General features: G+C 44.2%; 3 protein-coding genes and 1 long non-coding RNA gene across 6 annotated transcripts; 2 read left to right on the top strand and 2 right to left on the bottom strand.

Annotated features, from left to right (window-relative positions):
- Nucleotides 1–947: 947 nt before the first annotated feature.
- Nucleotides 948–13398, bottom strand: LOC116967385. The gene is made up of 3 exons (XR_004410211.1): nt 13297–13398; nt 2554–2559; nt 948–957 (listed from the first exon to the last, which is right to left on the bottom strand). It is a non-coding gene; the product is annotated as an uncharacterized LOC116967385 (long non-coding RNA).
- sftpb (surfactant protein B) lies at nt 13334–31231 on the top strand. Its single transcript, XM_033013894.1, has 11 exons — nt 13334–13504; nt 17943–18073; nt 19187–19261; nt 19987–20112; nt 21288–21428; nt 23127–23207; nt 23572–23746; nt 26568–26704; nt 29005–29079; nt 29399–29509; nt 31110–31231. Exons 1-11 carry the CDS (start codon nt 13462–13464, stop codon nt 31143–31145), a joined length of 1131 nt encoding a protein of 376 aa, XP_032869785.1. The 5' UTR covers nt 13334–13461; the 3' UTR covers nt 31146–31231.
- Nucleotides 31232–33336: 2105 nt separating this feature from the next.
- usp39 (ubiquitin specific peptidase 39) lies at nt 33337–51810 on the bottom strand. Of its 3 annotated transcripts, none has more exons than XM_033013890.1 (13): nt 51680–51810; nt 49918–50002; nt 49399–49493; nt 46452–46588; nt 45155–45307; nt 44304–44529; nt 43960–44034; nt 42951–43018; nt 40752–40940; nt 39378–39520; nt 37901–38036; nt 35230–35316; nt 33337–34290 (listed from the first exon to the last, which is right to left on the bottom strand). In XM_033013890.1, the coding sequence occupies exons 1-13, from the start codon at nt 51753–51755 to the stop codon at nt 34234–34236; spliced, it is 1527 nt and encodes a 508-aa protein (XP_032869781.1). In that variant the 5' UTR covers nt 51756–51810; the 3' UTR covers nt 33337–34233. The 3 variants fall into 3 exon arrangements, with proteins under 3 accessions (XP_032869781.1, XP_032869782.1, XP_032869783.1); XM_033013891.1 differs by having other exon boundaries at nt 51686–51810; XM_033013892.1 differs by having other exon boundaries at nt 51692–51810.
- Nucleotides 51811–52709: 899 nt separating this feature from the next.
- Nucleotides 52710–61657, top strand: c39h2orf68 (chromosome 39 C2orf68 homolog). Its single transcript, XM_033013895.1, has 4 exons — nt 52710–52868; nt 58150–58265; nt 58727–58890; nt 59526–61657. Exons 1-4 carry the CDS (start codon nt 52756–52758, stop codon nt 59646–59648), a joined length of 516 nt encoding a protein of 171 aa, XP_032869786.1. The 5' UTR covers nt 52710–52755; the 3' UTR covers nt 59649–61657.
- The last annotated feature ends 6466 nt before the right edge of the window (nt 61658–68123 follow it).

The raw sequence follows: 68123 nt of genomic DNA, 5'->3' as shown, positions 1-68123 counted from the left end.
ACATGTCAACTTAAAACAACATTGAAACTAATATTATTCTGTGGGCAACTCGATGAATCACTTGATGTGTTGTCTGAGTTTAACCCTCTCCTTACAAAAAAAGCTCAATGTAACTCTGCCCACCTCGACACTGAAAGGTTCGGATTCTAGAAACCTAGTGAAACTCAAAAAACCATCAGGTCATCAGATGCAGGGTAGAACTGTGGATGCTGGTTTAAACCGAAGATAGACTGGAGTAAAAAGCTGACCCGCTGAGTTGCTCCAGCTTTTTGTGTCTATCTTATAAGGATGTAAGAGTTAGTATACTTTGTCTCGAGTCTACCCTAATGCAACATGATCATGGCTGAACTGTCCCAGACCTCATCTCCTCTCCTGTGCCAGTTCACCAAAGCCCTCAATTCCCTGATCTTTTCAGAGATGTATCTACTTCCTCTTTAAACACTCCCCAATGATCCAGCATCCATAACCTTCTGGGATAGAGAATTCCAGAGACCGGGAGCCAGTTTCAGATGAGTGCATGGCAATGTGGGAGGGAGCTAAGACAATGTCCGGGTATATGAGGATTAGGTACACTAACAACGTTCTCAATGCTGCTGAGATCAGCTGGTCTGGTGGGTATTATACAAACCATGTCAGTCTGTGGTCAATAAAAAAACAAGGGTAAATATCTATATTTTCCAGTTTTGTCTCCCTGTCACCATAGACACACCCTAGCATACAAACACACAAACACAGACAGTTGTTCAAAATTTCACTCACATGGGCACTCAGGTGAGGATATTGTTTCCTTGAACACAAACTCATTCTCAATTCCTGTGCCCAAGGAGGAGGCAGAGTGGGAATAAAAACACGGTATCCTGGTTAATTTTCCAGGAATCAGAATAGCCTGCTGTCCCAGCAGAGAGTGCGTATCTCAGGATACAGTGGGGATGAGGCTCTGTTCAATGAATCAGTGGTCTTGCACGTAGATCTTCACAAATTGAACCATCAGGAAACTCCGTTTAAAATGACAAAACTAAACCTCCTTTACTATGTGGTGAAATCTGCTGATTCTCTGATTCATTTTCAACTGAAAGTTCAAAGCAGAGAGTTGCCATCATCAACTGGTCTGATGAAGGATCCTGACGAAAAAAGCCACCTATCCATGTTCTCCACAGATGCTGCCTGACCCGCTGAGTTACTCCAGCACTCTGTGAAACGTCACCAATCCATGTTCTCCACAGATGCTGCCTGACCCGCTGAGTTACTCCAGCACTCTGTGAAACGTCACCTATCCATGTTCTCCACAGATGCTGCCTGACCCGCTGAGTTATGGTGCAGCAGCATCTATGGAGCGAAGGAAATAGGCAACGTTTCGGGCCAAAATCCTTCTGGAAATAGGCAACGTTTCGGGCCGAAACCCTTCCGGGTTTCGGCCCGAAACGTTGCCTATTTCCTTAGCTCCATAGATGCTGCCTGACCCGCTGAGTTACTCCAGCACTCTGTGAAACGTCACCTATCCATGTTCTCCACAGATGCTGCCTGACCCGTTGAGTTACTCCAGCACTCTGTGAAACGTCACCTATCCATGTTCTCCACAGATGCTGCCTGACCCACTGAGTTACTCCAGCACTCTGTGAAACGTCACCTATCCATGTTCTCCACAGATGCTGCCTGACCCGCTGAGTTACTCCAGCACTCTGTGAAACGTCACCTATCCATGTTCTCCACAGATGCTGCCTGACCCGCTGAGTTACTCCAGCACTCTGTGAAACGTCACCTATCCATGTTCTCCACAGATGCTGCCTGACCCGCTGAGTTACTCCAGCACTCTGTGAAACGTCACCTATCCATGTTCTCCACAGATGCTGCCTGACCCGCTGAGTTACTCCAGCACTCTGTGAAACGTCACCTATCCATGTTCTCCACAGATGCTGCCTGACCCGCTGAGTTACTCCAGCTTTTTGTGTCTGTCTATGGAATTATAAATTGGCCGGAAGTGAAATGAGAACAAGGCGTGCAATGGAACGAGAGCAAGATGGAATAATGAAGTGGACAAAAGGTGGTGATGAAAGTGGAAAGATAGAGATGGAATTGGAAAAAGTGGCATCAAATTGGCCAGGAATGTAAGAAGTGTTGACTACAGCCAGAACAATACAGTGGATGTGTAGTACAGGGCACAGGCTAAACACGAATAAAGCATATGGACTGGTTATAGGTGAGATTGCAACATTAAAATGAACCTTATGAATGTGAAAGGGATTCTACGTGGTAAGGTGAGGTTTATAGATCACTTGCCCAAGGCCAGCTTACCTGGAAGAAGTGTTTAATAATGTCACCTATAACAGAACTGTGAAACTCCAGTCTACTGCTGGTGATTAGAATGAAAGGGCCATTGTGGAAACATGACACAGCTGCTAAACGAACATAAAAGCCACAACTCTCCAGAAACATTGCAGATGTTTGTGCTCCAATAACAAGCTCATTCTTGCCACCATGTGGCTAAAGAGCAACGTTCAATAGACTGCAGGCTGGTCATGTCACAAACTCACTCCTCACCGACACCTTCTGGACATCAACCTTACATGTAGGTCGCCACCAAGTGGTGCAATGGGATATTGCAAGAGCATCACCTGGAGTGTCACCTACACAACTGGTCACCTAGTGAGTGTGAATCAGCGGACCATTGCACAATGCCCCAGTCAGTCCCAATTCCCTGTTCAATCATGTGTAGGAAGGAACTGCAGATGCTGGTTTAAAACAAAGATAGACACAAAAAGCTGGAGTAACTCAGCGGGACAGTCAGCGAGTGTTTAAGAAGGAACTGCAGATGCTGGAAAATCGAAGGTAGACAAAAATGCTGGAGAAACTCAGCGGGTGCAGCAGCATCTATGGAGCGAAGGAAATAGGCAACGTTTCGGGCCAAAACCCTTCTTCAGACTGATGGGAGGACTGGCAGCATCTCTGGAGAATAGGAAGAGGTGACATTACAGGACTGAAGAAAGGTTCCGACCTAAACCTTTAGTCATTCCTTCTCTCCGGAGATGCTGCCTGTCCTGCTGAGTTACTCCAGAGTTTTATGTCTGTCCCTGCTCAGCTGTAGTTTTTTCTTCCTGCAATTACTGATCTCATACCTTTTCAAATTTGCTATTGAATGTGCTTTCAGCTGCCTATCATTCACACTATAACACGTTGAAGCCCGTTTCCTTCGTCTCTCAGGCAGAATCTAGTATCAATGAGATTAGTTGTGGAAAAGTGAATTAGAATAAGGTACAATGTAAACAGGAGGCTGGTTTGGCAACGTGGTCAGAGTGAACATTCAGTGTGTTGTGGAGACACTGCCTTGTGCCTCCAATCTTGTCTCCAATACTGGTCCAATACCGTTTCAGGCAGTGTGTGTGTTACCCAGAGCCATATACGTCTTGGCAATTCATCTGCCTGTCTGGATACTTTCTAAATTGTCCTGTGTACCGAGAGACACTAAGAACTTTGTTTTGCATTCCTTCGAGAGGGAGATCATATCGTACATACAGTGAGTACATCCATCCATCAAGGTAGTGCGAAAGAGAACAAAACACTAAATGTTTAGGGTACACAAAAATGCTGGAGAAACTCAGCGGGTGCAGCAGCATCTAGATGTTGCTGCATCTGCTGAGTTTCTCCAGCATTTTTGTGTACCTTCCATTTTCCAGCATCTGCAGTTCCTTCTTAAACACTAAATGTTTAGGTTGGGAGGTGAATGGTTCATCTGTGAGAGAACTATTTACGCGTCCTCAAGTCAAGTCAAGTCAAGTCAAGTTTATTCGTCACATACGCATGCAAGATGTGCAGTGAAATGAAAAGTGGCAATGCTCGCGGATTGTGCAAAAAAACTACAAAACAGAATGGAACTGAATCACATATTACATATTTGTGGGAGGAAAAAAAAGAAAAAAACAGCAAGTTTAAAAATACACCACATGGTAAATGGTTCAGTAAGTTAGTCCCTGGTGAGATAGGAGTTTACAGTCCTAATGGCCTCTGGGAAGAAACTCCTTCTCAACCTCTCCATTCTCACAGCATGGCAACGGAGGCGTTTGCCTGACCGTAGCAGCTGGAACAGTCCGTTGCTGGGGTGGAAGGGGTCTCCCATGATCTTGTTGACTCCGGAGTTGCACCTCCTGATGTATAGTTCCTGCAAGGGGGCGAGTGAAGTTCCCATAGTGCGTTCGGCCGAACGCACTACTCTCTGCAGAGCCTCCTTGTCATAGACATAGACATAGAAAATAGGTGCAGGAGTAGGCCATTCGGCCCTTCGAGCCTGCACCGCCATTCAATATGATCATGGCTGATCATCCAACTCAGTATCCTGTACCTGCCTTCTCTCCATACCCCCTGATCCCTTTAGCCACAAGGGCCACATCTAACCCTCTTAAATTTTGCCAATGAACTGGCCTCAACTACCTTCTGTGTCTTGGACAGAGCAGTTCCCAAACCAAATTGTGATGTTTCCAGACAAGATGCTTTCCACAGCCGCTGAGTAGAAGCACTGGAGGATCCTCAGTGACACTCTGAATTTCCTCAATTGCCTGAGGTGGTAAAGGCGCTGCCTTGCCTTACTCACGAGTGCTGCGGCGTGTGATGTCCATGTCAGATCCTCAGAGATGTGGACTCCCAGGTATTTAGAGCAGCTCACCCTATCCACAGTATCCCCATTTATCTTCAATGGAGTGTACGTCCTCGGATGATGTGCCCTCCTAAAGTCCACGATCAGCTCCTTAGTTTTTGTGGCATTCAAGAGGAGGCTGTTGTCCTGACACCAGAGTGCCAGATCAGCCACCTCCTCCCGGTAGGCCTTCTCATCATTATCGATCAGGCCCACCACCACAGTGTCATCAGCAAACTTAATTATTGAGTTGGAGCTGAACCTGGCCACACAGTCATGTGTGTACAGGGAGTACAATAGGGGGCTGAAGACACAACCCTGGGGGGATCCTGTGCTCAGGGTGAGGGACTTCAATGTATTTCCTTCCATCTTGACTACCTGGGGCCTGGCGGTGAGAAAGTCCAGGACCCAGGCACACAGGGGGGTGTTGAGCCCCAATTCCAGCAGCTTCTCAGCAAGTCTGGTGGGGACTATCGTCCTGAAGGCTGAACTGAAGTCTATGAACAGCATCCTCTCATAGCCCCCCTAACTACATTCTTAAATCTTTTCTGCTTTCTTTCAAGCTTAATAGGATCTTTCCTATAGAAAGTTGACCAAAACTGAACCTAATACTCCAAGAGGAGCCTAGCCAATGGCTTGCACAACTGCTACAGAATGTCACAGCTTATATACTGAAAGCCTTTACTAATGAAGGCCAGCGTGCCAAATGCCCTTTCCATCACCCTCTCAGCTGTGATACCTCTTTCAGGCAACTGTGAAATAAAATCATTTATCTTATCTCTGCCATAAATGGGCTCAAATTTATTGTAAAACTGCTTCAGATTTTCCCACAAGAGTAAACACCCTCATGGTTGTCCAACCCAATCAACACCCCTCAGCATCTAATATGTTTCAATAAAATCGCCCGTGATTCTTCTGAACATCAACAAATACAAGTCCAGATTGTTTGTCATTTTACAAGCCACATATTCCAAGTAGAGTTTACTTCTCCGACATTTCGCATTAAAATCTGGCCGTGTGCTGAGTCAAGTGTTCGTCCACGAGAGAGAGTTAGATTCCCTTCTGTGTTCCACGGTTCCTGATCCTCCACCTTGCTCCAGCTCTGCATCTCAACTCATTGCCGCAAAGGAAGCGGAAGGCAGAAGTCCTCATCACATTTAAACAGGGCCTGGAAGTGGACTTGCAGGGACTTGGGGCCCAAGACTGCATTCCCAATGTTGGATAGGCCAATTGGGCTCCATGGCTTTTGTTTTGACAGGTTTGCACATCTTAGACATCGTAAATGTTCCACAAAGACAGGTAATAGTGAATTTCCAGTTTGACTTACATCCACCTGACAAGGAAGAGATTTTAGTGGTAAAATTGTCTACTGATGTACTGTCCTTTCATTTACCATTATATAGATTTTTCCTCAGTTTCGGTTCCTTCGAATCTGCTGAATTTTGAACTTGGGACAATTTTGACCAACAAGGTAAAGAGGAAAAGATACAAAATAGGAAATAAACACAAAACGCTGGAGTAACTCAGCGGGACGGGCAGCAATTCTGGAGAGAAGGAATGGGTGACGTTTCAGTTCGAGAGTCTTCTTCAGACCTAATAGGAATACTGTCCCAATATAATGCATTTGTATAACCTCTATACCATGTGTTTTTAAACATTTTTAATCCTTACAAAGTAATTCATCTCCAGTTAGTAATGTTAAATATATTTATGGCTGGGCTGGTGTTTTGAAGTCAAAAGAACATTACAACCCTATAAAGTGTTTGCTATTAACCATTTGGGAAAATTGGGATGAATTTCTGGGCAGACATGTTGAGAACCATGAAGCTGTTGTGGTTTGATGAAGACAAATGTTTTCCTTTAGTTTTTTAATTTTCGTTTTAGTTTATTGTCAGGTGTACCGAGGTATAATGAACAGCTTTTGTTGCGTGCTATCCAGTCAGCGGAAAGACAATACATGATTACAATCGGGCCATTTACAGGGTACAGATACATGATAAGGGAATAACGTTTAGTGCAAGGTAAAGCCAGTAAATTAAATTAAATTAAATTTCTTTATTTATATAGCACATTTTTAGTCAACTTGCATTGACCCCAAAGTGCTTCACATAATTACATCCACACACACAGGCAAAGGTGGGTGAAGTGTCTTGCCCAAGGACACACACAGGCAAAGGTGGGTGAAGTGCCTTGCCCAAGGACACAACGACAGTATGCACTCCAAGCGGGATTCGAACCAGCTACCTTCCGGTTGCCAGCCGAACACTTAGCCCATTGTGCCATCTGTCGTCCCAAATCAAATCTTAAAGCCCAATCAAAGTCTGAAGAAGGGTTTCGGCCCGAAATATTACCTATTTCCTTCACTCCATAGATGCTGCTGCACCCGCTGAGTTTCTCCAGCATTTTTGTCTACCTTTTAAAGTCCAATCAAAGATAGTCCAAGGGACCCCAATGAGGTGGATAGTAGATGTGTTTATTTTTTGGTCACTGGCTGTCTCGGAGGGAAATGAGTTGTCTAGTGCATTACTTAATGTACCTGCAGGTTGAAGCAGGAGCATCAGTACACAGACTGCAGCCACTGTGACTACAAACGTTCTATTCAGCATTAAAGGGCAGGATTATTATTGGGTTTCAAATACCACAGTGGAGGCCAGAATCCAATTGGTGAGATCCCAGAACATAAACAAACATGCTGGTTAATGCACAAAAGGACACCTAGTGCTGGAGGAAGTCAGCGGGTCAGGCAGCATCTCTGGAGAGCATGGATAGGTGATGTTTCAGGTCGAGACTGAGGAACGGTCTCGACACAAAGCGTCACCTATCCATGTTCTCCAGAGATGCTGCTTAACCCGCTGTGTTCCTCCAGCACTTGGTGTCCTTTTGAGGTCCCAGAACAGTTGGAATAAAGAACAAATGTATGGAATGGGTGACAGATTATCCCTCACTGACATGACCAACACTATTGGCAACTCCAAACCAGACAGGGTCAGAATTGAGTGGAGCACAGAGTGATCTGAGGTTTGTTCTCTGGGTAAGAGGAATGTATTAATGAGAATAATAACTAACTGCAAGAGAGACAAGATATCTGTCTTTACAGACTCAGTCTTGTGTTCACGTTTTCCAAGCAGCCCGCACCAATGGCAGGAAGATCACAACCCAGAAACCAAGATGTTCAAGAAGGAACTGCAGATGCTGGAAAATCGAAGGTAGACAAAAATGCTGGAGAAACTCAGCGTGTGCGGCAGCATCTATGGAACGAAGGAAATAACTAACCCGCTGAGTTTCTCCAGCATTTTTGTCTACCAGAAACCAAGATGGTCCTTTGTCCTCCAACAGAGAGGCAGTGACTCAACCCTGGGGTGCAGGCATCCCCGAGACCCCTGTCCTGGGGTGCAGGCATCCCCGAGACCCCCGTCCTGGGGTGCAGGCATCCCCGAGACCCCTGTCCTGGGGTGCAGGCATCCCCGAGACCCCTGTCCTGGGGTGCAGGCATCCCCGAGACCCCTGTCCTGGGGTGCAGGCATCCCCGAGACCCCTGACCATCTTCTCACCTTCCCAAGTGGTCAATGTTCACCACTGAAAAGCCCAGATGGAGTGGATGTGGAGAGGATGTTTCCAGCGGTGGGAGAGTCCATATGTTCTGTGAACAGAATGAGGACATTTGGCCAGTCAGGTCTTCCCCGCCATTCAATCATGGCTGACCAATCTTTCCCGCTCAACCCCATTCTCCTGCCTTCTACCCTTATCCCCTGACACCCGTACCAAGATTCTGTCAATCTCTGCCTTAAAAATATCCATTGATGGCCGTCTGTGGCAATTAATTCCATAGATTCACCACCCTTTGTCTCAATACATTTCTCCTCATCTCCTATCTAAAGGTACATCCTTTTATTCTGAGGCTATAGCCTCTGGTCCAAGACACTCCCACAAGTGGAAACATCCTCTCCACATCCACTCTGTCCTGGCCTTTCACTATTCAGTAAGAGTCTACAACCAGACACAGACTAACCATATACAACATGCCTTTACAGTGGTGATGGGAGATGAGGAGAAATTTCTTTAGCCAGAGGGTGGTGAATCTGCGGAATTCATTGCCACAGACGGCGGTGGAGGCCAAGTCTGGGTATTTTTAAAACAGAAATTGATAGGTTCTTGATTAGTAAGGGTGTCAAAGGTTACAGGGAGAAGCCAGGAGAATGGGGTTGAGGGGGAAAGATAGATCAGCCATGATTGAATGGCAGAGTAGACTCAATGGGCCGAATGGCCTAATCCTGCTCCTATGTCATAGTTTAAACAGCAAGTCAACAGGTTATTCCGCAAGGAAGAAATACAAGAACACAGACCTCTGAATGGGCGTCAACATGAAACGTTAATTCTGTTCCTCTTTCTCTTTCCTTTCCACAGATGCTGCCTGACCTGCAGTTCCTTCCAACACATGATGGACCTCTGGTTCAGTCGCAGTTGGAGAATTGTGTCCAGCTCTGAATGCCACACTTTGGGAAAGATAAATAGGCTTTAGTGGGACCACAGAACACATCCACACCACGAGATCTGATAGAGGGATTTAAAGTCATGAAAGCAAAGTCTATGGAATGAACAAGACACAAGATTGGAAACGTCACCTTCCATGTGTAGGGAGGAACTGCACTGAAGATAGACACAAAATGCTGGAGTAATTCAGCGGGACAGGCAGCATCTCTGGATCTGAAGAAGGGTCTCGACCCGAAATGTCACCCATTCCTTCTCTCCAGAGATGCTGCCTGTCCTGCTGAGTTACTCCAGCATTTTGTGTCTATCTTCGGTGTAAACCAGCATCTGCAGTTCCTTCCCACACATTTCACCTATCCATGTTCTCCTCAGATGCTGCCTGACCTGCTGAGTTACCCCACTACTTGGTCTCTTTTTTTTTGGTAAACCAGCATCTGCAGTTCCCTATTTCTCCACGGGATGTATCTGTTTATGTTAACGGAATGGTCAAGAACAAAGGACGAAGACTGAAGGTGGCTGACCAAAGAACCAGACATATTTATTCAGACACAAAAAGCTGGAGTAACTCAGAGGGACAGGCAGCATCTCTGGATAGAAGGAATGGGTGACATTTCGGGACAGACCAGCATTTTGTCTCTATCTTTGGTGTAAACCAGCATCTGTAGTTCCTTCCTACATAGTTTATACATGGGATGGGATGGGGTGGAGTGAGGGTGAAGATGTGATGGGATGGGTGGGGAGGGGAATGGGAATGGGGGTGGGGCTGGGACAGGTGGGGCTGGGCTGGGGAGGGGATGAGCTGGGCTGGGATGGGAATTGGGCTGAGCTGGAATGAGCTGGGCTGGGCTGGGGCTGGGGCTGGAATGAGCTGGGCTGGGGCTGGGGCTGGGCTGGGATGAGCTGGGCTGGGCTGGGAATTGGGCTGGGCTGGGGATAGGAATTGGGCTGGGATGGTAGCAAGGTGAAAAGCAAAAGTGGCAGGCAGACAAAACCAGGGCAAAAATCAGAAAGGGCCACATTTCAGCATAATTGTATAAGGGGTAAGAGTGTTGTAAAAACAAGCCTGAAGGCTTTGTGTCTCAATGCAAGGAGCATTCGTAATAAGGTGGATGAGTTGAATGTGCAGATAGCTATTAATGACTATGATATAGTTGGGATCACAGAGACATGGCTCCAGGGTGACCAAGGCTGGGAGCTGAACATCCAGGGATATTCAATATTCAGGAGGGATAGAGAGAAAGGAAAAGGAGGTGGGGTAGCGTTGCAGGTTAGAGAGGAGATTAACGCAATGGAAAGGAAGGACATTAGTTTGGAGGATGTGGAATCGGTATGGGTAGAGCTGCGAAACACTAAGGGGCAGAAAACGCTGGTGGGTGTTGTGTACAGGCCACCTAACAGTAGTAGTGAAGTTGGAGATGGTATCAAACAGGAAATTAGAAATGCGTGCGACAAAGGCAAAACCGTTATAATGGGTGACTTCAATCTACATATAGATTGGGTGAATCAAATTGGCAGGGGTGCTGAGGAAGAGGATTTCTTGGAATGTATGCGGGATAGTTATCTAAATCAACATGTAGAGGAACCAACGAGAGAGCAGGCTATTTTAGACTGGGTATTGAGTAATGAGGAAGGGTTAGTTAGCAGTCTTGTTGTACGTGCCCCCTTGGGCAAGAGTGACCATAATATGGTTGAGTTCTTCATTAGGATGGAGAGTGACATTGTTAATTCAGAAACAATGGTTCTGAACTTAAAGAAAGGTAACTTTGAGGGTATGAGACGTGAATTGGCCAAGATTGACTGGCAATTAATTCTAAAAGGGTTGACGGTGGATATGCAATGGAAGACATTTAAAGACTGCATGGATGAACTACAAAAATTGTTCATCCCAGTTTGGCAAAAGAATAAATCAGGGAAGGTAGTGCATCCGTGGATAACAAGGGAAATCAGGGATAGTATCAAAGCGAAGGATGATGCGTACAAATTAGCCAGAAAAAGCAGCATACCGGAGGACTGGGAGAAATTCAGAGACCAGCAGAGGAGGACAAAGGGCTTAATTAGGAAAGGAAAAATAGATTATGAAAGAAAACTGGCAGGGAACATAAAAACTGACTGCAAAAGTTTTTATAGATATGTGAAAAGAAAGAGATTAGTTAAAACAAATGTAGGTCCCTTGCAGTCAGAAACAGGTGAGTTGATCATGGGGAACAAGGATATGGCGGACCAATTGAATAACTACTTTGGTTCCGTCTTCACTAAGGAAGACATAAATAATCTGCCGGAAATAGCAGGGGACCGCGGGTCAAAGGAGTTGGAGGAATTGAGTGAAATCCAGGTTAGCCGGGAAGTGGTGTTGGGTAAATTGAATGGATTAAAGGCCGATAAATCCCCAGGGCCAGATAGGCTGCATCCCAGAGTACTTAAGGAAGTAGCTCCAGAAATAGTGGATGCATTAGTAATAATCTTTCAAAACTCTTTAGATTCTGGAGTAGGTTCCTGAGGATTGGCGGGTAGCAAACGTAACCCCACTTTTTAAGAAGGGAGGGAGAGAGAAAACGGGGAATTACAGACCAGTTAGTCTAACATCGGTAGTGGGGAAACTGCTAGAGTCAGTTATTAAAGATGGGATAGCAGCACATTTGGAAAGTGGTGAAATCATTGGACAAAGTCAGCATGGATTTACAAAAGGTAAATCATGTCTGACGAATCTTATAGAATTTTTCGAGGATGTAACTAGTAGCGTGGATAAGGGAGAACCAGTGGATGTGGTGTATCTGGACTTCCAGAAGGCTTTCGACAAAGTCCCACATAAGAGATTAGTATACAAACTTAAAGCACACGGCATTGGGGGTTCAGTATTGATGTGGATAGAGAACTGGCTGGCAAACAGGAAGCAAAGAGTAGGAGTAAACAGGTCCTTTTCACAATGGCAGGCAGTGACTAGTGGGGTACCGCAAGGCTCAGTGCTGGGACCCCAGCTATTTACAATATATATTAATGATCTGGATGAGGGAATTGAAGGCAATATCTCCAAGTTTGCAGGTGACACTAAGCTGGGGGGCAGTGTTAGCTGTGAGGAGGATGCTAGGAGACTGCAAGGTGACTTGGATAGGCTGGGTGAGTGGGCAAATGTTTGGCAGATGCAGTATCATGTGGATAAATGTGAGGTTATCCATTTTGGTGGCAAAAACAGGAAAGCAAACTATTATCTAAATGGTGGCCGACTAGGAAAAGGGGAGATGCAGCGAGACCTGGGTGTCATGGTACACCAGTCATTGAAAGTGGGCATGCAGGTGCAGCAGGCAGTGAAGAAAGCGAATGGTATGTTAGCTTTCATAGCAAAAGGATTTGAGTATAGGAGCAGGGAGGTTCTACTGCAGTTGTACAGGGTCTTGGTGAGACCACACCTGGAGTATTGCGTACAGTTATGGTCTCCAAATCTGAGGAAGGACATTATTGCCATAGAGGGAGTGCAGAGAAGGTTCACCAGACTGATTCCTGGGATGTCAGGATTGTCTTATGAAGAAAGACTGGATAGACTTGGTTTATACTCTCTAGAATTTAGGAGATTGAGAGGGGATCTTATAGAAACTTACAAAATTCTTAAGGGGTTGGACAGGCTAGATGCAAGAAGATTGCTTCCGATGTTGGGGAAGTCCAGGACAAGGGGTCACAGCTTAAGGATAAGGGGGAAATCCTTTAAAACCGAGATGAGAAGAACTTTTTTCACACAGAGAGTGGTGAATCTCTGGAACTCTCTGCCACAGAGGGTAGTCGAGGCCAGTTCATTGGCTATATTTAAGAGGGAGTTAGATGTGGCCCTTGTGGCTAAGGGGATCAGAGGGTATGGAGAGAAGGCAGGTACGGGATACTGAGTTGGATGATCAGCCATGATCATATTGAATGGCGGTGCAGGCTCGAAGGGCCGAATGGCCTACTCCTGCACCTAATTTCTATGTTTCTATGGGGCTGGGATTGAGCTGGGCTGGGGCTGGGCTGGGGCTGGGTTGGGCTGGGCTGGGGCTGGGCTGGGCTGGGATGAGCTGGGCTGGGCTGGGAATTGGGCTGGGCTGGGGATGGGAATTGGGCTGGGATGGGCTGGGATGAGCTGGGATGAGCTGGGCTGGGCTGGGCTGGGGCTGGGGCTGGGGCTGGATTGAGCTGGGCTGGGCTGGACAAGATGTGACGCAGAGCGCTGAGATGAGATGACACAACCCGGGAGGGGCGCGTCCTTGTGCTAATAGGCCGAGCCCGGCGGCACCAGCGCTTATTTACAGCGGCGCGGAGGCAAGGTCGGGGTATCTGTGTCGGTGTCTGTGTCGGGGAGAGTGTCCTGGGTTCCCGGAGCGGAGATGGCTGCCCTGATTATCCTCGCCGTCCTGTGTCTGTCACCAGGTGGGTATAAGGGGGTGAAGGCGGGGTACAGGGGTGGTGGTTCAGGGGGGACAAGGGGGGGGTGATTGAGTTGCCGTCAGTCAGTGTCTCGGGCTGTGGCCCCGGGTCTGGAGATGTCCTGCTCTCACCCCGCTCGCCCTTGTGGATATCTGGCGGCTGTGAGTCAGTGCGTTGTGTTGCCCGACCGCGGGCTGGGGGTGGGGGGTAGTTACCGTGCTGGGGGGTTGCGGGACTCTGGGTCACATTCTCCCCGCTCCTGTCGCCTCCGCATTGATGACAACACAGCGCTGGTTCCCCGACTCACATCACCCCCTCGACGTGGATTCATGTCGCCCAGTGGACCCCCCTTGTGTTGCCCGTGTCTGGGACCCCCTCTCTATGGGTCGCTTCACGGACTGACTCCCAGTATACCGGCTCTGTGATTCCAGCTTCTCTGCCCTTTGAGCTGTGGGATCTTCACTAGAATCTAATCCGCAGTTACTCTGCTCCTCTAAATGTGGAGTTTAATAATCACGAAGCGGGAGCTGTCCATTAAACTGTTTCACTTCCTGGTTCATTCCACCTCTCCATGGTCTGCCCTATGAGCTCTAGATCGTTCCTTTGTTAAACCAGTTTTATATCTGCCATTGTGTGTGTACAGTACCATGGGTGTCAACTACTAGTATCTGTTAGACAGTAGAAGGGTCTCGACCCAAAACGCCACCCATTCCTTCTCTCCAGAGATAGTGTCTGGCCCGCTGCGTTACCCCAGCATTTAGTGTCTATCACCAGTATCTCATAGATTCTTTTCATGTTTGCCTTATGCTGTAGAACAAGGGTTCCCAACCTGGGGTAAATTTCGCCCACCCAGGGGGTAATTTTGTTGATTCTGGATCTGTACATATTTGTTCTCATTGACTGACTGTGTTTGGTTCTGATATACGTTCGATATATATATCTGTTCATCATTTGTCGTTCATAAATAAGTGAAATAACATTGTTATGTGCTATTAAAGTTGCCAGGGAGTAAATGGGACAAAACAGGTCGGGAACCCCTGTTGTTGGAGACCATTCAGCCCATCCTGTCTGTGCCAGCTCTCAACAATTCCATTAACTCCATACCTTCATTTTGCTGTTTTCTTTCGCATTTCATCGACATTTCAATATGTTTAAGATATTGATTGAAAGGATAAGGTCATAAGTGATAGGAGTAGAATTAGACTATTCGGCCCATCAAGTCTACTACGCCTTTCAATTCAATTCAACTTTAATGTCATTGCACAAATACTGAGTATGGGTACAACGAAATGCAGTTTTGCGTCAGTCCGTAGTAGTAGGCAATATAGATATTAAAAAAAAGAAGATACAGAATAATCAAAAATACAGAATAATTAAACAATGGGGACGGAGGGACCGGAGAAATCTATCGGCGGGACTCCGAGTTCAGCAATGTGATGGTATAATTGTAGAAGCTGTTCCTCATCCTACTGGTATGAGACCTGAGGCTCCTGTACCGCCTCCCTAATGGGAGGAGGGCAAACAGTCCATGGTTGGGGTGGGAGGGGTCTTTAATGATCTTCCCAGCCCGTCTCAGACACCGTTTTCGGTGGAGGGCATCCATGGCAGGGAGCGGGGCACCGATGATGTGCTGAGCGGTTTTCACCACCCGTTGTAGTGCCTTCCTGTCCGCAACAGTGCAGCTGCTGTACCATACCGTGAAGCAGGTGGTCAGGATGCTCTCGATGGTACAGCGGTAGAAGTTGGTCAGTATCTGGGGGGACAGGTGGGCTTTCTTGAGCCTCCTCAGGAAGTAAAGGCGCTGCTGCGCCTTTTTGATCAGCTTGGAGGTGTTGAGGGACCAGGACAAATCCTCCGAGATATGATCTATCTCTCCCTCCTAACCCCATTCTCCTGCCTTCTCCCTATAACCTCTGACACCTATACAAATCAAGAATATATCTATCTCTGTCTTAAAAATATCCACTGACTTGGCCTCCACAGCCGTCTGTGGATGGATATATAAAGAAAATATGAATTATTTAGTAAGACTCCTGTGGTTGTGGAAATGGAATGGTCGTGGTAGTGAAATGATGCATTGATAATGCAATTAATCAATAAAGCTGTATTGTGATAGTGCAGACCTTGCAAAACCAGACCTCTACTGCAATGAGAAACACAGTGACTCAGTGGGTAAGGCTCTCTCTGGGGGAGATGCAACGGCAACATTTTGAAGGGCCGAATGGCCTACTCGTGCACCTATTGTCTATTTCGAGTCGGGACTCTTTTTCTTACTGAGTTACTCCAGCACTTTTGTTGTAGAAACATCACACATTGCAGTGACTGCCAACTTTCCTGTAGAAACGTCACACATTGGAGTGACTGCCTTGCCTAACGTGGTGCTGGCAATGTGTTGGGAGCCTGGGGTAGCTGCATTTATATGACGCCTTTCTCATCCCATTCCTGACACCCAAGTAGTGGGGAAACGTGGCAGCCAAGGTCACGCAACAGCAGTCTGAGAATTAACCAAGTGGAGTGTTTGGATGAGGGGCAACCTTTATAGAGGTTGATGACATTAGAAGTGACATAGATAGGGTAGATGGGCACTGTCTTTTTTGGTGGGTTAAGAGAAGGAAGTGGTAGAGGCAGGTAAAATTGTAACATTTAAAATACATTGGATATGTACATAGGTAGGAAAGGTTTACTGGGATATGCCCCAAGTGCAACTCAATGGGATGAGTGTAGGTAGATATGTGGGAGGAGTTGGGTCGAAGGGCTCATCACTCAATGATTCTATAACCAGAATCTGTGATTGGGGATAAATATTGGTCAAACTTTAGGATGGAGAGTAAGGTTCCCAATTCCACACTTGCGCGCATAGGCTGCTTAATGGACATGCATACTGGAGATGATGACACCATATAACCATATAACAATTACAGCATGGAAAACGGGCCATCTCGGCCCTTCTAGTCCGTGCCGAACACTTATTCTCCCCTCGTCCCATCTACCCACCATTCCTTTCCCGTCCATATACCTATCCAATTAATTTTTAAATGATAAAATCGAACCTGCCTCCACCACTTCCACTGGAAGCTCATTCCACACAGCTACCACTCTGAGTAAAGAAGTTCCCCCTCATGTTACCCCTAAACTTCTGTCCCTTTATTCTCAAGTCATGTCCTCTTGTTTGAATCTTCCCTACTCTCAATGGGAAAAGCTTATCCACGTCAACTCTGTCTATCCCTCTCATCATTTTAAAGACCTCTATCAAGTCCCCCCTTAACCTTCTGCGCTCCAAAGAATAAAGACCTAACTTGACACGCCAAAGTAACTCGGGTATTCTGCGATGCACCCTGGCCCCAGCTTTGTGAGATTGGGGAATCAATGGGAAACTAGTGCAGTGGGGGGACAACATTCTACCTGTCAGCTTCTGGATGAGTGGTGGAAAACATTCTACCTGTCAGCTTGTGGGCTTGCATTTCCTGCTGCTGCAATTCAAAGGAATTTTCAGAATTTCAATTGTAAATCAGCAGAATACTTTTGTATTCGTATTGTATTGTATTCAAATTTATTGTCATTGTCTCAATTAGAGACAACGAAATGAATTTCCCTTACAGGCAGTATCATAAAAATAAAAATAAAAAATAAAAAATAATAATAAATAATAAAACATATTAAAAATAAAATAGAATTTTAAAAAAAGCACAAACACTGAAAGTCCACGACACAACATAACACAGTCGCACCAAGGTGAGGAAGGCACCATAGTCCAGCCAGCCTCCCCTCCGTTCTTCCCAGATGTTCACTCGTGGTCGAGGCCTTCCTAGCACCCGCAGTCGCCGCCCCGAGTGGCCCGATGTTCAGGCCCTCACGCCGGGCTGGTGGAATGCCGACGCCGAACCCCGACGGTGAACATCCTCCTCCTCAGCGGCCTGGACCTCCTGATCAACCGTCTCCCGCAGCCGGAGTCCGCAGCTCCCGAGTCAAGAAACAAGGGTTGGGAAGTTCCTCTGAGGTCTTCTGTCCATTGTGGCAGTGAGACTGAGACTGGCAAAGTAATTATTCTGTGTAGGAAGGAACTGGAGATCCAGATGCGCACACAGGACATTGGTTGAGGCCAAATGTCAATAAAACTGCACCAGAACATGAATTGATCTTTTCATCACCGGGTAGACACAAAATGCTGGAGTAACTCAGCGGGACAGACAGCATCTCTGGAGAGAAAGAATGGGTGACGTTTCATGTCAGACTGAAGAAAGGTCTTGATCCAAAACGTCACCCATTCCTTCTCCAGAGATGCTGCCTGTCCTGCTGAGTTACTCCAACATTTTGTGTCTACCTTTTGATTTAAACCAGCATCTGCAGTTCTTTCCTACACCTTTCATCACAGGGTGTGAGTTGGAGGATAAAGACTCTGTTGCTTTGTGTGAGGTAATGACTCTGGTTTATTATTTCCCAGTTCTGGTCCGTCCTGAGACGAGCTTGTCGTGTCCTCATGACAGTGAGACTAAGTGCAAGGACCTGAAGACTGCCATAGAGTGTGGCTCGTTAATTAAGTGTTTGGATACCAAATGGGCCGAATCAAAAGGGGTGAGTATGAAGCATCATGGATGCAAGAGGGTTCCTTTGTACAATCCATAGCAGGAGATGACCCATCTTTGGTATCAGTGACTGATTCATAATCGCTAGTGCCTTCTCATCTCTTCAAGTTCAAGCTTGCCATCAATGTGTCCTTGGGTTGGTGAGATTTGTACTCTGTAATGGATCTGAGTGAATCACTGGATGTTGGCTGCCTTTAATTAATCCTGGCTAGACACAAGCTCATCCAGACCTGCCTTTATACGCAAGCCCTTCACAATCTGTAGCAAACACTTGGTTTCTCTACAATCTTCCTTCATTCTTCAGAAGAACCAAGTAGGATATTTTTATTTGAGTTGCACCAGTTTCCAACAGTAAAATATTCTGCGGTCAATGAAATATTTTTGAAATATAATTACTGTTCACAGCAACCTCTGTGTGTGAGAAAATTGTGGAGTTTTGCTCCACAGAGCTCTGAATTATGAGGAAATGGGAAGGACACAACTCTGCTGAAGATGTTGCAACACTGATGAAGTAACAGTGTTGAAATTAAAATAACGTGCTAATATAAAGTACATTTTCTAATGTAGAAATTTCCTATTTGAGCAACGATCTACAGTTTTAGCCTCATGTTTTTGTCCAGAACAGATTTAGTGAAGTAATAACGAAGTCTACATTGCTACACAATGGAAATCTTTCTCACTTCACTTTTTCTGGTGCAGGCTTGAATATCAACAAAACATACATCGTACTCTCCCTGACCCCCAACCCCCCACCACCCCCTCTCTGTGTTTCTGGTGGGGTACTCTTCTGGCTACCCCATTCCAGGAAGGATCTGGAGGCTTTGGAGAAGATACAGAAGAGGTTTACTAGAACGATGTGTAGATTAGGGGTTGTCAAATCACTCTGGTTGTCAATGTCTGCAAACTGGTGGGCAGTTTTGATGTTTTCAGTATTTTGGAACTGTGACTAAGGAAACAAGTTGTGTGGGATGGGGGAAGGACAGAGAATCAAGTGAATAGTTTAACCTCTTTAACATGATCTCTCAGCATTTGCAAAACCATATCCCACACACCTTCATATTTCACAAGGTGCCAAGATTCATGCTGCTTATCTTTCCTTTAGGAGTTAAACCCATGTACCATGTGTAAGGAACTGGCCGCAGCGGTCGACAAGGTGGTGGAGAACAAGTCTGTGCAAGTATGTCTACCTGAATCGTTCCACAGCTCCTGTGGGGCAGGTTGGGGCGGTGAGAATGCAGGTGGGATGGGGAGAATGCAGGTGGGGAGGTGGGGGCGGGGAGAATGCAGCTGGGGGTGGGGAGGGGGACTGAGAGTGAGGGGAGAGGGAAACTACAGGTATGAAAGGGTACGGATCAGATCAGAAAATGGATATACTACTCTGATAAGTGAACTGGACATAGTAACAGTATTCCAGAGCAGGCCAGGCTTCTTGGGAGCCAGCGGTAAACCGATCTGTCATGGGCAAGAATCTTTCTGCTCCAAATAAACCTACTAGCAAGACTAAAACCCTGCTGTAGATTTATCAGCGATTCCTCATTAGTTTTGTAGAAACGGAGAACTACAGATACTGGTTTAAACCAAAGTGCTGGAGTAACTCAGCATCTCAGGCAGCAACTCCAGAGAAATAGGATGGGTGGCATTTCAGGTTGGGACCCTTCGGGTCGAGTCTGAAGAAGGGTCTCGGCCCAAAACATCACCTATTCCTTTTCTCTTGAGATGCTGCCTGACCCGCTGCGTTACTCCAGCACTCTGTGAAACGTCACCTATCCATGTTCTCCACAGATGCTGCCTGACCTGCTGAGTTACTCCAGCACTCTGTGTATATTTAGTTATGACTGTTTGATGCATGTTTCCCATATTGCAGTCTGCGTGCTGCTCACCCAGTTCCTATCTATTTTGCAGGACGATTTCAACGCTGTCTTACTCAAAATCTGTTCCCTGATCCCATCCAAGCCGTTATCTGACAAGTGTACGACATATGTCCATGCTTTTCTTCCCTTGGTAATTGATTTCATGAAGAATGAACTGGTGAGTAACTGTTTGTGGATGATGCGTGTAGTGGCAACATGAACGAGAACAAGTCTAATTCTGCTTCTCCTATAATTACTACTTTACTTTCACTTCAGGTTTTACTGTTGCAGTTAAGGATGAAAGCGGAACTTTAAGCTATTTTAGATGTAAATGATGTGGGCGTGAGGAACTAGAAGATGCAACAAATTGCTGCTATTTTTGAGAGATTTTTCTGTAGCTGCTGCTACATCAGTTAGTTAAATATTACTTTTCGTTTTGAATAGTAGACATTTTGTGTTTGCAATTTAATTTTGTGATCTTCTGGCCAAGGTTAGGGTTAGGATCCCTCCATCGCTGGGGATCAATATCAAAATAAATGAATATCAGTTGTTAAATAACATTAAAAGCCCTCGTCAGTTTGAAGAAGGGTCTCGACCTGAAACGTCACCTTTTCCTTCGCTCAATAGATGCTGCCTCACCCGCTGAGTTTCTCCAGCATTTTTATCTCCCTTAAAAAGCTTAAAATGTAATTATTTGAAGTGGCCGGCGCTGCTGTTAGAGCCACTGCCTCACAGCGCCAGAGACCCGGGTTCCATCCTGATCTTGGGTGCTGTCTGTGTGGAGTTTGCAGTTTCTCCCTGTGACCGCGTGGGTTTTCTCTGGGTGCTCGGATATCCTCCCACACCTCAAAGGTGCGTGTGTTTAGTTTAATAGGCTGCTGCACATTGCCCCTTGCGTGTAGGGAGTAGATAACACAGAACAGGTGTGAACGGGTGGTTGGTGATCAGTCTAGACCGACTGGTTTCCATGCTGTCTCTAAACGGAATCAAACCTACCCACTTCCACGTTTCATTGTTCTCAATTAAGATCTTGGATAGATTTGGCAGTTCTGAATTTTTTTTTTAAATATCTAAAAATGTGAAGGAAGACTGAAAGTGTTTTTCCATTTATTCTGTCTTGTGATGTAAGAAAGACATCACAATTAATTACACCAAGTCACTGGAAATCCATGTTAATTCCTGGGACTGAGAAAAACTAATTGGGAAGGAAGATTCTGCAAAGTGACTTGTTCTCAGTCCAGCTGCCTGTTTCTAGAATTTACAGAAAGTTACACAGTGGATCAGCCAGAGCTGAGGAGATGGGTTGTAAGTGTCGGCTTGTGTTTCATGTGTATCCTGTGCTTTGTGTCACAGAAAGATCCTGCGACATTGTGTGCTGCTCTGTGTGTCGCCATGCCGACAGGCGATGAGGACGTTGAGGAATCCAATGCCGTCCGCGAGCTTGAACCGAGCCACAACATCTATCTTCGGCAACAAACAGAAATAAAGCGGCAGGTAAGATCATTCCACAGGTTGCACACCTGGACTTTCAGCAACGGCTGCAGAGTGGGAGGGAGGGAAGGAAGCATTTCTGATTTCTGGAGCAGAGAGGTTCTGAGTCCAAACTCGATGGGCAAGATTAGAGCGGGCAATCTAGGCTGCGTTCAGTGTAGGGATAGTTACCTGACCACTATGAATGGTGATCATTGATTGGACACATACCTGAGGACCAATGATGACTTATTTTCTCTCCCTATTCTTAAACGGGTCACTCAAATGGTAACCATTCTTCCTGGGTGTCCTCTCCATGTCAGTAGCTTTGCCTCCACACATGTTGACTGATCCGAGTTTGTTTTTTTGATCCCTTGGTTTAATGGTGGGGTCAAGGAGAGAGCGCACGCCCGGGTCACAGCCCTGGTTCTTCCAATCTTTCCACCACCACGCACAAGAAGCACAAGATGCCATTGTCTGTAGATGCCGAGAAGGGTAATCTTGTGATGTGGACTCGATAAGAATGGTAATGGTAAAACGTGCAGGATTCTGCTTTGGGATCCAGTACTCGTGCAAGAAGCTTCTGGTTGGATGCTGTTTGAGCTCCTACCTCCGTTCTGAATCGATCTGTTTTGATACATTGATAGCAACACAGTCACAATAAAGTTCGCCCACAATCGAAGATGAGACTGAATCCACAAACATGCTTTAGTTGTCCTTCTATTGATACCACATTGGACAGCTGTCGCAATGATAATGGCAAACGTTTCCCTCATGACGCTAGGTCTGGTTGTCGGTTCTCTGCCCGGGTGTGTCAGTAGCTGCTGCAGTGGCCCTTGCAGTTCCATAGACCATGCACATCTTTAAATGCGCTTCAAAGGTATGGTGGTAGCATTGACTGCTATTAGTTGGCAGATGCTTTGAAAAATACTTGGTTGGTAAGGTCTTTGAGGGATCCTGTCCCTGAAAATGGCAGCAATGTTACTTGAGAAACATGCAACAGATACGTCCAGCGCATGTTTAGATCCTGACTGCAGCTGGAAAAATGAGGTCAGCCCCATCCCCGCAGTCCAGTGTGGAATAAATCTTGATTAGTACAGGTGTCAGGGGTTATGGGGAGAAGGCAGGAGAACGAGGTTAGGAGGGAGAGATAGATCAGCAATGATTGAATGGTGGAGTAGACTTGATGGGCCGAATGGCCTAATTCTACTCCTATCACTTATGACCTTGTGACCTGTGACACTCCATGGGAGTCTAAATCAAAGATGGTCTAAATAACCTCAAACAATTGGGAAGAAGCATTCATGGTAAGTGAAATGAGATACAACGGTTTCATCTAATTCCAATAGGAACGTGTTTGTACAAAATACCTCTGTTACACTGATAATTATTGTGGGGGGGTTGGAAAAATACAGCCTAGTTAATGGTGAAAATTTATTCTCAGTTTGGGATTGAAATGCACTGTTGGTCTAATGGTGCTTTGTTATCACGAGTACGGAAGTACAGTGCGTGCAGTTCAGAAAGGATTATAACACGGAAACAGAATCTTGGTTAAGTTCAAGTGTATAGGAATAGTTTACTGGAGTCATCAGGTTTTGTTGTCATGCTGTAATATGTATCAGACTTCTACTTGGTTGGTGATGCATAATATCTATCACTTGTACCTTTGAAGAATGGTTTAAAGTACAGAATAATCTCAACTCCATTAAATCTATTTTGCAGGTGGAACATCTGCCCCAGTGTGAGTTATGTCTGCTTGTTTTGAAAGAACTGGAGAAGATTCTTCCAACGGAACGGACCAAGGTGAGTTATTTGCCAAATAAACAATAAGGATGGACCTTTGGCTTGTGTATCTGTTTGCTTGGCTGTTCTCTCACTGTCTTCTATGATACTAAATCTGTTATCACCGATGCGTTCACCCTGAGGATCTATCGGCATTGACTGCCATTTGCTATAATGACAATGGGGCAAAGTTTGCAAGCATCATAACTTTCTGATTTAGCTGCTTTTTCTTAAATTTAAAAAAAATAACAGCTTTGAGAGGGTGGATAATGTCCTCTCCAATATACAATCTGTGAAAGGGCAGGGACTGAAACACAGTTGTAGGATTGTTGTGGTTCCTATCTTTGCTTACTTTGTTAATAAATGATCATTTATCCATTTACAGGCTCTCATCCTCAAAGAGCTTAATCAGATTTGCAGTGTCGTGCCCAAACGTTATTCTGAAAAGTGCAAAGAGCTTGTAAAAGATGATGGTGCAATAATCATTGATATGATTCTCAATCAACTTGGGCCCAATGCTATCTGCTTTGGTCTTAAACTCTGCTTCACCGATTCTTCAGGTAACTGTCCAGAACTCCAGTCATTTACAACTCGATAGAGTGGCCTCATTTATAGCTCACCATTTTTAAAAGTGAAGACAGATGATTGTGGTTTATATCAAATGTCTTGTTGATTCTTCCATTCCCTCTGTCACCCACCCTGGTTCCTTTCATGTCACAGGGCATCTTTAGGACATGGTAACCCCAACAAAATGGCTCTTCTTCATTTGGTATCAAAGGTAGCAAATTGACAATCTGCCAATGGAAAAAATAAAAAACTGCTTTTAGTTGTATCTCCATGTGGCCCTAGAACAGGAGAGGATTGTTGGCTCGATCTGTTGCTAATCTTTCCCTCCTGGGTAGCAACACTTATCTGCACAATTGTTGCTTTTGGAAGGTTTGCCCTTGAGGGATTGGTGAATGAGGTCACTTCCAGGTGTGGATTTAATCCACTAATTCCTTGATTACTTCCAGACCATTTCTTTAGAACCCTCTCCATCCCATTAATGGATCTGATTGCCTTTGGAATCTCTCTTCAACAAGTGCTCTGGACACGTTGCTGAACTTCATTTAAATAGTTTTCATAGTCATATTTATCCAGGGTCTTCTACATATACATACAGGAGTCTGGATGAATCAGATTATGTGAACTGCACGTAAAGTTCAGTGATCTCATCATCTTTTAATTGAGGATGAGCGTTTCCATTTCTAGATCTGAGTGTTACATCGTGGTCTATTGAAAAATAAAGACTCTGTGTAGAAGTAATCCAATCATAGACAATAGGTGCAGGAGTAGGCCATTCTGCCCTCTAAGCCAGCACCGCCATTCAATATGATCATGGCTAATCATCCAGAATCAGTACCCTGTTCTTTTTTTTTTCCCCTTAACCCTTGATTCCCTTTGCTACATCTAACTCTCTCTTGAAAACATCCAGTCAATTGGCCTCCACTGAGGGAGAGAATTCCACAAATTCACAACTCTCTGGGTGAAAAAGTTTTTCCATATCTCAGTCCTAAAGGCCTACCGCTTATTCTTAAACTGTGGCCCCTGGATCTGGACTCCCCCAACATTACTATTACTGTGCAAGTTTATGATTCCTGGTGAAGACTGATACAACATCTAACCTGTGGCAGAGTCAACTCCCATTATTTTCTTTAATACACTATCTCTCAAGGAATTTTCTGTAGGCATGCACTCATTAGAACGCCTTCAGATTCCCATTTGCAGCTAATCTTTCCTTGCACATTCTTTTGCCTCAAGTTTTCATTCCGACTATTTTGAAATCAACTGGTTCTCGTTCCCTACTCATAAGCAACTTTTTTCTTTTGCAATTTCCTGTGTCTTTCATCATCCAAGGAGCTCTGAATCTCTTTGTTGCTTCTGGTTCCTCATAGAGGATAGAGCCTCATCTGAACCTTTGCTTCCTTAAATAGGCCAAATCTGCGACATCTTTACCTTAGTTTAACCTGGGAACCAGAGTCTCTCTCAATCTGTTGAAATTAATCTCTGTCCAATGATTGTTACTTGAGATTGTTCCTTATCTACAGTTAACTTAAATCTTGTGATGTTATGTTCACTGCCACATAGTACAGTCCAGCACGGGACCAGGCCCTTCGGCCCACTATGATGCGCCAGACATGATGCCAAGACCATCTCTTATCTATCTGGACATAATCCACATCTGCCCATTCCCTGCATATCTATGTGCCTATCCAGAAGTCTCTTAAACGCTGTATTGTATCTGCATCAACTATCACTCCTGGCAGTGTGATCTAAGCACTTGCCACCCTCTGTGTAAAACAAAGTTGCCCCTTTAAACTTCAAGATTCAAGAGAGTTTATTGTCATGTGTCTCAGATAGGACAATGAAATTCTTGCTTTGCTTCAGCACAACAGATTATAGAAGGCATGAATACAGAACAGATCAGTGTGTCCATATACCATTATATAAATATATACACACATGAATAAATAAACAGATAAAGTGCAAATAAACAGATAATGGTCTATTAATGTTCAGAGTTTTGTTTGAGTTGAGTTTAATAGCCTGATGGCTGTGGGGAAGTAGCTATTCCTGAACCTGGACGTTGCAGTCTTCAGGCTCCTGTACCTTCTACCTGAAGGTAGCGGGGAGATGAGTGTGTGGCCAGGATGGTGTGGGTCCTTGATGATGCTGCCAGCTTTTTTGAGGCAGCGATTGCGATAGATCCCCTCGATGGAAGGGAGGTCAGAGCTGATGATGGACTGGGCAGTGTTTACTACTTTTTGTAGTCTTTTCCGCTCCTGGGCGCTCAAGTTGCTGAAACAAGCCACGATGCAACCGGTCAGCATGCTCTCTACTGTGCATCTGTAGAAGTTAGAGAGAGTCTTCCTTGACAAACCGACTCTCCGTAATCTTCTCAGGAAGTAGAGGCGCTGATGTGCTTTCTTTATAATTGCATCAGTGTTCTCGGACCAGGAGAGATCTTCAGAGATGTGCACGCCCAGGAATTTGAAGCTGTTGACTCTGTCCCCCTCGCCTTAAAACTATCCCCTGGGCATGGAAATAGACAGGTGATATTTTGGTCCTGACCACGAAGGTCATTTAGACATTTCCCTGCACAGATGCTGCCTGACCAATGAGTCCTAACATCTGTTTTTTTTTTTAATACTCTAAATGTTCTCCTAAATTTGTTTTTTTTTTCCCCAGTGTTGAGCAGCAGGTAACAACATTGGTGTCAAAGGTGTTGTAGTGATGGAATGTTACCAACGTTGCAGGAATGCAATAAAAAGAAGGATCAGTGTCTAGAGTCTACAGATAAAGTCTGTACCCTGTCTAACATGAATTTCTCCCACAATGTAGCTGAACTGACTGACGAACTGGGTAGACCAACTTGTGACGTCTGTGAAAAAATGGAGAACCATCTCTCCCTTGGTCAGAAGAGTGGCACAGACATGGTGAAAACCTGCAGCTCATGGTCAGGGGCGACCTTTCTCTTGGTGAGTCAAGGGGATCCAGAAGACAATGCCTTCCATCAGTGGTGGAGAGTGAGAGTGGACTGATTGGGCAGCAATGAGTCAGATTGGACTTTTCTTCCTTTGTTCAAATGATGTTCCTGATCAAATGTCCACATTATTGGTTAGATATTGTATTTGTACAAAAGGTGGACCAGATATGTCAGTAGTTTTGGGGCACAGGGCTCCGTGCTACAAAGCATTGTCTGAAGACTGGAGTGGGGACATGTATTCAGTGTCACAGGAGGCTGTGGGGGCCATCAATTGTTATTTTCAAGGCAAAGATTAAAGGGCCTGTCCCACTGTACGAGGTAATTCAAGAGTTCTCCCGAGTTTTCCCCTGATTCGAACTCTGAGAATGTCTGTAGTGAGTTTGTGGATGTCTCGTAGCGGCTCGTACGAGTAAAAAGCAACATTTTTTTTCATCGAGTTTATTTTACTCGTGGACATTTTTCAGTGTTGAAAAAATGTCACGAGTTTACCGGATTTCCCGAGTACCCACCGTTAGCATTACAAGCCGCTTCGAGGCATCCACAAACTCCTACGGACCCGCCAAGGACATTCTCCGAGTTCGAATTGGGGGAAAAACTCAGGAGAACTCTTGAATTACCTCATACAGTGGGACAGGCCCTTAATAGATTCTTGATTATTACGGGTGTCGGTGGTTATGGGGAGAAGGCAGGAGAATGGGGTTGTGAGGGAAAGATTAATGGCAGAGTAGACTTGACGGGCCAAATGGCCTAATGCTGCTCCTCTAACTTATGAATTTATTAGATCGGAAGTAAGGATATTTTCTGAATATTGCATAAGGTTTAAATTTATACGGAACTACCAATGAAGCTGATGTAATATAGTAATTGTCGCTGCCATTGTGACCCATCTACAGAATGCTTGCCCATGCAGTTACTTGCCCATGCTGCTTAATAGTCTCTCCCAAACCTGTGACCACATCCAAACGACATTAACCGAGGCAGTAGGTATACCACCCTCTAAATCCATAAACCCTCCGGACTTTGAAATGAATCACTAGTCCTTCCTTGTTTTGGAACTCCCTACACAACTGCATTGTGGAAGTACCTACCCCAGAAGAACACCACCTGTTCAAGGAGGGATGGGCAGGAAATGTGGCCGTGCCTCGACTCCCATATTAGAAAAACGTTTCTTCAAAAGAGAAGTTCACACAACAGTGGAGGAAGCAAATGTTTAGTGAGAATCTCTGGTCTACAAGGATGCATTGTTGGGTACATCCACTTTTTTTTTTGTTGTTGCAACTGAATACAGAAGTAGAAGTGAAGAAAGGAAGTGAAATTATGTTAAAGAATATTATTTAGAAGCATAAAAATATTTAGGAACTTCCATGAATATAGTTCACCTTGGTACACCTGAGGAAGGGTCTCGACCCAAAACGTCACCCATTCCTTCTCTCCAGAGATGCTGCCTGCCTGTCCCACTGAGTTACTCCAGCATTTTGTCTATCTTTGGTGTTCCACCTCCTCCTGGCTCTTCTGTTGCCCGACTACATTAGGTTAACCCATCATACAAATATCTGTTTGCTTGTCAGTCCTTGTTCAATGATGCCTGGTGGTCTTTCATTATTAATGAATCTATTTAGCTGTTATTACATCACTGATTTTCACCCCTTGTTCATTCTTCCGGGTTTAACTATTCTCAGTATATTGTACTGTACTGACATTAGACACAAAGTGCTGGAATAACTCAGCAGGACAGGCAGCATCTCTGGAGAGAAGGAATGGGTGACGTTGCGGGTCGAGACCCTCCTTCAGACCGATGTTGGGGGAGTGGGTGGACTGATGACAGTTTGTGCTGACATTACTTAGCTTAGTTTAGAGATACAACGCAGAAACGGGGCCCTACCGCCCACCAAGTCCACGACAACCAGCGATCCTGCACACTAACACTATCCTACACACTAGGGACAACTTACAGTTTTATCAAAGCCAATTAGCCTACAAACTTGTACGTCTTTGGAGTGTGGGAGAAACCGAGAAAACCCACATGGTCACAGGGAGAACGTACAAACTCTGTACACACACAGCATCCTGGTCAGGATTGAACCTGGGTCTCTGCCGCTGAATGGCAGCAACTCTACCGCTGCCCCACCATGCTATCCATACTATGTGTATTAGTACTGTAACTGTCCTTTTTATTTTCCCCCATTTGTACTGGAATTCACAGACATATGAAGAACAATGCAACAATATAAATCATTAGTTCTATCAGAACAGAAGAGCTGATTATCTGCTTTAATCTGATTCTCCCCTTAGTGTGAAGACTTCGTTTATGCTTACAAACCCCAGCTCGAAATGATGCTTCCCGATAAATCAAAGGACATTTGTAAGGTAAGAGTGAAGATATGCTCCTAATGTTTGAGGAAGTAAATGGCAAGACAGACAAAGGAGAGTCAGTGGATGTTATCTATCTAGATTTTCACAAAGGCTTTAAGGTGCTGAAGGTGAGGCTGTTGATGGTATCAAAGGGGAAATCCTCACATTGATGAGGGAGTTGAAGGCTTTGTGGCCAAGTTTGGAGATGATTCAAAGATAGATGCAAGGGCAGGTAGTTTAGAGGAAGCACAGACTCTGCAGAAGGACTTGGGCAGGTTGGGAGAGTGGGCAGAATGGCTGTGCAAACATTGCTGTGTATATGATTTATTAACAGGAACTTAGGCTCTGTGTAAGACTGACAACAGAAAAACTGCTTGGAAAAAATGATTGTACCTGGGGACCAAGACACTGGTGCTCGGATAAAGCAATAGCTGCTCGCTGCAAAGTAAGTATGGCTTAATTTCTTCATGGGATGTTGGGGGAATGGCAGCAGTACAGATTTATTGGGACAAGAAATTAAGGGTGACCCTCGAGCCTGATTGTTGTTTGTGTCTAGTTTTGTATTGGATCCACAATTCAGAATTGAGAGCATGCCTTTCACATTGCCGGCCCATCCAAGTTAGAACTTAAAGATCTAAATACAATTCACACAAGCTCTGATTTGTAGAAAAGAACACAAGGTGTACGAAGGAACTGCAGATGCTGGTTTTCACTGAATATAGACAGAGTGCTGGAGTAACTCGGTGTCAGGCAGCATCTCTGGAGGAGAGGAACAGATGACACTTCAGATTCATAAGAATTGGAGCTGAAGTAGACCCTTTGGCCCATCAAGTATGCTCTGCCATTTAGATTTCCAGCTCTATCTGCTTCTTATTTGATTACCTTTATCTAAAAAATTATCAACCTCGCTCTTGAACAGTCATACAGCATGGAAACAGGCCCTTCAGCCCAACTTGCCCAAGCTAGCCAATACTAGTCCCCCTGCCTGTTTTTGACCCATAACCCTCTAAACCTTTCCAATCCATGTACCTGTCCAAATGGTCTTGTAGTACCTGTGCCAACTACCTCCTCTGGCACCTTGTTCCATATACTCATCACCCTCTGTGTGGAAAAGATTGCCCTTAATTTTCTTATTAAATATTTCCCCTCTCACCTTAAACCAATGCTCTGTTTCATTTGATTATTCTACTCTAGGTAAAAGACTTTGTGCATTTAACCTCTCTAATCCCCCCTGTGGTTTTACCACCTCTATAACATCACCCTCTTGGCCTCCTGCGGTCCAAGGAATGGAGACCTATCCTGTCCAACCTCTCCCTGTAGCTCCGGTGCTCAAGCCCTGGTAACTTGACAACTGAGCCTCCGTGGTTCTATTTGATAGAAGATTCCAAAGATTCACTCCCCTCTGAAGATATGTTATCTTCATCATTGTCCGAATTGTCCAGCCCCGTATGCACTGTGACCATGGTTCTGAACACCCGATCAATGTTTGTACCTTTCAATAGGATCGATCCCCTCTAAATCTTGTATCACAAACCCACCATCCCAGTCACCGACCTACTATTGGCTACACTCCCTCTATCTATCCCTATTCGAGTACAGAGACGAGACCTGATATTTCAGCAGGGATCTACAGAATTGATCCCTGATCCATTGATCCCACAAGGGTTAGCGGGATCACTGCCCTGCAACCGCAGGAGATGCTATACCTGTCCCCATACCTCCTCCCTTGACTTGGACCAGGAACCCCGTCAGTCCTTTCAGGTTAGGCAGAGGTTCACTTGCACCTCCTCATCCACTGTATCCATTGTTCAAGGTGTGGACTTTTATACATGGGCAAGACCAAACGTAGACTGGGCGATCGTTTTGCAGAACACCTTCACTCAGCCCGCCTGAAACATCACCTGTCCATTTTCTCTAGAAATGGTTAGGTGATGCATGAGGAATGAGACAAAACATGAAAGAGTTTTGAAGAGTAGGAGGCTGGTAAATGAAGCATGCTGTTTTCTCGTAATTCAAACTAATCTCATTTTTGATTTTCTTTATAGAGTACTGAATACTGTGAGGAAAAAGGCTGGTTATAAAATTAATTCAGCATCTCTGGCAGAAGACTGCAGCAAATTTAATAAAAATCAACGGTGATTCCATTTCAGGATCAGTTAAATGATGATTCGGGCTGTGTGCGTGTGTATTTTGAATCAGTTTTGTGCCGCTATAGCTTCTGCTTAATTCTAAATTCAGCACACTCCCTTTAATTGAAGTGTCCAACTGAAACAAATTCTCTTTTTTCCTTCCAACTAATCATTTCTGGATTCTGCATATGTAGGTAGAGCTTTTGTCCAACACGGATTGATAGAAAGTAATGATTTCCTAAGCAACTGCTGAAATGTAACATTTTAAAAGGAAAGGATTGGTGATTGGCTAAACGTCAGTGTATTGTGCATGGAAGAGATGAGACAACTCTAATCCTACAATCTCACTGTAGAAGATACAACAGGGTGACAATCCTTAGGAACAAAGCAATTTCACTGAGATTTGGTGAGTTCAGAGGCCTAAAATAGGGAAGCTATTTCCAACCGTGGCTGGTTCAATGAGAGGGAACAAATACAGGTGGGGGAGGTGCGGCTGATGGGATTACAAAGCCAAGAGCCAGTATACATTTTGATGGGCTAAATGGCCTTTTGCATTTGTGGAGCAGACTAAGTGCTTTAAACAACGCTGTTTCTTAAATAAACTTTAATCCACATATGACTTCCTTAGTGTGATTCATTCTTGCATCCTTCAATACATGGATGTACCATCTCTCGAATAGTCAGTGGAGCAAGGCCACCCCTGAATGTCGGCAACCCATCCTCCTACCACGAGCATGGTGCCAAGTCACTTTGGAAGCAAGCATTGGCCTCCTGTGCTGTATTTTAAATCTGTGAAGGAATTTCCTGATGTGTGGGAAACAACTGTTGCTCTCAACAATTGAATGAAGTTTAAACTGTTAATATCTTGATGTTAAGTTTGAGGTGAAATGGTAATGTTCAATAAAGCACTTTGCAGAAATTAAACAGTATTTAGAAACAATTCTTTGCTATTTAGTGAATATCTCTGATATTTCTACTCTTGCACCTTGTCAAGTGTTGCATAACGTTGCTATGGATGGATTCTGACTGACTGCTTCCAAGCAGATGTAATGAACCAACCATGCATTTCGAAATGCATTTCGTTGTCTCTGTACTGTACACTGACAATGACAATTAAAATTGAATCTGAATTGAATCTGAATCTGAATGTATGAGGGGGCTGGCACTAATTTTACAACAAGAGGATAATACTTTGTAAATGTGATGGAATTCAAATAATTGATAGATTTAAGATTTACTTGATTGGTCTTAGTCCTATGTGGCTGTAGAAATGATGATCAGTCTGAAGAGTGTCTCAATCTGAAACGTCACCCATTCCTTCTCACCCGTTGAGTTACTCCAGCATTTTGTCATGCTTGTGTTGGTTTTGCATTTGTTGAGCAGACTAAGTGCTTTAAAACAATGCTCTGTTTCTTAAATAAACTTTAATCCACATATGACTTCCTTAAAGTGTGATTCATTCTTGCATCCTTTTATACATGGATGTACCATCTCTCGAATAGTCAGTGGAGCAAGGCCACCCCTGAATGTCGGCAACCCATCCTCCTACCATGAGCATGGTGCCAAGTCACTTTGGAAGCAAGCATTTTCCTTTCCTCCCCAAACAAGATGCCTCAGCATAATGCTAAGATGCAAACACAGATGTTAACTCACCCTAGCAGTCAGCATCTCCTGCATTTGAGTCTCTGGTGGGTAGCTGGCTGACATCCTCTTAGATGTATACCTAACCACTGGCACCAACCTGGCTGGTTAAAGGCACTGTGTGACTTTACAACAGCTATAAATCTAAAGATAGAGACAAAGTGCTGGAGTAACTCAACAGGTCAGGCAGCATCTCAGAAGAAAATGATGTGACGTTTCGGGTCAGAACCTGTGTTCAGACACTATTTTTGATTCTATCCACTTACTGCAGAGATGCTGCCTGGTCCGCTAAGTTACTCCAGCACTTTGGTATAAAGCAGCATCTGCATGGTTTCCCATTGTCCTGAGCTTGCCCAGTGGAATTGTAAAGAAAGCAGTTGCCAGAGGACACGATCATAAGCAAATATTTACAGATTAACACTGTCTAGGCTTATGCGTGTCAGGCGCAGACCAGAGGCTATCATCCACACCAGTGCAAAGAAAGCAACACTTTCAGGAGAGGTTAGATTACTAAAATATAAAATACATGACTTTATTCTTCAGGTGGTTGAGATACCTGGTCAGTTACATCAGCAAGTGTGCGATCGCCCAACTAATCCCCCACTATTGAATGCTCAATGCCAACCAAAACTTAAATGAAAATTTTATTTATCTCGATTGACAGAAATTGACAAAATAATCCAGGAAGTCGACCATGAGAAATGTGTCGCTGTTATAATTTCTAAAACAAAGAGCAAGAATTAGTTAAACCAATCCAAACCTACCCAGATCCTGTTCTCCTTCAGTATTCAAAGATCTTCCACCTAAACATATTACAAAATTAAGACAGATTTTCACATGGGCACTGATGTTCCCAGCCTAAAGCAGACCAGTTTCTGAAACGTCAGTAAATAGCTCCCCTCAGCTTTGCAGCATTTGAAACATCAGCCACAATGCAGCTGCTTCTGTTTGAGCAAGATGAAGCAAGGTCATAACAAAACAGAGGTTTGCAACATCCTCTGGGATTCATGCTGCCAGTTTTCCAGCAAACAGAATGCAAAGACAAAGATGATTCAATCAGTGGGTGGTTTTCCAGGGCAAATCAGGCCATTTCTGCTATTGCCCGACTCTGGCAAATAGGACTTGTTCCATCAACATATCCCTGGGATTCCCCCCCCCCCCCCCCAGTATCATCTAAATCCCTGCACACCTTCACAACTCCGTATTGGAGAAGTTAGTTTGAACACCAGAGGTAGGAAATCACTGCATCATTGCCATGTCCGTGTACTCCGCATCTGCCAAACGTGGGTATGGTCAGCCTTTGGTTGAAATATTGCCAGCATCCTCGGGGTCTGCTCCACACAGGCCCTGAGCATCACGGGGAAGATGCCGATGGTCAGAAGATTCTCCCTGTCCCACTTCATGCTCCTTTCTGACTGGGAAGACTTTCGTCGCTGTCTTCTCGTCGCTTCCAGATCTGTTGATGAAACAGTGGAGCTGACACGAGCTGCTTGGTTCTTTCAGCTCAAGTGTGAATTTGAGCAACATCATGAATAATATTTCCAACACCAATGGTTATTTCATCTTCAACAGTCTGAACTGGGTGGCTCCCTATCATAAAGTCCATTCCAGTCAACACAATGCTACTATTATAGTCTATTGAACCTTCCCCAGGGAAGAAGATTCAAACTGCTGTTCATTGAAGCATTAGCTCCTCTTACTTTGGCTTGCCAATTCAAACCAACACATATAGAGTTCCCATTGACTAGCGTATAGCCATACAGCATAAGCACAGGCCCTTTTGCCAAGCTTGTCCATGCCAACCATTTGCCTACATATGGCCCATGTCTCTCTATGTCATGCCAAATATTACAGTGGTGGGACTGGCTAAAAGAAACATTCTCCCAAAGGAGGAGCTGAGTGCTGGGTCAGATCAGCCATGATCTGACTGTAGAGGGAAAAGCTTCAGGGAGAGTGTGGCTTACCCCTGCTCCCATTTCCTTACCCATGTTCGAGGTATTTTCAATTATTGGAAAGAAAATGAAGTCCAGTTGAGGACAGCAGAGGGGAATGCACAATCAGAAAGCATCCAGGAATACCATTTGTAGTATAGAGAGTCTTTTGGTCGGAGAAGAAAGATTACAGGAAGTATGGAATTCTACAAGTTCCTGGTCCCAGGAAAGAACAAAACCTGGGATGGAGAGAAGAGTTCAATGTACACAGAGCCGTAGACTGGTTTCCTGTCCTTGCAGCTTTAAGCTTGCCCTTGTGCATTCTTAATCACATTTTCTGTTCTTAAATTCCATTGAAATGTGTCTTATTATCTGAACTACATCTGGTGTTTATATAATCATTAGTCTTGTGTGAATACAAACAGCAGTATGTGGAGCAGGACATTGCCCCTGGCAGTACTAACCTGAATATAGGCCTCAGATAGGGTGATCATCTGTGGCAAGATATCAGTAACTTGTAGATCTTGCAGCTCGTACCACTTCCCTGTTCCCTGAAAGGAGAGAACCAGAAAGATACAAGTATTATGTTTGCAAAAAGGAGATAGAAGAGTCTGAAAATGTTGGAATCTCAAGTAAAACACAAAGTTGTGGAGGAACTCAGTGGGTCAGACAGCATCTGTGGAAGAATGTTTCAGGTTGGGACCATTCTATAAATTCCTACAGACTGTCCTGACCTGAAATATCATCTGTCCATTTGCCTTCATTGCTGCTGCCTGACCAGCTGAGATCCTCCAGCAGTTTATGTTTTAATATTATATTTAAAAGACAGTTTCTTATATTGCAGGAAATAGCACACAGTGTAATGGACCTGTTGGTCAAACATGTGAATACACTACCTAGTTTACACAACAGCTTTCCATTCAGATTAACCAGTGAAGATCTCAATGCAAAAACAAATAAACTGACACTGTAAATCACAGGACAGATTCAAAAACAAATGATGACACAGAATGAAACCATTGAGGCTGTCATGTCCATCCAGATGGATAAAGAAACACCCAGCCTAACCTCACCTCTCTTCTGTAACCATGCATATCACATCTCTTCAAGTATTCTTTACATGCGGTGAGGCTTTCTGGTTTCATTACCCATTCAGTCAAACAGTTTCTGCCACTGAGTGTAAAGCTTCTCCATTTCCTTTAAATACTTCTAGCAATTACTTTCACTCTTCGTCCCCTAGTTGTTAACCCTTATGGCTAAGAAAATATGCCTGTCTTTTTTCTTTTCTATCTTGGCTCAACAGAATTTTCGGTCTCCCCTCAACATCCTCGACTCTATCCCGAGCAGATCCAATCTTTCCTCACACCTACATTTTCCAGTCCTGGCAAAATTCTTCAAAATGTTCCTCTGCGCCCTCTACAGTATCGCGTGGACCAGAACTAGATCTAGTGACCTGCATTTGGTGTTTACACTGCGGTCTACCTGAGCAAACAATCTCCATGGACCATGTGAAATACACTGCCCTCACATCCATAGACAATCCAATTCCACGAGAGACTTGGGACTTTCCCGAGTAATCCTGCCTTCTACACTATTGGTCCCAATAATTTGCCCACTTTGTTGACAGTTTAAGAGATTAACCAAATTGGCCAATAAATAATTCCTTGGTTTATTCCTTTTGTAACAATTGTAGGGCACTAGAAGTGCTTTAATCTTCTGCCATTTCTCCACAGCCAGGAAGTATTAGAAAATCATAGTCCGAGCCTCCCTTGTTTCTTTTAACAATCAGGGATTCTTGGGTTCTTGGCTCTTGACACTTATGGCAAAGGAAATATGCCTGTTTTTTCCTGTTCTACCTTGGCTCAGCAGCATTTTAGGATCAGGTCTTCATGTGGAGCTGACAATTCACTCTTCCTCTATTATGCTCATCTCCTCCAACATTAAGCATTCACTCTCCTTTATGTCACCATTAACCCTCATTCGTAAAGACAATCACAACCTACTCATTGAGACTCTTGCCCACATCCTCCACTTACAAACACATTCGTTTTTAAGTCCCTAACAGGCTCAACACTTTCCATAATTATTCTGTAGCTCTTATAAAACAGCACTGGATTTCCTTTGCTTTTTCATGGCCTCCTTTGCTTTCCTATTATCTTCCTCTTAATTACACTCCCACATTTAGTGTTCTTTTATGGGCTTTCTGTAACATTCAGCTCTCAGTGTCTGAAATAGCTTCTCTTTTATTGCCATCCCATCCTCTATGTATCTTGCCTTTCAAAATAAAAGTAAAAATCTGAAACAAAAGCAGAGAATTCTTGAATTGTGCAATTTGTCCGTATATTCCATTTTCCTAATATCTGGTTGAAGGAAATTTCTGCTGTTTAAGAACTGGATGCCAGACAAGCAATGTGACAATCCCAAAGGTCAGGAAGTGAGGCATTAATAAGACATTGAGCCAAAGAGAGTGAATGGGACAAGGATACAGATGCCAAAATTCACCAAGGTGTAGTTCTGGGTTTAATACCCTGTAAACACCTTACTATTCACGACTTCCAGCTGTCATTCCATTTATTGTGCCGAGAGCTGTTAAAAGGCATTCCGTATTTACTGAAGCAATAATGACAATGAGTCCTAGTGAAGTATTAAACTATCACACACTCAAAAGGAAATTAGAAAATTACCTGAAGGGCAGAAAACTGCAGGCCTTCAGAGAGAGAGGGAGAGAGAGAGAGAGAGAGCAAGGATGCAGCAATCATAAACAGCTCTTGCCAGAGTCAACACAGCACAATACTCTGAATGGCACTGTGTGACGATCTTATCCCGATTGATTGATACTTTATTGTCACATATACTTGGTACAGTGAAATGTTTTGTTTTGCACACAATACACAAGAATGAGCTGAGAAAATATAGCTTCATGAACCTGGTAAAGAAATCAGCAACTGGAGATGTTTGTTCTCCCCTGTGTAGTTTAGAGAACTGATATAGATCATGCTCAGCCTAGCTTCCTCCCTGTATCTGTGACATGATGTTGTGTTCATTCATACATTCCACTCAAGGCTGCGAACAGCTACTGTTCTATTACTCACATAAAGAGCAAGGGATGCGTGGAACTGCCAGCAGCATACTCACATGATGCAGAACGTGGACCCTGTACGCTCCTTCACCGGGCTTCCCATCGTGGACCACGTTACCTATCAGGTCATAGGTGGTGTGTTTGTGTACCGCCTGAACCTCCTCCGACAGGTACTCCCGCAAATCCACGTTCCTGAAACACATTGCAATAAACAGGAATGTTTTAAAATACTAAATCCTTGTTATCTGAACTTCTGGAAGAAGCTGCCTGATCTGTTGAATATTTCCTGCATTCTTACTCTTTTAGATTCCCAGCACCTGGAGAGTTGTGTATAAGAAGGAACTGCAGATGCTGGAAAATCGAAGGTACACAAAAATGCTGGAGAAACTCAGCGGGTGCAGCAGCATCTATGGAGCGAAGGAAATAGGCAACGTTTCGGGCCGAAACCCTTCTTCAGTTCCCAGTACATTATTTTACCTTTCACCCCTTCTTTAATTTCACCTCATTCACCTGAGCAGCTCACAAAGTATTGTGTCAGCTGGTATTTCCAGCACATGTCATTGTTATTTTGAATGTCTAAACTGCATCAGCCAAGCAGAAGAGGAAGTGTTACAAATACGTTAGTGCCTCCAGCCCAAGAAAAGCAGAATGCTTCTGTTCGTATCTCTCACCGTTACACCAGGTGTCAAAGTCAGATGAGAATCGCCTCAACAAAGCTTGGTTACAATCACGAGTTATCAACACGTTACAAAGATGCAGCAGGTCAAACTCGGTCAGTTCTGAGAAAGACCATCAAATTCTCTAGGGAGTGTTGCAGAGCAGAGGGCACTAGGATTGCAAGTACACAGTTTATTCACATCACAGGTAGACAGGATGAAGAAGAATGCTTTCATCAGCCAGGGCATTGCGTACAAGAGTTGAGATGTTGCAGTTGTACAAGACGTTGGTGGGGCTGCACTTGTAGTATTGCGCACAGTTTTAGTCACCCTGCTTTAGGAATGACAGCATTAAGCTGCAAAGATGATTCACGAGTCATTGCCAAGACTCGAGGACCTGAGTAATAGGGGGAGGTTGGGCAGCCTTAGACATTATTCCTTGGAGTGCAGGAAGTTTAGTGGTGATATTACAGAGGTGTATAAAATCATAAGGGAAGGGGAATAGGAAAAGATAGGGTGAATATACAGAGTCTTTTTTTTCCAGAGAAGGAGATGTCAAAATTTAAAGCATATAAGGTCAAGGTGTTAGGGGAAAGATTTAAAAGAGACCCAAGGAGCATCTTATTATTCAGAAAATGGGGCATATATGGAACACACTGCCAGAGTTAGTGGTTGAGGAGGTACAATAACAATATTTAAAAGCCATTTGAACAGCTCTGTGGATAGGAAAGATTTAAAGGGATATGGGCCAAACACAAGCCAATGGGACTATCTTAGATGGCACCTTGGTCAACATGGACCCATCTCTGTGCTGTGTTACTCTATGAGTAACTCTAACACAACCACATCCAACTGAAAGGTGAAGTGTATTACTTACGTAATTGGAAAGTTGACAATGGTGGGATTTTTCTCGATGAAGAAATTGTTCTTTGTGAATCTCTTGATGTAGAAGATGAGATAGGGCGGGAGCTTTGTCAGCTGGAACCTCTTCAGGAAATTCTCCTTGTAGGTTTTATACTCCTGAAGAAAATAGAAAGAAGAGTTGTCAAGGTGTCAGAGCTTGCACGCATGGAGCACCTGTCACACCCAGGGTGGTGGGAAATGTTTGGCAGCAAATAAAATGCTTGCAAATGTGGTTACTGTTGGAAAATAAAGCCACATAGAATAGCAGTTGTGATACTGGATGAATAAGATTAAAAACTCAAATTAGAATCCAACCATAGCAATTAAATTAAATAAATATCGTTGCTAAAGCTTCCTTGTTAAATAAAACTTGTGTACAGTTCAAATTAATCATGCTGTTTTCATATCCAAAATATCTCCAATAACTTCAATATTATTCTTTGGGGAAGAGAACCGCACCCAGCCTGGCCTTGTCACGACACCATTCCCATTCTATATACTCCACGTAACTGCTCCGAGGTCACTCAGCAAACTACTTACACTGATCAGACAGAAAGGAGATGCACAATAATTATCGGCTTTTCCAATAGAAATTAGATTAATAATAAATTAACCAATCTGTGCGCAGTCAGGCCTCACACATACAACTCTACGGAACATGACCTGATTACATGTTTTGAAATAAAGTTGTACAGCACAGAACTAGGTCCTTTGGTCGACTGCATCTGCACTAACCTTCAAGCACCTATTTATACTCATTATATTTTATTCTTCCCAAATTCCCATCAAATCCCCCCAAATGCCACCACTAACCAGGGACATTTATAGAGGTCAATAAATCTACCAGCACTCAGATCCTAGGCACATGGGAGTAACCCAGGTGGTCACAGGGGGAACGTGCTAACTCCACACAGACAGCATCCAAGGTCTGGACTGTGTGGAGTAGCTGGAGCTGAGGCAACGGCTCTACTAGCTACATTGTTAGTATGGAACTATTGTACGAGGATCGCTGGTCAGTGCAGACCCGGTGGGCCGAAGGGCCCGATAACATTCTGTATCTCTAAACTAAAAAATCTAAGCTAAACTTGAAAAGTAAATATTGTCAAAACCAGTAGGAAACATTATGTGTTTGGAAGTCTAGTACTAAAGAGCCACGGCTGTATTACATGCACCATTGTCTACTGGGCACTGCACAGAACGGCTTCCACACTCAGCACTGCTCTCCCAGTTCCTTGGCAGTCCTGGTGTACACTCTGATATCACTGCTGCCTTAGTAGTTCAATTACATTTGCTCCGTTTGCTAAGATATTGAGTTTTATTCTCGTTTGCCTTCTCATTTTGCACCAACCTTCTCTGTGATGCCATTGAATTTTGCCAAGATGTTGAAGAGCGGTACTTGTGGAATAATCAGCTGCTCCTTCTCATCCTTGTACAGGGGTGCAGTGGGCAAGTCAAGGGTCAAGTACAGGAAGGTGGACTCTGTCATGGTTTCCTTGAACTCCTGCATTTCCAGCAGTTGCTCTTTCTCCTCCGGTGTCTACAGAGAGGACATGAAAAGAAAGTTAATGCTTTATTTTTTAACGTCTATTAACATGTTTTGAACAGGAGATAAGCCACTGGCAGCTAACTAATCTCCATACTCAATGCATTACCGCTGGCTGAATGGTCACAAGAGGAACGATTATCCCAGCCATTCATCAAGCTGACAAGATGCAAGCTCAGCTCTCAAGGTGATGGACAATGTTTTAAATCATTCCCTCAGGCTCCTTGGAATCGCTCTGATCCCCTTTAAAGAGTACACCACACTCACTGCCAAGCTCCCATTACTAAAATCAATCAAACACAACCTATTGGTCCAGCAGTTTTCAACACTGATTTTTTTGTTTTAAAATCAGGAAGAAAAGGCCATTAGAGGCAGTAAGCCTGGTTTTGTTCAGTTTCACCTAACTAACATTACCACCCTTGTCTTCAGCAGTTTCATCATGGTTTTCCTTCATGACCTATTCCACAATCATCAGCTCATGAACATTGGCACAAGTGTCCAGTCTGGATAAGCACCAATAGCAGACTGCCAGTCCCTTCTATAGTCATTGACATACGTGCGTGAACCTCTATAAATTAACAGAAGAAGAATAATAAAAAGCAACTGAGGGCCATCACTGATCATTTGTGCTCAATGGTTAAATAAATCTAAATAATTCTAAACACTAGCACTACATTGGCTGAGAGTCTACTGAAAACTCAGGTTAAAATGTCATGCAGTTCTTAGATTGAGGCTGTTGGGAACTTCAATTTATATCAAACCCTGCTGCACACGGCCCAAGTGAGATGATTAGACCCTTACCTTGTAACTATCTCATACTTTAGCTGCACTGAGAATGTTAGATGGGGAAATCTAGAGGGAATTTTACATTGTAACTAACCGTTGTTCTACTTACATGAAGAGTGTTCCGCTTTATCATTGTACCGCTGCTAACAAATTCATTTCACTTGCACTTTATGTGCAATGTGACGAATAAAACTGTCTGTTGAGTGTTTCAAGTGTAGTTTAGGAGGGTGATTGTGTGCTACAAGAAGGTTAGTTGCACAAAGAAGTGTCTGAAGAAAACTATGGACCTGCTGCATTCCCAGTACTAATAGACACGTTGTAGAAACTTGAAACTGCAGATGCTACACAAAAGACTCAAAGTGCTGGAGTAACTCAGTGGCTCAGACAGCATCTCTGGAGAACATGGATAGACGATGTTTCAAGTCGGGATCCTTCTTCAGACTAATTGTGTGTGTGTGGGTGGGACAGAAACAGGTGGGAGTCCAGGTGGTGCTCAGGGGAGGGGAACATTGAATACTCCAATTTTAGGTAACTCCTGCAACCCCCCCCCCCCCTTCTTCCACCACATCCTCCTCATCTCCACCACACCTGGATTCCACCTACCTCTCCCCTCCACCAAAATTCCTTCCTCTGGCTTCACTATTCACCCAAAACGTCACCTATCCATGTTCTCCACAGATGCTGCCTGACCCGCTGAGTTACTCCAGCACTCTGTGAAACGTCACCTATCCATGTTCTCCACAGATGCTGCCTGACCCACTGAGTTACTCCGGCACTGTGTTCTTTTACCAATAATTACTTTCTTGACAAGTTACTAATTGACCTACTGCAGTAAAAGAAAGGTGAAACAGACTGAACTGTTCGACTCTATTCCTCCACCTCTCCCACATTAACAATAATGGTTTTGAAACTATTCCACTCACAACACTGGCAGGACTTGCACCAACTTGCATTAATGGCTCCTATATGCCACCATGTGGCTAAAAAGAATAAGTGCAACTAAAAATGTATCAAACAGCTGTAGCATTCTGATCTTAGAGCTGCAATAATTTCTAAATGTGCAACCTACCTGTAGTCCCCAATATCCTATCTCTGATAGTCAGTTCACTTCTCAGCAAACCTCCTCCCCTGTGTTCACATCTTACCTGTTCTGATCTGCCAATCAGAAAGCATGGAAAACAACATACAATGAAAGCAAGAGATGATAATGGGCCTTACCAGGTCTGGTGGAGGCAGCTTCTTGGTAAATATCCGCATGGAACCCTGGAACACACTGTTGATGATGGCTGTAATGAGGAATATGTCCCAATGTTGAGAGGTCATGTGGAATAAAAAGCAAGACCACACCAATCTTCACAAGCTCCACATTACCTACACACTACCACTTAAAACAGCTCAGCTGATCCCCACGACTTATCAAAACAATGGCAACCCACCAACTTCCTCTTTCTTCAACAAAATAAAACATATTTCACTCCACACACCCAAAGATCTATGAACCTTGCTGTGGCAGAATTCAGGAGCATTAGGATTACTGCAGTGATTGGCTAGATGGCCAAAGTCTGATGTGGGCCTATTGAATATTAATAGTTTATTTGATGTAGAAGTCACCCAGAGTATGGAACGGTGGGTGTATGGAACGAGTTGCAAGAGGAGGTATTTGAGGCAGCTACAATAGTGACATTCAAAAGACATTTGGACAGGTACATGGATATGGGCCAAATGTGGGCAAGTGGGACAAGCATAGATGGGGATCTTAGTCCGCATGGGCAGTTTGGGGTAAAGAGCCTGTTTCCGTGCGCGCTGTATTACTCTATCGAAGTCATGTGAAATCTGTATGGGTAGAATAGAAAACACCAAGGGGCAGAAACATTGGTTAGAGTTGTCTATAGTTCCTCCAACATGAGTGGTAATGATGGGTGTGGAATTAAAGATGAACACAATGAGAATGTCACTGTCATGATAGTGAACTTCAATCTACATAAAGGTTGGTTAAGAAGGCATCTCCACAAATCAAAAGAAAATGGGGGAATTTACCACATGGTCAATCTACGAGCTTTACTCACAGGGCTGATGGGCAATTAGATTAACAATAACGGTAACTTAAAAATCACGTTACAAGCGGCAGAAAATAGATTGTGTTTAGATCCAAATATAGATTCATACACTGCAATAAAATATGAATGAGCTCATGTAATCATTTTTGTTTATAGATATAACGACTTACTCTTTTTCTTCTTGTTCCCACCTAGTGCCATATGAAGTGCATTTAGGAACCAAGACAGGAAGTCAACAGCATCACCTGCAATAGCAGACAAATAATTCACTGAAAACATCCACTGCAAAGGTTCTGGGAATTATCACAAGAGGTATTTAAAAAGGAGCCGAGCAGCAACACTTTCCACCCAGAGGGTTGCTGGTGATTGGAGAGATATTGCCTGACTAGTTAGTTCCAATATATTTTGTATTATTTTAAAGTACATCAGCAAGTACAACACATGTACGATAACCAAGTCAAAATATAAATGTTTGTAGATTCTGCAATACTCAGCCAGAAGAATGAAAACTCACCCTGTTTGGTAATTTGGAAACGTTTCTTGCTGCACAGGACAACAGCCTGCAACATCTCATGTGGAGATACATGAGCCTTGAAGTTTCTGGGATTCCTCAGCTTTCTCATCAGCTCTCCAAACCTCTGCACCAGCAGGAACATTATGTCTCCTGGTGGCCGCTTTATGTCCTTGTAGTTTTCTTCCTCCAAGAAATAATTACGTAACGGAGGCACATTGGACAGGGCCTGAAACAGAAGCAGAGAAGCTAATTCTGAAACACCAGAGGGCAGGAAAGGAAGACTCCACGTTAAATTGTGCCATCTGTAAACAATGCTCCTAAAATCTATCATACACCGCATGCATGCTTCTCTTTGGGACATATGGGACATATGACAATAAAACACTGACTCTTTTCACCATGCATGGCCAACATGCATCATAGCTGCCACCTATTCTCTGCTCCTTCCCCCAATGTTAATATCTCCTCTCCATAGCAGCCTAATTCCTTGGTTCCACAGACGTATTCCTCTCCATAACAGCCTCATTCCTTGGTTCCAGACATATTCCCCTCCACTACAGCCTCATTCCTTGGTTCCAGATATATTCCCCTCCACTACAGCCTCATTCCTTGGTTCCAGACATATTCCCCTCCACTACAGCCTCATTCCTTGGTTCCACAGACATATTCCTCTCCATAACAGCCTCATTCCTTGGTTCCACAGACATATTCCCCTCCACTACAGCCTCATTCCTTGGTTCCACAAATATACTCTTCATGTATGAGCCCAGGCAAACTATGGAACCACGGGCAACACAGCGAGGCACATGGTCAATCTTGCCCTTGTCTGGATTACTGATTTATTTCTTTACCTGCAGCACCACATTAGCATAATCGTTAGCCTTGATGTTGTTCAGCCCGACAATTCCTGGTAGATAGGTGGTTCCATCGTAGGCCCGCGACAGTTTGGATTGCTTGTCCAGGTTTGCAATGTGTTGTTTTGTGAAAGTTGGTTTCAACACATACTGCAAAACAGAGAATAGTGCCATAAGTTGTGACGACAGTCTTCTCAGATACAAAACAAGGAAACACACTTTGTGCAAAGCTTCAACACGATTTCCTTATCATAGGTGAATGATGTCAGAATCTACACAGAGAGAGCAATGGCTGTCTCCAACAAGAGGAAGTCTAGCCAATCTAACCATCTCCCCTCAAGTAGTGAAAGGCTTGGATAGAGTGGATGTGGAGAGGATATTTCCACTAGTGGGAAAGTCTAGGACTAGTGATCATAGCCTCAGAATTAAAGGATGTTCCTTTAGGAAGGAATTGAGGAGGAATTTCTTTAGTCAGAGGGTGGTGAATCTGTGGAATTCTTTGCCACAGAAGGCTGTGGAGGCCAAGTCAATGGATATTTTTAAGGCAGAGATGGATAAATTCTTGATTAGTGTGGGTGTCATGGGGAGAAGGCAGGAAAATGGGGTTAGCAGGGAGAGATAGATCTCCAATGATTGAATGGTGGTATAGACTTGATGGGACGAATGGCCTAATTCTGCAATTCTGCTCCTATCACTTATGACCTTATGACATTCAATGGCATTCTGGGAGTATTTTCATGAGAAGGTCCACAGCAGGTCAAGGTGGCTCAAGGGCAAGTTAGGGATAGAACATCTTACATTTCATACTTTATTTCATGATCGTGAGAACGTTCAACCCCTCCAACAGCCTTTATCTTTAAAGTTAAGAAGAGCACCTGAATGAATTTCTTGATAATTTCCATTGGGTGATATTATGCCCTAACAACCCTCAATAAAATTCGGTTTTGGGTGATAGATTTTTAATTTATGCCTTCCAACCATTGATCCCAGCGATGGTAAGCATTCTTCTAATTTTATCTAAAGCTCCAGAAATCTGAACTTCCCACATTTTGGGGGATTAAGATCCATTTCACAAAATATCCAATTGAACAATACATAGTGTCATACATTAGCAGCACAAACATTAATCAAGACTTTCAAAATTCATTCTCCAGTTTCACCAGGATACAGCCCTGAGGAGTAACTAATTCTAAATAAACTTTATATCAACAGGACTCAGAGTTTCAGAAGAGGGGAATTAAGAAAGACTCCTCCTTCCAGTCGCTTGTTCATTGTTTCCAGGCACCATGCTCACCGTGATGTCTTCTAGAGAAGAGTCAATGATTTCGTAGTTGTCTGGTAAGCAGTAGAACTTCAAAGTGTGCAGATTCAAAAAGACATGGTGCCCGACCTGGACACTATGAATGTTAGCGTAAGACTTCAGGCCTCGTCCTAGGAAACACAGATCACTATCATCAAAGACAGATCATATCTTTCATTCATTGTTCTTTATCTCTCCACATCACCGTCTATATCTCTCGTTTCCCTTATCCCTCACCAATCTGAAGAAGGGTCTCGACCTGAAATGTCACCCATTCCTTCTCTCCAGAGATGCTGCCTGTCCCGCTGAGTTACTCCAGCTTTTGGTGTCTATCTTCAGTTTAAACCAGTATCTACAAATCCTTCCTACTCAATATGAATGATACTCTATTGTATCAATATTATTCTCTCCCCATTCTAATAATGAACACTGGTGAAGTCTTGGGCTGTCAGTTTCAACCAAGGCTACCCATAATTGGAAACCCAGAAAAAGGTGCCAACATCTTCTCATCCAGAATGCGGCACAGAAAAGCCATGATCTCATTTACCAAGCAGGAAGTCCATACATCCCAACAGGACCCAATGAATATTGATCCTTCGTGGAACCCGTCAATGAAAAGCCTTTCACTCAGCAAGGGTGAGTGACGGTATCTCACACTGCTTGCCAACTCACAAGTTCAGGACTTTCACGTTTTTAATACATCATTCACGCATCAAGCAGTGCAACTACCAAAATATCCCTAGTTTTAATCTAGCCCAGTTTACAAAACTGGATGTGTGGTCACATCCTTGTTGCCAGTTGAACCGTCAAACACGACGAGCGAGAACTGAGCTGGGGTGGACAGATGAAAATTTGTGCAAAGGCAATGTAACAAAAAAAAAGTCAATTAACTGCAAAATGCTGGAATCCAAAATAAAACAGAAAATGCTGGAAACACTCAACATATCTGCGCAAAGAGAAACAGTTAACATTTCAGGTGAAAGATCCTTTTCCCTCACCACCAGAGGGAGCAGCAGGACCGAGGCTTAGTATTGAGGAAATTGTCTTTCATTGTTTATGTCAAAGCCTCGTTCATCTTGCCAGAATATCACCTCACACTTATCAGCATTCAATTCCACCTGTCATTGCTCTGGCCATCTTACCAACTCATCAATATCAAACTCTAGCCTAAGATTACCCACCTCCAATCAACAATACCACTAATTTCTGCGTCATTTTTGAACTTGCAAACCACATTTCCAACATTCACATCCAAATAACCAATGTATATAACAAACAGAGCCTGATCCCAATATCGATCTGCATGGTGCTCCACTGGCTGCATTGCGATCACAACAAGGCCTCACTGTCACCTACTCCAACCACCAAACCACTGCGATGCAATTTACCAATTTGGCCAGACCACCACAGGCTTTAACCTTTTGGATCAGCCTCCCTTCTGAGACCTTGTCAAAGACCTTACTGAACTCCACGTAGACATCAACTACAATACTCTGGTTATCTCTTCAATACATGCAATCAAATTGCTCAAACAAAATCTCCTCCTAACAAAGCCATTCTGATTATCTTTGATTAATCCCTGCCTTTCTAAGTATAGAACAGAACAAAGAGTTTCTGTTAAGGGGAAGACCAATAGTAAATGAGACCATAATAGAAGATGATTTAGCCCTCACTACCGTCTCCTCGTCAGTGCCGGTCTACATCAGACATTCCCTTTGTTCTCTCTACCCTTCCCCCTTTGCAATGTAAAAGTGTTTTTATTCGTAATCCCCATTCTGATGAAATGTTAACTACTTCTCTCCCCATGGATGCTCCCAGAACTGTTCAATATTTCCAGCATTTTGTGTTTTATTTTAGATTTACTTATTTAACATGTCTACCATTCCCATATTTTCATTTATAATGTCACCATCATTAGTTTTCATGGCGCTCACATTACATTAAACCATCCTCTTATTTTTTAAGTATAAAGAAGTGTTAATTGTTTTTCTCCTTTAACCAAATTTCCTTCCATATTCCCTTTTTTTAATATAATTGGGTGAGTTTTGGTCATTTGTAGCTCTCCCCATTTCTACCATCGTTCCAGTTTTTTTTGCACGGTGGGCCCCGGCACGGGGGGCCCAGGCACAGTGAACCCCGGCACGGTGGGCACAGGCAAGGTTGGGTTCAGGCACGGTGGGCCGAAGAGCCTGGTCCTGTGCTGTACTGTATTTTTATATTTTTCATCGTTTTTTTTGTCGTGGAGAGTCATTTCTTTTAGGAGTGTAATGATTATGCTCGTTCTTTGAACATTTTCCATTGATCTTGCTGCTTTAATTATTAACAAGCAAGTCCAATTTACTACAGACTGCCTCTATCTTATCACTGTGAGTCACAATTGGACCCAAATCTCGAATCTCAGACTTTATTTCCCATTTTCCCTATCAAGCACTGCATAAACACAATTGTTTAGATCGAGCATGGAAACAGGCCCTTCAGCATACCGCTGACCAGCGATCATCCCATACACTAGTTCTATCCTGCACAAGGGACAATTTACAGAAGCCAATTAACCTACAAACATGCGTGCCTTTGGAATGTGGGAGGAAACCGGAGCACCCAGAGAAAACCCACGTGGTTACAGGGAGAACATACACACTCCATACGGACAGCAACCGTAATCAGGATCGACCCTAATCTCTGTCACTGTAAGGCAGTATCTCTACCGCTGCACCACTGTGCTGATTGTATTAATAAACAAACACCAAGGTCATTGATTAGATCTAGTTCATTACTTGTGATTAAATCTGAAATAGCTGCTCTCCTCAATATTATAGGATATCTTCAATTCTTTCTCTCAACTCTTTCACTACTTTACTCATTTGTTTGTCTATTTATCCCAATTCAAATGAAAACAAAATGAAATTAGTGTCACAAACTAAAATGTAGAAAGTGAGCTTACCTTGAAAGTATTTGCCACACACCAGGCAGGCATAAACATTGATGTGAGAAAGAGAGACCGAGCACAACTTCTCAAAGTCAAAATCCAGCACACTCCTATAATTGACAATCGTTAGTCAGGCTCTGAGTGCTGCAGAAGCATTAAAACATGATTGTAATATTCTCTACAACAAAGAGGAAGACTTCTTTAAAGTGGTTGTTAAATGAAGTAAACACTGATCCAGTTCAGTTCCATGCAGGACAAAACTCTTTGTGGAAGGGAATCATTAGGTTTGTGGCAGCACTTTCATCTCTGAGTCTGAAGGATCAGGGTTGAAACAGGGTTAGCAAATGGATACCCGAGTTCTCTCTCTACATTCCGGAATATGATCTAGCAGATATACTTCCCCACCCACTGATTGTTTATATATAATTTATTATCATTCCAATATAATTTACCAATCCTTTTCTAATTATTCAACCCAGACGTTAAGAAAAAATGTCACCACATGATGTGAAAATAAATGTGGCTCGTGCTCACCTATTGATGGTGTCCAGGTAGGGACAATGTCTACTTCTGTCATCCTCCTCATCCTGACAATGGATTCTTGGCATCTTTGAGGGCACTAATTAGAATAGCAACAACATGAATATGTTTAGTTTTTTAAAGATACAGTGTGGAAACAGGCCCTTTGGCCCACCGAGTCCGCACCGACCTGAGATCCCCGCACATTAACACTATCCTACACACACAGGGGACAATTTACACTAATACCAAGCCAATTAACCTACACACACGCACGTCTTTAGTGTGTGGGAGGAAACCGAAGATCTCGGACAAAACTCATGCGATCACGGTAAGAACCTACAAACTCCCTGCAGACAGCATCCGTAGTCAGGATCGAACCCAGGTCTCCGACGCTGCAAGATAAGGCACCAACTCTACCGCTGCACCACTGTATCACTCTTGTATATTACATTTGCTAATATTAACACAATGCACGTAATTTTAGACACAAGAGCCAAAGTACCCCAGTTCTTAAGTACAAATTAGATAGCATTTTTTGCGTTAAAATAATGATTACAGTTTAAATATAGATGGGACATCTTGGTGGGTGGAAGAGTTGGGCTGAAGGGTCTGTTTCGTGCTCTATCACTAGAATCAATCAAATAGATTGATTCTATTATCTGAATGAATGAATGAATGAATAAGTTTATTGGCCAAGTATGTTCAAATACAAGGAATTTGCCTTGGTGCTCCGCTCGCAAACACGACAAACAATAACCAATTAAGAATAAAACATCAAACATTAAAACATTAAGAATAAAACATTATAGTTTAAACATGTGAATGAAATAAAATACCAGAGCAAAAGGAGGCTACAGATTTGTTGAGGGGGTGACGGGGTACAGGTTGGGTGGTGAGGGTATGGGGGTGGGAGGGGTTAGAGTTTGTGTGGGGGGGGTGGATGTGGGTTAGTGGTTGAGGGGGGTAGAGGTTGGGTGGTGAGGGTATGGAGGGAGGGGGTAGAGTTTGTGTGGGGGGTAGAGGGAGGGGGTGGATGTGGGAGTTTGTGAGGGGGTAGAGGGGTAGAGTTTGAGGGTGGTGTATAGGTAGAGCAAGTGTTAAGGTGGGTGACGGGGTACAGGTTGGGTGGTGAGGGTATGGTGGGGGGGTTAGAGTTTGTGGGGGGGTAGAGGAAGGGTGTTGAGGGGGTGGATGTGGGAGTTTGTGGGGGGGTAGAAGTTGGGTGGTGAGGGTATGGGGGGGGTTAGAGTTTGTGTGGGGGGGGTTAGAGTTTGTGTGGGGGGGGGTTAGAGTTTGTGTGTGGGGGGGTGGATGTGGGTTAGTGGTTGAGGGGGGTAGAGGTTGGGTGGTGAGGGTATGGAAGGAGGGGGTAGAGTTTGTGTGGGGGGGGTTAGAGTTTGTGGGGGGGTAGAGGAGGGGTGTTGAGGGGGTGGATGTGGGAGTTTGTGTGGGGAGGGGGTTAGAGTTTGTGTGGGTATGGAGGGAGGGGGTGGATGTGGGAGTTTGTGAGGGGGGTGGGGGGAGAGTTTGAGGGTGGTGTATAGGTAGAGGAAGGGTGTTGAGGGGGTGACGGGGTACAGGTTGGGTGGTGAGGGTATGGGGGGGGGGAGGGTAGAGAGAGGGGAGAGTTTGTGTGTGGTGGTGGGGGGGGGTTGAGGGGTCAAAGGGCGGGCCATGATGGTCACGCGGGCTCCGCGAGGTCGCGGCCACGGAAGGTTCTGGAAGCTGTCGGTGCCGCTGCCGCTCAGGCCCCGTCTCCCCGGTTCCCCGCTTCCCTCACCCGCCCCCGGCTCCGCCTCGTCTCCGGCCTCGGCCTCGGCCTCGCGCTCCCGCTTCAGCGCCGCCGCCATCACCGCCGCCGCCGCCGCCACCGCCACCGGGTGGCCGACCGGCTGCTGCTCCCGTGGGTGGGACCAGACTCTCAATGTCCCCGCTTCACAAGTGGGATGCCAATGTCATCATTACTTCAATATTATACATGTATGTCCAGCATACACAACCTTCCTTCAGTCCTGCACTGCGTGTTCTGGATACTCTGGAGTGAGTGGGTCCTGAATTTATTACACACAAGCCAAAAGGGTCGGTATTTATAAAGAACTGGGGGTCAGCTTTCAAAGAGGAGAATAAGAAATGTTCAATATTTTACATGTAACAGGCAACAGTATTATGGGGAAATTGCCTAGGGTAGTATTATTATTAGTAATTAATTGATTTTTAAATATGGTAGAAGTGTTGGGGAAAAGGGGTGAGATTTAATAAGTTATTCTTCTTCTCACTCCTTTTCGAGCTTGTACAGACACAGAGTTGGACATTGGAACTTTGCTTTTGTTCTTTTCATTGCTTTGTAAATATTGATTGTAATGTCCAATTGTTTGATAATTTCGATTTTGTTACTATTAATGTCTTTAATGTCTTTACTTGTTCGGAATAAATTAAAAAAAAAATTTTAAATGTTGAAATGTTTAGGAAGGAACTGCAGATGCTGGTTTAAACCGAAGATTGACACAAAAAGCTGTAGTAGCTCAGCTGGACAGGCAGAGAAGGAATGGGTAACATTTCGGGTCGAGACTCTTCTATTCAGACTGTTGTGTTCATGAAGGAACTCTGCAGATGCTGGAAAATCGAAGGTACACAAAAAAGCTGGAGAAACTCAGTCTGAAGAAGGGTTTCGACCCGAAACGTTGCCTATTTCCTTCGCTCCATAGATGCTGCTGCACCCGCTGAGTTTCTCCAGCTTTTTTGTCTACCTTCTATTCAGACTGTATTTGGAGGCGCGGGTGTTGATGTGTGTCCACTCCGGGTGAGCGCTGGTCGTCCACCAGCGCGGGCCCGGGCCCGGCCGCGGCCTGCATGGAGCTGCGGGAACAGAGCTCCGCTCCCCGGGACAAGGCGGCGGGAAAGGCCGCTCGGCTCGACATGAGCCACGGCTTCGTCCACCACATCCGCCGCAACCAGATCGCCAGGTCAGTGTCGCGCTGTGTGGCAGGGCCCCGGGGCTGGAGGCAGCGGCTGTGGAGGCAATGGACCCGCTCTCTCTCTGTGTCTGGCTCTCTCTCTATATATATATATATCTGTCTCTGTCTCTCTGTCTCTCTGTCTCTATCTCTACATCTCTCTCTCTCTCTCTATATATATATATATCTCTCTGTCTCTCTATCTATCTATCTGTCTATCTATCTGTCTCTATCTATCTGTCTCTATCTATCTGTCTCTCTATCTCTATCTATCTATCTCCCTGTCTATCTCTCTATCTATCTATCTCTCTATCTCATCTATCTCTCCCTCTCTCTATCTCTATCTCTATCTGTCTGTCTGTCTGTCTGTCTGTCTCTCTATCTGTCTCTATCTCTATCTATCTATCCATCTATCTATCTGTCTCTCTATCTGTCTCTATCTCTATCTATCTATCTCCCTGTCTATCTCTCTCTCTCTATCTCTCTATCTATCTCTCTGTCTCTATCTCTACATCTCTCTCTCTCTCTATATATATATATATATATCTATATCTATCTATCTGTCTCTCTATCTCTGTCTCTATCTCTACATCTATCTCTCTCTCTCTATATATATATCTCTATATCTATCTATCTGTCTCTCTATCCCTATCTCTATCTATCTATCTCCCTGTCTATCTCTCTCTCTATATCTATCTATCTATCTCTCTGTCCCTATCTCTACATCTATCTCTCTCTCTATATATATATCTCTATATCTATCTATCTCTCTATCTCTCTCTCTCTCCCTATCTCTCGTCCCGACCCTCCGGGGGGGGGGGTAAGGGGATGGGGCCAGAACTGGCAGGTGACGGCTTCACCCAGCTCTGCATCCCAATCTTCCTCACCTGGATCCACACATAGACAATAGGTGCAGGAGTAGAGGCCATTCGGCCCTTCGAGCCTGCACCGCCATTCAATATGATCATGGCTGATCATCCAACTCAGTATCCTGTACCAGCCTTCTCTCCATACCCCCTGATCCCTTTAGCCACAAGGGCCACATCTAGCTCCCTCTTAAATATAGCCAATGAACTGGCCTCAACTACCTTCTGTGGCAGAGAATTCCACAGATTCACCACTCTCTGTGTGAAAAATGTTTTCCTCATCTCGGTCCTAAAAGATTTCCCCCTTATCCTTAAACTGTGACCCCTTCTGGACTTTCCCAACATCAGGAACAATCTTCCTGCATCTAGCCTGTCCAACCCCTTAAGAATTTTGTAAGTTTCTATAAGACCCCCCCTCAATCTTCTAAATTCTAGCGAGTACAAACCAAGTCTATCCAGTCTTTCTTCATATGAAAGTCCTGACATCCCAGGAATCAGTCTGGTGAACCTTCTCTGTACTCCCTCTATGGCAAGAATGTCCTTCCTCAGATTAGGAGACCAAAACTGTACGCAATACTCCAGGTGTGGGCTCACTAAGACCCTGTACAACTGCAGTAGAACCTCCCTGCTCCTATACTCAAATGCTAACATACCATTCGCCTTCGTCATTGCCTGCTGCACCTGCATGCCTACTTTCAATGACTGGTGTACCATGACACCCAGGTCTCGTTGCATCTCCCCCTTTCCTAATCGGCCACCATTCAGATAGTAGTCTACTTTCCTGTTTTTGCCACCAAAGTGGATAACCTCACATTTATCCACATTATACTGCATCTGCCAAACATTTGCCCACTCACCCAGCCTATCCAAGTCACCTTGCAGCCTCCTAGCATCCTCCACACAGCTAACACTGCCCCCCAGCTTCGTGTCATCCACAAATTTGAAGATGTTGCATTCAATTCCCTCGTCCAAATCATTAATATATATCGTAAATAGCTGGGGTCCCAGCACTGAGCCTTGCGGTACCCCACTAGTCACTGCCTGCCATTGTGAAAAGGACCCGTTTACTCCTACTCTTTGCTTCCTGTCTGCCAGCCAGTTCTCTATCCACATCAATACTGAACCCCCAATACCGTGTGCTTTAAGTTTGTATACTAATCTCTTATGTGGAACCTTGTCGAAAGCCTTCTGAAAGTCCAGATATAACACATCCACTGGTTCTCCCTTATCCACTCTACTAGTTACATCCTCGAAAAATTCTATAAGATTTGTCAGACATGATTTACCTTTCATAAATCCATGCTGACTTTGTCCAATGATTTCACCACTTTCCAAATGTGCTGCTATCCCATATTTAATAACTGATTCTAGCAGTTTCCCCACTACCGACGTTAGACTAACTTGTCTGTAATTCCCCGTTTTCTCTCTCCCTCCCTTTTTAAAAAGTGGGGTTACATCACTTGTCTGGTCTTGCCCCAACCCTTCCCTTAACCTCTCTCTAGCAGAGATCTCTCCCCATCAGGTGAAGAGGGGTTTGGATCCACACATCAAGTGAAGAGGGGTTTGTAGAGTTGGGATCATCACCTTCACCTCTTCTTGCTGTCTACCTCCACCCTCCATCAAGTGAAGAGGGGTTTGGATCCACCCATCACTAGACAGCTCTTGCTCCTCTGCCTCACCTCCCTTCACAAACTATCACTATTGTCCATCAGGTGAAAAGGGTTGGGGTCCTCACCCACATCTACCTCTAACTTGCCAGCTCTCACCTCACCTCTCTACCAGTATGAAGGGTCTAGACCATGGAGCCCTGGCATTTAAGAAACATCCAAGGTACAGTATCCAGTGTACAGAAGTCTGAAGAAAGGTCTCGACCCAAAACGTCACCCATTCCTTCTCTCCAGAGGTGCTTCCTGTCCTGCTGAGTTACATCCAGCTTTTTGTGTCTAATATCGTCATACAGAAGATAACTGTCCATTTCCCTCCGTAGATGCCGCCTGGCCTGACAAGTTCCTCAAACACTTCATTTTTTATTCAAGCTTCTGAATTACTAACCAATCAACAAGCAGCCAGGGCAGAGATTTTGTAGCCCGTATAGAATGATTGAGACTTTAAAGTGTACCTGGATGTTATTCCCTATGTCATGTATCTGTACACTGCAAATGGCTCAATTGTAATCATGTATTGTCTTTCTACTGACTGGTTAACACGTAACAAAAGCTTTTCATTGGTAGACAAAAATGCTGGAGAAACTCAGCGGGTGAAACGCGAAGAAGGGTAACGACCCGAAACGTTGCCTATTTCCTTCGCTCCATAGATGCTGACTCACCCGCTGAGTTTCTCCAGCATTTTTGTCTACCTTCGATTTTCCAGCATCTGCACAGTTCCTTCTCAAACAAAAAAGCTTTTCATTGTACCTCGGTACACGTGACAATAAGCTAAACTCAAATCTGATATTGAAGGAGTGGTCCACACTGCTGAGCCCCTGTGTTCAGGAATAGAACATACAAGTCAAAGGAAAGACTGAGAACGTTTGGCTAAATCACAGGTTTTGGTGGGGTTGGTCATCCACAAGTCCCAATGAAGCTATAATGAGAAATAGATTGTTACTCACCTCTTTCCCCAAAAGGTGGCAGTAATATTGGCCAAGGACAGCACTTGCAGTGGTTGACAACCATCTCTTCTGTAAAAAAGGCTTTTCACTGGACCTTGGTACACGTGACAATAATCAACTAACTTTATATAACGACACTTTAAATATGGCAAAACATCTCAATGTGCTTCACAGGTGGAAATTTGATCTAAATAGAATTGGAGATAAGTTAAGGGATGTTTAGTAGGACCATTTCTTCAATGCCTTGGTTTCAAAACCCCAACCTTCTTGATATCAATCTATGCTGTCACATTGACACCATTTTTTGAATAACTTGTTAAGACTACACTGAATATAAAAGTGCAACACAAAATTATATTGGATGTGCAAATAAACTGATATGCGCCTTTGTTGCATTGACTGAGGTAATATTCCTTACCCTCGACACTCGTTTGAATTTAATCCACCATCCTCACGGACTATTAAATACATTAAGTGTTCTGGGATAGAAATCAGAGGTTGCATCTTTCCACTTGGGGAGATGTCCCACTACTAATGAAGAGCAGAGGTGACCTGTCAGTGTCATGGACATCATTTATCCAAACAACATTATCAAGTCAGATTACTTTCCCTTTTTTGTGAGCCCTCTATGTAACAAATGCCTAAAAGTTTGCCAATATTATCAATTTTGACACCTTCAGTTTGCTATGTTCTGTAGTATTGAACGTCACTTTATAAAGATTTGTTTTGCTTCCTCAGACACAATAGGTAGATGATTTACAATGAGTTGCGCATACAGTGATGGCAGCTTCTCTGCATATTGTTAACAGCCTTAAGCTGAAGGAATGATGTGTCTATATTTGGTTGAGGGAGGAATGTCAGGCAGAACATGTTGTTCATTGTTGAAAGTAGATGCAGTCTTTAACATTCACAAGTCAAAGGAAAAGTGAAGTGGATTTAGTGGATTGCATCAAATATCACCTCCTTTTATAACCCAAGACCATTTGCTTCGTTAATCAGTGCAAAGAGAACAAGAGCATGAGGTAATGGTCCATTGTGATTTGATTAGCCCACGGCTGGTTCTGGTTGCTCCACTAATGGAGGAATGCAATGTTACTGGGGTGGAGCATGCCAGTTATGAAAGATTGGATTGGCTAAGTGGCAATTATTTTGGCAGTGGATTGACCTGTGCTTAGTCAATGGGCATATCTGGGCAATGGTCCACATCCTCAGGTAGATGCCATTGTGGTAACCACAGTGGGACACCTTGGCTAGAGGTGCTCCTAGTTCTGGAGTGCAGGTCTCCAGTGCTAAGCTGGGACGTCCACTGCCACTACACCACCTTTGCATGCTCACCAATGTTGGGAATACATTTTAACATTCTCGTCTTTATTTTCAAATCCCTTCAAGGTCTCTGTTCCCTTTCACTGAAACCTTCTCCAGTCCAGCAAGCTGCCAAGATTTTGCCTCCTTGAATTGGCATTAATGAAGATGCTGCACCTTGGATGATGCTCAGTGCCAGTGCTGAGAGTCTGGCATTCTCTTGCTTGAGCCATTCCACTCTATCCCTTCAGGCATTTTGTAAAAGCTAACTTTTAGACCAAACTTGTGCTCATCTGCCCCAATACATTGTTCTATGGCTCCATGCAAGATTGATAACCTTGTAGTGAAGCACCTTCAGACATTTTCCTGTGTTAAATACAATACAAACACAAGTTGTTGCATCTCTTATAAACTGTTAGTTGTAGTAACTATAGTGGGATTCAGGAATGAAGGAGGGACCAAGAGAAAAATGTGAATGGATTAAATGAAGCTTTTTGACTCTCGCTTTTAGAGATGATTACGATAAGGAAGTGAGACAGTCAAAGGAAAGGCAGAAGAAGAGGCAGACCCCTGCTCCAGTCCGTCCACGCAAACCAGACCTGCAGGTGTACCATCCACGCCGGAGGAGTAAGTACACCCCTCTCCATAGTTGGTGCCACTCTGGTCACGATCGTGATTGGGGACGTTAAACACAATGGAAATTGTCTGTCAATGGCAACTCGTGGGCGAGTGGTTTAAATTGTACAAGTCAGGAAGCTCACAAGTGTCATCCATGATGCATACTGGACATATTAATGTCATTAGAGGCTGGATGCAAGATGTTCTACATCAGTGGGTGGAATGAAAACAACAGGGCTTTCACATCACGTAACTCCTGTTGTGAATTGTATGAACATTAAGATCATATGTAACCTCTGGTTACACATTCCACTTGAGAGACCCATCTGATGCCAATGAAGTTGTGCATGCCTAGAAGCTATGAAGAAATGGGTGAGGAAGGGTGATGGGTAACTGAAGAGGCACCTGAGAAGGTGTGGACGTGTGGGGAATCAGAAACACTCCATGTTTATTGCTCCTGTCCTTTGTAGATGGAGCAGAGAATTTCTCTGGGTTTGAGTGCGAGGAGTCAAATGAAAGCAGCTCTAGCACCGATGCAGAACCACAGAATACCACCACCGAGTCAAACACAGAACTGTTCTGTCTAGATTACCATGCAGATGATAAGATTGTTACATCAGTCATAATTCATCAGGTAAGTTTGCCCCTTGTTGCAAACAGGCATTGTCTACTGTTAATCCTATATCAACCGTGTTCTCCCAGGGCTGATCTTAATCTGTGGCCTGGGTTATGTGTTTAAACAGATAGATAAGACTCCCACTGATTAGTGACCAGTCGATATGCCTTGTGTATAACCAGAGTGGAGTTTCACCATGACACTTCCATGGTCAATTGACTCCCAACTCAAACTCGTTTGGTGCATATGTGAAGAATGGTCACTTGGACACTGAGTGTCCTGCTATTCTAGTGGAGTGACAGGTCTGTGAAGAGGGCGTGGAATATTAGAAGAGGAGACTTGAAAATAACATATAAGTGGGACTGGCCAAGTTAGGCAATGTGGTCAGCATGGTGGAGTTGGACTAAAGTCCTGTATTGCTCCATGACTAAATACAGAGAACTTGCTGGTGTGATCTGGAACCTAAACTGGACATTTCATGTAAAAGATTTGCAAGGTTATGGGAAAGAGCAGAGCAGTGGGATACTTTAGATAGTTCTTACTCTGAGACAATGGAATAAATGGTTTCCTTTAGTGATGTGTATTTCTATGAAGGAAGGAGGCCACAGAAGGACCCAAGTAATGACCAACTTTCTTTTCTTCTCTTGCCACAGGGCGATGACCCCAAGAATGTGGCAGAAAAAATTGGGACTAAGAATAGTTTAGAGCCTTTGATGAAAGAAGCTCTGAGACTTAGAATCCAGGAGGAAATTGAAAAGAGGATCTCAAAGCGTTGAGTACAACTGCAATGTCATTGGGCGATCGAAGTTTGTTTTGTTTTGTGTTGTCTCCATTTTTAGATGGTAAATGAAGTGTGGTGAGAGTCTAGGGCTCAGGGCCATGTGAGGGAGCACTTGTAGGGACAAACCGGGTCAAAGCAGGCTGGAAAGGGTGGTGGCCAGAGCTTGTATTCCTGAAGGAGGCAATACACATTGTTCAACTAACTGCCAAATTCATGGGAGCTTCAGCTACTCCTGAATACCAGCTCCACAATCTATGGTGCACAATGACAAAAGAATACAAACACTTTGATACGATTTTATCTTGGAAATTAGTGAATCAAAAGTATTCTTTTTTTAATCCAGGTTTTTAAAAATCCTTATGAGGAAAAGGGATGTAGTGGGTATCAGTCTTTCCAATCCACAAAGAAATTGTTAACAGGAATTCAAAGAGTTATCCCATTCTTCACTCTGGTACAGTTTCAGTAAAGCACAACCCAAGGCGATTATAGCTACGGTACTTTCTAAGGGATAAAGAAACTGTTATTGTGAATAACATGAGACTTTACCGAACAAGGATCAGCTTTATGCTCATGTTTACATCCAGTTACCAGTGTTGGGACAACTCTGTTGGGCAACTCCATTCTTTTTTTTGCAGAGAGTGTTCTTAATCAGATTTGGTGGGATTTCAAATTTGATGCAATGAGATAAGAGCGTTCTTAAATGAGCAACCCTCCCCGACGGGATTACTGTTAATCTCACGAGTTACTAGAAGCTAGCTAGCAGCTGGTAAAGACCTGCTGGCTGCCCATTGTGTTCTGGCAACATCTTGAAAGATGATGGCAGCAAGGGTGGTTTATAGGCAAGGAGGCAGCAATGACAAGTGGTCAAGGCTCAAACTTTCTGTTGAGGAGGCACAGAGGAATTACGGGCAGTGTCTGCCTGCTGCTTGCATGCATGCACTCCTGCTGCACGGAGGAATTACGGGCAGTGTCTGCCTGCTGCTTGCATGCATGCACTCCTGCAGCACGGAGATGCCCTTTACATTCGACATGGAAATGAATTCAGGATTCCAAGAGCAACAACATGGAGTTAGAGCAAATAACTAACTGCTGGAGGAACTCAGCGGGCCAGGCAGCATCATGGAGGGAAATGGAGGAAGCGACCGATCTGAAACATCACCTTCAACAGATACTGCCTGGTCCACAGAGTTCCTCCAGCAGCTTGCTTTTTGCTCAGGTTCCCAGCGTCTGCTGCCTCTTGTGTCTCCAACATGACTATTATATTAGCGACCCTCACATGCAAGTAGAAGAAATGTTTTTATAAATTCACATTATATAAATGTTGGCAAAGATGAGAAAAGCCCAACAATGAAAGTGCCAATTCCTGCAGAAATGTGTAGTTTCCCCTTCCCCAGGTGGTCTCGAGGTATTAAGCACGTGCCGTGGTTCTGAGCCACACAGGGCAAGTCCAAGTCAACGCCGGAGCTGTGATTAACCTCCTGCTGGTCGCTATTGTTGCCTCCTCTGCCTGCAAGTGTTAACCCTCACTACTCCAGCTGAGGATGGCTATCTGAGCACAGAGCTGGTTGATCTTGCTCGGTACAGTGTTATAATGGGCCATGTACTTCACCCAACAGGCCACTCAGTTTGTTTGCAGAAGACACACAGATATCATCCACCCTCCTGTCTGGTCTCTGTCAAAGTAAAGCACGTGGTTTCAAACTGCTTTGAAACTACTTTTGGGCAGAATGGATGACAGAATGAACACAAATAAAATTGTATTGACACTGCATTGATGCTATTAGCCGTGTTACTACTGTTTGATCACCCTTTCCCACAGTACAACATTTCTAAAGTGCTTCAATGGTTGTGAACTGCTTTGAAGTGTGTGAGGTGGTGAAACTAAGTACTATCGCCTGCCCTGGTTGAGATTTCAAAGCAAAGCTTGTTCAGTGTTTTAATGTTTTTATTATTTAGTTAAGATTGATTTTGTTACCAAACCGACATAAAAACTATTCTGTATCACATTTGTTTCCGGTTCATTCTTTACCTCATCACTCTGTCAAATAAACTTTGCATATTTCTAGAAGATCTGCACATTATGCTCGTCCATGGCACAATAAGTACATATCTAATTACAGATACCATGCCCAAAACCCTGTCCCTTCCTACATTCTCTGTCCAAATCAAGATTAATTTCCTCTTAAGCAGCAGTAAGGTGGGAATTCATCAAACTGACACAGCAAATATTTAATCCTGTTGAAGATTTAAAGTATTCAATGACAGATGTTAAAAGAGAGCAAATAAATAGGTAAGTACGGAGTAACTTGTTTAACCAATGAATAACTGACTCGTGCAATAAATGACTGAGCGAGGGAAAAGTAAATGTATAAGAAGCCAGCTCATCCAACTTAAAATTTACAAGACAGCAGCATTGGTAAGAAAGTAATGAATGTTCACCTGCAAAGCACAGGATGATAAAGAACATCCAACAGCGATGGCAGGGACAAAATGATAAAGTCATAGAAAGTGTTAAAAGTATTGCAATACATTAGCATATAGTTTTCCAAATACTATTGAGTAGAGCAGCAACTATTTTCAAAGGTATCATCTTCCAAAAAACCTTTTTGTGTCAATCGTCAGTTTAAACCAGCATCTGCCGTTCCTTTCTACACATTGCCCGTTGATGCTCTCCACAGATGCTGCCCGGTCCTGCACTGTTGCTCCAGTACTTTGTGTTTTGTAAGGTTGGTATCTGAGGACAGGCAACGTTTGGTTCAGGATTCTCCACAGATGCTGCTTGACTCGCCGAGTTCCTCCAGCACTTTGTGTTTTACTAAGGTCCTAGCATCTGCAGGTGTATTCCCAGCATGTTCTATATTTAATTTTTAGCTGAGTAAAGTTGTGATACTGTTTCTGGCTGCAGGTGGCAGCTTCAGTCACTAAAGCATGGGTGTGCTGTACACTTGCAGAAAGAATAGTAGCCTTGCCTTTACACCAGTAACTCGGGAAGTACCTGTGGATTTTGTGGACTATTTTAGTTTAGTTTAGAGATACAGTGTGGAACAGTGAATCCACACAGACCATCACTCACCCATGCAGAAGTTCAAGCCTACACACTAGGGACAATTTACAGAAGCTTACAAACCTACAAGTCATTGGAATGTGGGAGGAAACCGGAGCACCCGAAGAAAACCCACACAGTCACATGGAGAATGTACAAGCACTGGTGGTCGGGATCTCTGGTGCTGTAAGGCAGCAACTCTACCACTGTGTCACCCTACTGTGTTTAGTGTGGGTTACAAATAGTGAAATACAATACAAGAAGGTGATTGAGCAAGGCCCACTCCAGGCTCTATTGGAGATAAAGGAATTAGGAAAATGAGTAGAAGATACAGGTGGACAAAAATGCTGGAGAAACTCAGCGGTGATTTTTGTCTACCTTCGATTTTTCCAGCATCTGCTGTTCTTTCTTAAACAGAAGATACAGGTGTGTGATTTGAAGTAATACAGGGCCCTGGGGTGAGTTGTTCAACAGGGAAACCCAAGGGTAGAAGTACAAAACTCTGTAACAGTGACAACACAGGTAGATGGGTGGTGAAGAAGCCACTGTGGTGGCTCCTAGTGCTGAGCCACGCGTAGTACCACCCTCCGTGGCACACTTGCCTTCACTGGCTAGGCTTGTGAGTGCAAAAGTTGGGACATTGTGTTACAGTTGTGCAAAATGTTGGTTCGACGGTACTTGGAGTATTGTAGGCAAGATTTTCCTCTTTCTTGCCTGGCAGTGTCATTTCATGCCCCCCCCCCCCCCACTAGACTTTCAATCCTCATTAACACATGTTGTTTTGTAAATCCAGCCCTTGATATCTATTTAATTCAGAATTTTTTGGACTTGCTGTCTTTAGCTTCACCGTAATGAAAACATATCGGCCCAAAGCTTTCACTATTTAATTTTTAAAGGACTCATGCCAATTGGAGGTAGACCTACCTGAAAATTATTTACTTCCAACCTACCTTTGCCACGTTCTGACATGGTAATGAAATGAGTCAGTTACACAAAATGTCATTACCACACCCACCTGGAACAATATGTTCCTTGCCTTGATTCTGACCGTGCCAATTCTGTGATTCTGCAGTAACTTCTGGTCTATCCTAGTTCACCTCCACAGCCACCTTAAAAACTCTGTCCCGCCCACTCCCCTGACATCATTCTGAAGAAGGGTCTTGACCCGAAATATCACCCATTCCTTCTCCCCAGAGATGCTGCCTGTCCCGCTGAGTTACTCCAGCATTTTGTGTCTACTCTTTTTTAAGGTAGAACCTAAATCTAAATTGTTTGAAGTGATTGAAGGCGCTGTAACCTTGTACAGAAAATGCTACAAGGTGCCCTGGCTACCTTCTGAATTCCATTGAATAGAACCATGCTTGTAAATAAATGCCTGCAGCAATGTGACTCAGCATCAAATCAATTCAGCAACAACTTGGACAAAAGGTTTTTAAATCACAGGTAATATCTCTGAGGTGCAAACATATAAAATTCTTAAACGATTGGACAGGCTAGATGCAGGAAAAACGTTCCCGATGTTGGGGGAGTTCAGAACCAGGGGTCACAGTTTAAGAATAAGGGGTCGGCCATTTAGGACGGAGATGAGGAAAAACATTTTCACCCAGAGAGTTGCGAATCTGTGGAATTCTCTGCCAGTGGAGACCAATTCACTGTATGTATTCAAGAGAGAGTTAGATTTAGCTCTTGGGGCTAATGGAATCAAGGGATATGGGGAAAAAGCAGGAAAGGGGTACTGATTGTGGATGATCAGCCACGATCATATTGAATGGCAGTGTTGGCTCGATGGGCTGAATGGCCTACTCCTGCACCTATTTTGTATGTTTCTATCCTTCTGTGTAACGTGGTGACCAGAATGGTATGCAGTATCCAGTTGTGATCTAACTAATGCTGGATACGCATTTAGCACAAACTCCAAACTCTTATTCTTTATTTTAGTTTGACTCTAGTTTAGTTTATTATTGTTGTGGCTACTGAGGTACAGTGAAAAGCTTTTGTCTGCGTGCGTTCTAGTCATAGAAACAACCATGAATGAATACAATCCAGCCATCCATAGTGTACAGATCAATGATACAACATTTGGTACAAGATAGAACGTTTGTCTAATTAAAGACAGTTCAAAGGTTTCCAATGAGGTCAGAACCAAAGATCTTATAGCTCTAAGATCTTTGGTCAGAACCACACTCTAGCTGAGGAGAGGACGGTTCAGTTGCCTGATAACAGCTGAGAAGAAACTGTCCCAGAATCTAGAGGTTAGTATGTTTGTACTTCTGTGCCTCTTGCCTGATGGGAGAGAGGTCTGACTACTTTAAAAAAAAACATTCCGTTTACCTCTTTAACCATTTTATTCACCTGTCTTCCTACCTTTGAGGATCAGTGGGCAAACACTCCAAGGTCCCTTTCTGTTCCTCCACATTGCTCAGTCCCCAATTCCCCCCCCCCACCTCCCCCCCCCCCCCCCCCCCCTCCCATCCCATCCCACCCCCACCCACCCCCCATCCCCCTTATAGCTTACAGTAATGATCAATTAGCGAGTCAGGCTGAAGATAGACAAAATGCTGGAGTAACTCAGCAGGTCAGGAAGCATCTCTGGAGGAAAGAAATAGGTGATGTTTTAAGTCGAGGCCCTCAACACCAATCCTATATCAGTGCCGTTTATATTCTCGCCACATTCTCATCAACTCCTCGCTCTCCCACACATTCTACCACTCACCTACACACTAGAGCAAGTTTCAAGCAGCCAATTAACCTACAAACCCACATTCTTTGGAAGTTGGCAGAAAACCCACGGGGTCATTTTGAGTATAGGAGCAGGGAGGTTCTACTGCAGTTGTACAGGGTCTTGGTGAGACCACACCTGGAGTATTGCGTACAGTTTTGGTCTCCAAATCTGAGGAAGGACATTATTGCCATAGAGGGAGTGCAGAGAAGGTTCACCAGACTGATTCCTGGGATGTCAGGACTGTCTTATGAAGAAAGACTGGATAGACTTGGTTTATACTCTCTAGAATTTAGGAGATTGAGAGGGGATCTTATAGAAACTTACAAAATTCTTAAGGGGTTGGACAGGCTAGATGCAGGAAGATTGCTCCCGATGTTGGGGAAGTCCAGGACAAGGGGTCACAGCTTAAGGATAAGGGGGAAATCCTTTAAAACCGAGATGAGAAGAACTTTTTTCACACAGAGAGTGGTGAATCTCTGGAACTCCCTGCCACAGAGGGTAGTCGAGGCCAGTTCATTGGCTATATTTAAGAGGGAGTTAGATGTGGCCCTTGTGGCTAAGGGGATCAGAAGGTATGGAGAGAAGGCAGGTACGGGATACTGAGTTGGATGATCAGCCATGATCATATTGAATGGCGGTGCAGGCTCGAAGGGCCGAATGGCCTACTCCTGCACCTAATTTCTATGTTTCTATGTTTCTATGTCATGGAGAGAAGGTGCAATGTCCGTACAGACAGCACCTGTAGTCAGGAATGAACCCTGGTCACTGGCGCTGTGCTACTGTGCCACATCTAGTCTCTGGCATTGAGGGGCAGCAGTTCTAGCAGCTGTGCCACTATGTCATCCATCTGTTAGCATCAAGTCACCTGCTTGCTTTGATCTTCTTCTTACGTATGGCATGCACCGCCTAAAGTTGTAGGACAACTTGTTCTATTTGATCTTATTTGATTGTGCACGCCAGGTTGATTGCATTCATTGAAACAGGAAGGTTGCAATCTCCCACCCCGCTTGCTTTGATGAAGGGTCTCGGCCCCAAATGTCACCCATTCCTTCTCTCCAGAGATGCTACTGATTCTGTCCCGCTGAGTCACTCCAGCTTTTTGTATCTATGCTTTAATCTATGTTTCTTTGTGCTTATCAGCTTGTCCTACTTTGTGATTCTGTTCTATCTTTGTAAGCATGCGGTTTGTTTTTTGGAGACTGACAGTCTCGCTGGACAATGAGTTGCTTTCTCGGCCTGCTTAATGTACCTGCAGGCTGCAGCAGGGCCATCAGTATATCAGTACACGGACTGCAGCCACGTTGCTTTCAAGGGACACACTGTAACTGCAAACGATCCTTTCAGCAGCAAAGGGCAGGATTGTTATTGAGTTTCAAATACCCCCCGGGCACCCAGGAGCTCAGTCAGTGACGTCCCACAACCATCTAGCCAGCAACTACTGCCAGCGTCAACGGCAGTGAGCAATGGGATTGGGTGGAGCATGGATTGGAATCTAAGGTTTGTTCTCTGACTGCTGGATATTTATTTGACCCTGGGCCGAATTCTGCCGAACATGATGCCTAATTAAACTGATCTCCTCTCCCTATACTTGTCCCTCTATTCCCTGCACTAACATGGGCCCATCTAAATGCCTCTTCAAAGCCACTATCGTTTCTGCCTCCACCAACAACCACCCCTGGCAGCGAGTTCCATGCCCCCACCACTCTGCTGGAGGAACTACGCGGGCCAGGCAGCAACTGTGGGGGAACGTGGACCAGAGTCAGGCTTGGACTCTGCAAATCACCCAGTTCCTCCAGCAGTTTGTTATTTGCGCAAACTTCCAGCATCTGCATCTCCTGCATCTGTGTCACCCACTATCTGCTGCTATCAGCCGTACAAGCCTTCACCTTCCACCTTCAGCTGGTACACTGAATGGGGTCAGCATTTAGTGCAAAGGTGAAAATGGGGACCTTCTTTAAAAAAAATGAACTCTACCTTGTTAATATCTGTAAGTGTGGAGTTCACTCATCCATTACTGTGTTAAAATAAGGGCAATAACAATTACAACTCCTCCCCCTTCTGTCGTGGGGTAGACTGAGACTGACTACCATCCCCCACCCCCCAATCTTTGCACATCCCCCCAAGCCTTTCCCTTCGTCACTTTAACTTCATGTTTCTTGTATCTTGTGTTTTATGACTGTTGGCAGATTAATTTCCCTCCTGGGATAAATAACGTTCTATCGTATGGTATTGTAGGTGTCCACTGAGGTCACGCACGGCCCCTATATCTGCACTAAACGCTGCATTGTGCAGCAAATGTTCAGCAGACATTGGGCAGGTGAGGTCTTTAATCCCTTGGAGCAGGGGAGGCTGAGGGGTCTCTAGAGGTGTATACAATCATGAGGACAATGAATAGGGTGAATTCACAGTCTTTGACCCAGAGTTGGGGAATCAAAAACAAAAGGACATAGGTTTAAGGTGAGAGGGGTAGTTTTTCACACAAAGGGTGGTGGGTGTATGGAACAAGCTGCCAGAGGAGGTAGTTGAGGCTGGGACTATTGCAGCATTTAAAAGACACTTGGACACGTACATGATAGGCCAGGTTTAGAGGGATGTGGGCCAAACACAAGCAAATGGGACAGCATGGGCAAGTTGGGCTGAAGGGCCAGTTCCCATGGCGTATGATTCTCTGGCAGGAAGCGGCTGCTGCGATCGCTGGGACCACT

This window comes from Amblyraja radiata, chromosome 39, assembly GCF_010909765.2.
Source record: "Amblyraja radiata isolate CabotCenter1 chromosome 39, sAmbRad1.1.pri, whole genome shotgun sequence".
Lineage (NCBI taxonomy): Eukaryota > Metazoa > Chordata > Chondrichthyes > Rajiformes > Rajidae > Amblyraja > Amblyraja radiata.
The sequence above is the reverse complement of the archived record's forward strand: the minus strand, read 5'-3'. Positions and strand labels throughout refer to the sequence as shown.

Coding starts and splice junctions, on each gene's coding strand:
- c39h2orf68 (XM_033013895.1), top strand. CDS start 52,756: ATGGAGCTGCGGGAACAGAGCTCCGCTCCCCGGGACAAGGCGGCGGGA. Junction 52,869..58,149: donor CGCCGCAACCAGATCGCCAG/GTCAGTGTCGCG, acceptor TCTCGCTTTTAG/AGATGATTACGATAAGGAAG. Junction 58,891..59,525: donor CATCAGTCATAATTCATCAG/GTAAGTTTGCCC, acceptor CTCTTGCCACAG/GGCGATGACCCCAAGAATGT.
- usp39 (XM_033013890.1), bottom strand. CDS start 51,755: ATGGCGGCGGCGCTGAAGCGGGAGCGCGAGGCCGAGGCCGAGGCCGGA. Junction 50,003..51,679: donor GGAGCCGGGGGCGGGTGAGG/GAAGCGGGGAAC, acceptor TATTCTAATTAG/TGCCCTCAAAGATGCCAAGA. Junction 45,308..46,451: donor CTTCTCTAGAAGACATCACG/GTGAGCATGGTG, acceptor TCTGTTTTGCAG/TATGTGTTGAAACCAACTTT.
- sftpb (XM_033013894.1), top strand. CDS start 13,462: ATGGCTGCCCTGATTATCCTCGCCGTCCTGTGTCTGTCACCAG. Junction 18,074..19,186: donor AATGGGCCGAATCAAAAGGG/GTGAGTATGAAG, acceptor TCTTTCCTTTAG/GAGTTAAACCCATGTACCAT. Junction 19,262..19,986: donor TGGAGAACAAGTCTGTGCAA/GTATGTCTACCT, acceptor TCTATTTTGCAG/GACGATTTCAACGCTGTCTT.